This window comes from Ixodes scapularis, unplaced genomic scaffold, assembly GCF_016920785.2.
Source record: "Ixodes scapularis isolate PalLabHiFi unplaced genomic scaffold, ASM1692078v2 PGA_scaffold4__175_contigs__length_147842914, whole genome shotgun sequence".
Classification (NCBI taxonomy): domain Eukaryota; kingdom Metazoa; phylum Arthropoda; class Arachnida; order Ixodida; family Ixodidae; genus Ixodes; species Ixodes scapularis.
This window is the reverse complement of record NW_024609879.1, coordinates 109,852,053-109,923,598: the sequence shown is the minus strand read 5'-3', so window position 1 is coordinate 109,923,598 and position 71,546 is coordinate 109,852,053. Positions and strand designations below refer to the sequence as shown.

Genomic DNA, 71,546 nt, shown 5'->3' with positions numbered 1-71,546 from the left:
TTAACGAGATAAGTGGTAAGACCCGCTTTGACAATGGTCCGAGATTTGAAAGATCAATCGGTGGCATATTTTCCAGACATTTTCACGTTACCCCCAATAAGTAATTAAATACTTTTACTCGTTACTCGGCCAGAAAGTAAATAGATACGTCACTCGTTACCGATTTTCCAAAGGAACGTATTACTTTACTTCAAAAGTAGCGAGTTACTTTTCTCGTTACTTCGACGACCAAATACACGACTGCTTTTGTTTCACGGTTTAGTGTTTTCTTTTTAGTAGTCATTGCACTTCAGCAGTAGCAGATTTTGATCAGTTATGTTTTCCCGCTTTTTTGAGAATACATCTCCGGCGACGCTGAGGAGTCGTTCTACTGATGCGCTCGAAGGAATGGCAGTGCTGTGCTTCAGGAAGAGATGGTGAATATAGGATACCCCTCTCTCTTTTATTTTCTCTGCTTCCAAACTTCCAAGTTTACAATGGGTTCTTCTGCCTTCCCGTGTTGTTGGCAATCTGATGGTTTACATTTGCTCCATATGCGATTCTAGAAGTTGAATCTTCTAGGAGGGTGAAAGACATTTCCAGCTGTAGAGTTCGACTGAACTGTTCAGCGATAAACGATGCTATACTTTTCTGCTGTTTAGTCTTTTTCGGGTTGCCCATTTTCCTTTGTTGCAATAGACGCATACTCAGGTTCGAATTGAAACGAGACTGTTTAAACGGCGCTGTACACTTTACTCTCCAAAGTAACGAAATACAGTTACTCGTTACTTGACCTTACCAGGCTCGCATTGGCTAAATTTCTCATCTACAGTGCTAACACCACTGGAGCTTACTAACTTCTAGATGTCTAAACAAACAGCCAACATAATTATTATGGTGTAGTTATGCGCGCCTCAATCTACAAAATGACCGCGCTTTTGGAGATTTGTGGTTCACGAGGCTCGTGAACCGCGTAAACGCTCTTTTAAATTTTCCACTCCCAGCAACCTTACAGGCACTTTGTGTGAAGGCGTTGCACCCAAAACGACAATAACGTCATCTTTCCAGCCGGCTTGTCAACCATTTTAATTTGCTCGATGTCGTCGCAGGCATCAAAGCGTTACGATGCACAAGGGAGACCTTTTATGTTTGCTTGTTCACCATGAAATGTGTTTGATAAACGTCGGCCACATTAGCATTACGTGCAGAGCCATGTTCTTTTAATCTGCTTATTCGTGAAGTCAGACGCTCGACAACTCAACGTCACAACAAAAGACAAGGCATTCTACATACAAAATCGAGGACAGCGACTCCAATGTTTGCTGCACGCACGCAGTCTTACAGCCATTCAATGTGGGCTCGGTCACACCCTCACATACACACACACAGACACGTACACACAAACACACGCTCACACTTACACGAACAGAAGTACACACATGCACACGCACGAACACACACACACACAGATGCAGACACACGCACGCACTAGGGCGACACACAAAACCTTTAATCGAAAAGAAAAAGAAACGAGAATGAATGGTTCTGCGTGTTAAGCGCAAAGTCCAGCGTAAAGATTTGCTCAAACATGCAGCGCAAACAGAGTCCCTGGCTTCCCTTGGCGTTTGTCACTGTGGGACGGAATATACTTCGCTTTTCATATTCCTGTCATTGTTGGTATCTTTGTTTTGCAAAGGAAAAATTCGCGGAAGAATTGAAGGTCAGTCGCTCAAGCACTAAGGCTTCCGCAATAAAGGCACGACAAAGAGAGAACGTGCTAGAGATTCATGGCACGTCGTTTGTTTCTGCCACTTCGACGGAGGCTGTATTTGAACGAGTTCTCGAGCCTATTCGCGTGAACGCGGGACACTCGACACGATACTTTTATTTTCTTCTTCCCAATGCCGGTCTCGTAAAAGTACAATGCTTGTAAGATTGCTGTGTTTAGCGGCGTCCCGTCCCGCCCATACATCAGGCGTTGTCCCGAAGCGTCAACAAATGACGTCACAGTAGCCGGCCTGTTGTTAGTCAGAGGGCCTAGATGGTATGGAGCAGGGATGGCCAAGCTGCGGCTCTTCGCGTGTTGAAGCCAACCTGGAGAGCGACATTCAGCAGAACAGGCGCCTGCCGCAGCCCCCTGCAGCGATGCTGTAGAACAGCTAGGATTGCGGCCGGTGACAGCATGACAATTATGTGACGTCATGATGCTACAAAAGGCCTTCTGCACTATAGGTCTGGACGAAACTGTGGAGTCCTCTTTTTGTGTAGTACAAGCTCACCTGATTGGGCCTGACTCCACTTGTAGCGCCTTCGATGAGCTTTTCTTTGTTCTGTGTAATAGTGAAGAACAGAAAAAAAAAAAAAAACTTTTGACGTCCTAAGTCGGCTAGATTCAACGCCGCAAGGCAATCGAAAGCGATAGATTTATACCACCACCGCTAGGGTACGCGTCTTTTATCTCTACCAGGTGGTGACGTCAGAAGATTTGGCGTTTCGTCGCTTATTCTTTCTTTTTACTTTGAAAAGAGTGAAACGGCGTTTCTTGACTTGCGCTCTTAGCCTCTTGGCTATGAGCTGCCCTTCGACAGGGTTCGAAGTTTTGTCGCCTGTATTTTCGATGTGATTTGAGACGCAGTAAATTCACCAGTGGAGGCGCTTTCCAGGCAGCATACCTCCGTTAGCGTCCCCGAGGCGCGACCCTTTAATGCTGACGTGAAACCGCGTCCTAGCGTCCCGTTTTGAACAATCCACGAGCGTAAATCTAGCGTCTGTCAGCGTCCCTCGGCGTCTGTCAACGGGCACCAAAAAAGAGCGTTTGAAATGACGCAACGCGGCGCAAAACAGAAACGAGACGTAAAAATACCCGATGCTTCTCGCCAGGTTCGCTGCTCATAACGTAAGAGCTACATACCTACATTAAAAGCCCAGCGTCCCAATCAGGCGCATCACTACACGTAGCGTCTTGAACCTCGCACCTCGTAACTTTGTTTTTGCGTTGAAAGGAAGTTTGACGCTTACCGCGTTTGTGAAGATACAGTTCGATTGCACGGACTTGCAGGTATTACCCTCGAATTTGTTTATACCAAACGTCAACATACCGACTCACGGGGAAAGACCAGTCTACGGGTCAAATGCAATAAAATGCTCGTAGCGAAGGCCTTGCTAGCATACAGCGTGTTCGTTCATAAGTAAAGAACAACAAGGCGTAGACATTTCACGTTTGCCCCCGGAAGCTCGAAGTCGGTGGTGCTGACGCCATTTTCGGAGAATCACAATCCGCAGAATAATCAAGACACTCTCAGCCAACGGCGCAAGTACAGCATGGTTCCCTCCTTCAGAAAAATGTAAAGTGTTTGTTTTACCTAAAAAAAAAAAAAATAACCTACGTATCGCCGAATCCCGATTTTCTGCGCAAATGCAGCGCTAGTGGTTTCCAAGGTTTCAGCACTAACACTGATCTTATTCAAAACTTATAAGCGATTTTCTGAAATTTTCGGAAAATGGGGCCCAACTTTGCCCGTTATCGGTCGCTGGCGCCATAGAGCTCCATGTATTCCAGAGTTCTGTCGACCGTCGTTTACCCATGGAATATTTCAGAACATCGCTTCTAACTTTTGAATAAAACAACGGTTAGTCCTAAAACTTCGACGTCTGGTTCGGGCCTCTAGCGCTACATTTGGATGGAGAATGAGCGTTCGATAAGTCGTAAATTATTTTTGCAGAGAGAAAACAAAGTACCTTGTAAATTGTCTCTTTTTTTGTAGCCCCTGTATTGATCACATTATTATTTTGCTTTTTTTTTTGGTTTCAGATTAGTAGCGTAATATATCGCGCGTTCATGAGGACGCTAGCGCTTGGGGTCCATCTAAGACTAACATCGTTAAAACGAGAAATGATTGACTGAACGCGTGTGGCATTTATATCAGTAAGGAACACTTTTCAGCAAGAAAGATATATATTTTTTTATTGCTGACAAGCTGTTTTTTTTCGTGAAATAATTTTAAAGAGCGCCAACAGTATTATTATTTTTTATTCGACAATACTAGTCTCAGGTGGACGTCGGCGCATAAAGAAATTTCATTTTTTTTTCAAATATTTTTTGATCCAATCAACGACATGTTCTCAAATCTTCGCGCTCTATTTTAGCCGCTAGCGTCAGATTCTCACGGAGTTTTAGCTTTTTGAGACGCGTAGTTTATTTATGTAGCCCCGAAAAGCAAGGGTTCATTTTTCTCACGAACGCCCACTAAGATCTTTTTGCAAGTTATTGGAGTCAGCTGGTCTAGTTTTATTATTCTTGTATGTTTTAGAGCTAAATATCGACCATTCGTATGTCGAGCGAAAAAGAAAGAAAAAAAAAAGCATGTGTATAAAATATAGAAGCGATGAAAGAACATAAAAAAACATTAGTACAAGAAAGAACAGAGGCCACGGAAGACAGGCTAATCCAAAGTCGTTCCAGGAACAATCGAATCTAATCCAAGTCAATCCGATCACCTATCTCTGACCCCAGAGCCAGTGAGAACCCCATGAACTTCCCTTCCTTATTTTTTTTTTCCTTGCAACCAACACAAAAATATAGACAAAACTAGATTCAAACTTGAGCTTGTTCGCTTCCAAAACTAAACAAAAAGAAATAATAAGCTCCGTAATTCTGCTTTTACCCAATCAGTGTCTAAACAGCACTAAGCTAGACAAGTGTGATTCCTAAAGGACATTCGAGGAGGACCAGATTTGGCATGGAGATAGGGAGCAGCCATCTTGTTTCTTTATGCTCTCCCAGAAAAAAAAAACACACGGACAAAAGGACTTGAATCTGTCTTGAATTGTCTTGTTCCGCTCCCTAAGTTGACTTTAGCTCTGGATTCCAGTGGGGCCTGCACAGTCGAAGGCCCGTTTCGGATATCCTTTGGAAGTCGAATACACGGTGGGTGGTACACAAGATCACTGAATGTCCGAGAGACACGGACATTCAGTGATGCTAAGCCTACTTGATCTAATGATCGTGATACACGTCCGAGCACTAGGTACCTTTGGGAGCGTGGAATGCGTGAGGAGAAAGCCATTGTGATTGCCACATCGAGTATTCAGTCAAGTGTGCTCTCACGGTGAGTACCTGCTTGATTTAGAAACTTCTCTTTAGTCAACAAGGAGGGACAACAGTTTCTTTCATTTCCTTTTACTATCAACATTTACGGACATGTACACGTAACTCCCATTAAAGATTTTATTAAAAGGAGGGTTTCTAATTTCTTTTCTTTTTTTGTTCAAAAGGCTAGTTTTTTTTACAACTCTTTATTCTTTTTTTAATTAGAGACTTCTATAAATAATTTGTCCCTGCTACTGATAATAACATATAATTGAAGAAGACAGCTATAAGGTGCCCTGTTTTTGATTAGTGTTTTTTTTAAAGTTAGCATCATGTCATAATTATGTTTGATCGATTAATCGAAATTTGAAATCAAATTATAAATAATGCGTGATTTTATACGTATGCATGTTATTTTATTTTTTAAATATCAGAGCTCTGTTTGAGAGTCGTCAACTTATTAGGAGGTAACGGGCTTGTGGACCTTTCACGCTGCACAAAATGAGGGAGTCTAGATTTGAGAGAGGGAGCAAGACAAACCATAGCTACCGTTGCCGTGTGGCGAGGAGGAGAGCGGTCCGAGAGGCTTAGAGGAGCTTGAAGACGCTTGCATTCCCATCTTTCTCCTCGCAACTTGTGTTAAAAAACGCGGCATAAATAGGGTTTTCCCTTTTCAGTAAATAGCAATAAACAACAAAGCTTTTACACCACAAATTGTACTACGGAAAACAGAATCTGCTAGGCAGAAAACAAACACACACACACACACACACACACACACACACACACACACACACGCACACACGCACACGCACACACGCACACACGCACACACGCACCCACGCACACACACACACACAGACACTTGTGTGGCGATTTGCTGGGCCATTGTGTTGCGTACGTGAAATGTTCTAGCATCACGTGACGTCATTTCACGTGACGCCAATTTCCCTGCTACATTTGGCGACGAAACTGAATTTGTGTATAGGTCACGTGACAGGAAATCACGTGACGTCATTTTCCCTGCTAAATTCAGCAAGGAAAGCGACTTTGTGTAGGCTCACGTGACGTTAATTTTCCTGTGCCTCAATTGATATCCAAAGTTGTGTCTGAAGGAAAATAATTGATAGTCCTGCGTGATCCAAATTTTTGTACATATTTATTTAATTGAAATTACAAAAAAGTGAAATAAAAACCTTCTTCGAGGCGATGATTGATAACAAAAAGTGCGGCCCAGCAATTCCAAATTAAAAGGCGATGCAACGACTTTTGTACTTTGCGTAAATAGAGCTTAAAACGAATCCTTGACGTTAAAGGGATGCTGAACCAAAACTTTTGAAACCTTCCCCACGGACCCTGTAGAAGGGGAACAAGAGGGACAAGGGACAAACATAAATCTCCAAACACAGCTTGTAATGGAGAGGTCCCGGGTTTGATACCCGGACCAGGCGGATTTTTTCGGTCGCTCACCAGTCACCTAGCTGTGTTTGGAGATTTATGTTTGTCCCTTGTCCCTCTTGTTCCTCTTCTCCAGGGATTATTTTCATCATTATTGTCCAGCTCGCTTGCCCCTTTGCATTTAATTGCATTATAATTATAACATTAAATTGCAAGCTTCACCCTTGTTGGTGTTAGACTGGTGGCGGCTGATAAAATCCGTTTGCTCCACCGACGTCTAACCCCTGGTTAGCTCAGTTGGTAGAGCGCTCCACTTGTAATGGAGAGGTCCCGGGTTCGATACCCGGACCAGGCGGATTTTTTCGGTCGCTAACCAGTCACCTAGTTGTGTTTGGAGATTTATGTTTGTGCCTTGTCCCTCTTGTTCCCCTTCACCTGGTTTTTGGTTATAGTTATGAAGCTTCAATGAAATGTCTCGACTCCCCATATAGCGCCGCTATATGGGGAGTACGCTCACTAGTACAGAATACCTAGGCCAGAACGTAATACCGAAGTTTTGGCGAAGAAAGCTAAATCGCAGTTGTCCACCCTGGATTTACTCCGCCAGCCAATCGCGTCCACTTATTCTTTGACATCACTGACGTCAGGGGCTGATGAGTTCCTTTTCAACACGGCACGCGCTGCTTTTCATAAATGTTCGTTGCTCATTGAAAGAACTGTGTGCGTCTGTGTTTGTCCTTCATGTGTTTTATTCTTCCTGTGTATTCAGCGCCGCTTTCAACGTCGTTCTCGCCGAACTTCGCCAACTGTCGAAGAATTTACGTCGCATAACCGTGCCGGTATTTACCTTTGTGCGCCGTAGTTTTTGTGTGACAGTGTGAGAATTCGGAGATCGTCTCGCCGTCCAAATTTGTCGCTGTCGACATCCTAAGTGCTATGGACGCCTAAGCCTCGTTGGACTAGACGGACGAGACCACTGAAAGCAGTCATCCCACTCGAAGTGCAGCGAACTCGCGTCCGAAACCGACGTTACCGATGTCCATCAGAAAAGTCGCGGAGCAGACGACTCACTACGTGTAGTTGTTTCGCGCACAACTCCGCCAGGTCCGCAATATCCCGGTGATATGTTACAGGCCTTGGGCCCTTTGACTAAGCGAGGTGGTAACGTGTTAGCGCCACCAAGTGGTAACGTTCATGACTACGGTACGCTTGGCGATAGTAGGGAGGCCGATGGCGTCGCGGGCAGGTCACGGGCGCGACAGATATCCCGACACGCACCGCGTTCTTCTATAGATGATTTCAAAGCGCTCGCCAGAATCGAACATTTAGAAGACAAAATGTAGCCTCCCATTCGAAATAAAAGCGTGCGATTGTCATTCGCTCATATATTTTATCATGTTTAACTTATTTCTGAATGTGAGAGGCGTATTTTAAGTTTCGATTCTGTACCGCTTCAAAACACCCGTTTTTTTTTTTTTGTTTTTAGTTTTGTGAAACATTCGTTTCTTTGCGTTTTATATGATAATCTCTCTCTCATTGGTTCGCCTTCTTAATTTATTTTTACTTTGTTTATTGTTTTTTTTTTTCTCCTTTTTTTTAATCATCCCTACACTCGAGGAAGTATTACTTCCCCCTACTACTGCTTTTCAGAGACGTTGGCTTCCCCGCATACAGAGTACCTCCGTGGTAAAGTCCGCTTGACAGGGGAAGACGAAGTTCCGAGTTTGAACGTTTACAAAGAACTCATGAGGCACGTATAACAGGGCAGCAAAATGAGCTGATTCGTCGAAACGCCGGCCGGAGCGGCAAATATTTCGCATGTGGCGCACATGTCACGATAAGCCGTTGAGAGCGAGGCTAGAACGGACTGCCGCGATTTCATGCCTGAAGGAGGTTGGTAGAGGATAAGTCGCGCATCTGAGGTGAACTTGACACCTCTTGTTGCGTAGTCGGCTGTTTGTTTTGATGCATCATCACGACATTCATGTTTTTTCTTTGTGTTTGTGTATGTGTGTGTGTGTGTTACGACCACTTGTCATTGGTTGATCCTTACTACAGACCTCCCCCGTGCATGAAATCGCAGCAGTCCTTTCCAGCCTTGCTCTCGACGGCTTATCGCGACAGGGGCTCCCCATTGAGGGACTTTCGCAACCCTGGCCGTCGTTCCGTCGATCCAGCTCATTTGGATGCCGACTGCACATGGTCATCCAATAATGCAGGTGAATGTCCCCGACATATTAACGGCATTAGCGCACACGTATGAGGAAGAGAGAAGGGACAGAAAAGAGCGCTACTCACAACTGTATTTACAAAGATGAAGAAAAGAAAGAACATCGTCCAGCTCCCCATAAAGATGAAGAAGGAAGAAGAGGAAGCAGAAATATAAAACAGGACTGTAAAACACAAAGTCGGGTGTTCCCTCGCGCGCACAGGCTTGATACACTGGTTCTTTGATTAAACCCTAAAACCTTTGTTGGCTGTGCCTTCGTTGTCGTGGTGCAGGGTGTGTTTGCATCAGTCTTCGCTCGCGCCTGGTCACCTGTGTCAGAGGGGAAGACGAACACATCATCCATGGTCGGCTGCCGCTGGGTCGTCGTGTCTGATGTCTCGCGGCACCCGTGACTCATGCGAGTTCTGCATCGTCCGTTTTAAAAAGTCTGTCTCCTTGCGTGTTAAGGCCACCGATGCAACACTAATGCATTTAGTAGCTGCGGATATGATGTAGAAGGCTTCTACCACCTCGCGGGTCATTTTATCCTTGTGCCTCTCTAGGGTTATTGTCTCCCCGAACAGCGGATTACACCTGCACTCTTTGCAATGTGTTGCAAGATGGCCTCCCACTGTGGCTCTCAAAGAATAATCATGCTCGCGAAGTCGGTCATTAAGACACCTGCCTGTTTGACCTACGTAGATCTTGCCGCACGAGAGTGGAATCTTGTATACCACGCCTGAAGTGCACGGAACAAAACTGTCTAACTACCAACTAGCCCAGTTATCAACCCTTTTACAGAATGTCCCCGCTCAATGTCCTCACAAAATATTAAAAAAATAAGTGACCCATTATTGAGTTGTAAGTGAAACACGTCTCGTCTTAACTAAGTTCACTGTTTTTCTCCGTGAGCTCCACTGGTCGCCATTTTCTTATCAAAACGTTTGAGTAATCGGTTCTAATTGTTTGATTAAAATAACGGTGGGCCTTTTGAAACTTTTAAATCTTACGCCCACCGCCGGCGCTACACTAAGGCTAAAACTGAGTGTTCGGTGATCCGTAGCTCCTTGTTTTGCGACGCGAAAAATATAACAAACGAGTTATTTTCTCTATTTTTTTTCTCAGACGCCCCGTGGCCTGGCACATTAGGTCCTACAGCAGCCAATACTGCGATCCGATTAAGCCAATAAACCAGCTCCAAAAATGCATCATTATTGCGCTTGCCGTTTTTGTGCGTTAATTAATTCCGTCTAAACCACCCTCCCCCCAAAAAAATTCACAATAAATAACAGGAGTGAGGATGGCGGAAGGAAAATTAAACGGCGATGCGCCATTGCACCTGAATGACGTCATCAAGAAGTCGCGGCACTTCCGATGTTTCATAAACCGACGAATTAGGTGAGGGTGTCTCACCGGATAAACTACCGAGGTTTACTCTTAAAGGGGTACTGTGCCGTTTTCTTCATAGTCCCCCAGTTGTCTGAACAATTTGCTAAACACACCAACAAACATTTATTATTATAGTAGTACTCTTAATATTGGGCCAAAATATTTTTTTTTGAGAAATTGTTGAATTTGCAATTTTTTTCCTCATCTGTTTTTTTATATTCTTTTTAGTAAAACTCTTTATGGGCAACAATGACAAAAAGTTACGTCAGCGAAAGGCAGGGATTGACTCTCTTGAGTGCCGACTTAGTTCCACACTGATTACGAGCAGTTCACGGTGTCAAATGAATGCTTTGGAAGCTCGCTCCAGCACCTGCGCAACAGCACAAAACAAAATGCTCCGAATAGTGTACTATTTAGACTGCCTACTCGACCTGCAGTTCTGGCTGCCCCTAACGTTGCGGCACTGAAAAGCGCGGTTATATTTGAGTGTCGATTTTGGCATCGTTTTCACTTGCCAATTTCTTGATGACTATTTTGAATTTCGCGATACTAAGTAGCATACCGGAAAGGGTAAAGACCGGTGATTCCGAAAATATAGTTTGTTTGGGTGACAAAAAAAATATCGGCGGAGTAGCCCTTGAACGCTTCAGTTCCACTGCGGTCATCTTGAATGGTTACTGAGCGGTTTTTTGTTTATAAAAACAAAATCGCATGCTCAAAAGTTAACCTTGCTTATATATGCCTTCTGTTCTTGGAGATTCTAGGGTTAGCTAATATATTGACGAATTAATGAGTTAATTCAATAATTATGGAGTACATATTGATGGGCTTGTATTTATTGAGAAAATGTTGAACGCGCAGATGAGCTGGTGCGTATTAATCGCCCTGGGACTGGAAAGGAAGCTTCACAATGCCAGGGTTTATAACATCATAATTATATTTACTGCCTATGCTATTGCGTAGTCAGCGATATTTAAGCTCGGCACTTTATTACGTGTCCCTTTCATCGCCGAACAAGCAACACCGATGGGCACTCGCAAGGGTGAGATTTCGAACTGATTCTCTGTTTTTTTAATGAAGACGATTTTGAAGGCTTTTTAAATGCCCATTAAACTAGGGTAAAAGCGTTTCTTCTCAGTACTTAATAATAAAAACCATACATAGAAAAATAAAAAAAAAAACATCAACAAGAGAACGAACGTACAATAAGTTATTGGATTCAGAAGCGAAATTGTTCAAGAACAAATTGCGCAGCTTCGTTCTCGTCCCGTTAGGTAATATAAATCTGTTCCGAATCGTCAAAATGAACGGCCGTGTTTTTCTCGACAACTCCCAGCTTCAAACTGTTTATGACTCGTCGTACTTCGGCGTTTTTTTTTGTTTTTTTGTTTGTTTGTTTACAGAGCCTCTGTCCCAAAACCCGCCAATCTGAGGTTAGGTAGAGCAGTTTATTGTTCACGGCAACTACCGTCAACACTTGCAAGAGAAAAAAACAAAAACAAAAAAGAAGAACACGTGAAACCGCAAAAGTAAAGCACCGAATAGAACAACAAAAAAAAAATCGCCGGAGTAATTTACAGTCGCGCAATTCAACCACAAATTCTAATTTGTCCAACTTCCTCGAGTCGTAAATGTCTTGGGATGTCGTAAACCCGGTTTATTTCAACGCGGCGTAGCTGTTGGGGTCGGAAAAGAACAACAATAACAACAACAACTACTTGAAAAAAATGGAGGCTTTTTTAACGATTTTATTGTACAACCAGTGTTTCTATCTATTATAGTCACTGAGAACTTGAGAGGCACATGGTAAAGGCTCATTATGTTGGTGGTTCCTTCTCTGTGATTTGCTCTTTGGCGTTCTTATCGGTGAATGCCTCAATCTTATTGGTTGCTGAACGAAAATAAGATGCCCGGTGCTGGCAACACCCTGCGTTTTTTTACGTGTCCGTGACACCTTAGTTTTTCTTCGTACTTCGTTCAATAAAAACGAGAGAAAAAAAAAGTGTTCCTCCGCAACACATTTTAAAACATCCAGGCAGCGGTGATTCGCTACGAATTTCGCAACGCCGTCTTTATAATGCCGCGGTGCAGCCATTATTTTACTCTAGAGTTTTAGTAGACCGTTCCGGCGGCCCCGATAACAACACCCGATAACGCTACGATGCATGCGCAAAGGCGGCGGCGGCGGAGGCGGCGGAATATCGAGTATCGTTATCGGAGTCGTCGGAACGATCTACTAAATTTCTCGATTCTTTGAAATTTGTGCGGCCTTACGCACTATCGGAGATATTCTCACCGACAGCTTAGAAAAAACCAATCATTCCCAGCCAAAAAAAAAAAAGAAACAACCAAAAACATAGTTATGGCGTTCGTCGTCTTTGCTCATACGTCACCGGCTAAACCAGTTACGTGCAGAGAAGAAAAGAAGTGCAGGCTCAGGGGGGCATTTAGAGTGCGTGATTCGTTTAGCCGGGGACAGCGAACCCACAAAAGAAACGAGCGCCGTAACCATGCAGTTTTGGCGCACCTTGATTGGCCCCCAATCGAATCGTATGACGTCGGTTGTTGTCGGACTTAGGGCTGGTTCAGAGCCGTGTATTGGGAGAGTTTGGCCAACAGGCGGAGCAAAGGCCGCCGCCAGCGCCGAATATTCCCCCCGCGCTTAGAGCGTAAACTAAATTTGTGACACAGCGTCGACCAATCAGGAGACCGCGACGTCAGAATATTGCAAACGACATTCAAAGCGTGAAATAGAGGCGTTCAATCTCGGCCTCTCTGCTCATCTCCCAAATGTCGGCAGTGAAGACAAAGGTACAGGCGCGTGAACCTAGCTCAGCAAAACGCTTTTGTTTGTATGTGAACTCGTGCGTAGGAGCCACTTTCCAAAGCCACGCGCTCGTGCCCATGCCTTTCTCTGCACTGCTGATGTTCGCTTGTTAGAACAGCGTCCTGGAGACGCGGTGTCCCGCTCGGCTCGTGCGCTGGCTTTGGCAGTGCTTTCTTTCACCGTCTCAGCTGAGACGCTGTTTCTAGCAAGTTGGCCCTGGTTTGGAGCGCAAGTTCGTTTATTCTACACTTGAATATTGGCGTGACGAAAACCTCGCACGCACAGCGTTTTCAGTCACTGAGAGTTACACCTTTTAACTCTAGCGACGCTAAAACGGACTTGAATTAGTCGTGTAACAAATTTAAAGCTCACGACCACCGCTAGGGGCTGTTTCGCGGCCTGTGATTGGCCCTGAGATGCTCGCCTATTCAAACCAATGTATGGCCAAACTCTCTCGATAAACGGCTCTGGGCTGGTTCACACACTCGCGCTTTCTTATGACCGAGTCTTTATGATCTCTTACAAGTAAACACTCAGCAGTCTAGCGCCATCTATGAGGAGGTCCTAAAACTACATTTCACTAAAGCAAAGTTTTTTTGTTTTTTTTTTGCATTTGTGGGATTGAGTGTGGACACGATGTATGAAAAATTATGGTTTTTAACTTTGACAAATGTTTCCGAGCAAAAAAAAAAAAACAATATTATGCGAGAAATAAACGTAGGAATTATACGGAAATCGCGAGGGTTTCCACGACCACTCAATAGATGGCGCCAGCTGTTCTCTAGCCGTTAAAGATCACGAGAGGTTTTAAGGCGTATCGGTCGTAAACGGTCGGAAGTGTGTGAACGGGCCTTTAGAGGGTAACACGGATTTAGCAATTAATGTCGGAATTGTTGGCGTGCTTCGAGAAAGATCGCCACAGGTAGGCAGTTGTTGCCGTGTTACTTCGTGCGCCGTTGGCTGAACTTCAAGGCGGCGCGCTCGAACCGGGGCCTCCAAATCGGCACACCGCGACGGAGCAGCCGGCAAGGGGCACGGGGATCCTGGCGACGGGGATCCACTGGCTTCCTTGGAGCTGGAGGATCACCGGGCTAGGATGTGTCATGCCGTGGGGTGACCGGAAGCCACACATAACAGTCAACTTGCCGTCTGGTGGCCGAAAATGTAAACGATCGAGTAGAATCAATGTCCAAGCCGGTGTTGTCGCATTTGGGTTCTTATTCGTGAAAAAAGGGTAACCATTTGAAAGTTTGCGCGCTAGGAAAGTATATATCTAACACGCCCCCTCAAAACTGGGCGCATTAAAGATACCTGAGTATATTTTGACGTGTAATCAAGGTTTGAGTTAGACAACGCTTTTTTCCGTATGCATCGGCGAAATTGCGGGTTGATGATTTATAATCGTCAATTCAGAATGTATATATCGACATTCCAACTTAGAGCCATCATCTTCGATGCCCAAATATAAAAGGGTCACGCGCAGTAACTATCTAACTAAAAGAAAAGTTTCGAAGATTTCTAATTAATAATTACGAAATACAAAACAAAAATCTGATTTTGTTACCTTTGTTTGCTCTCTGTGTGCCTGTCTGCAGGAAATGAATTTAGGATTTTTATCATCTCCAGGAAAGTAATAGAAAATCCGGAGACGTTAAAATTAAGATTTTATCCGGTCAAAGGTTAAAATCACAGTTTTAGCATCTGCGGATTTTACACCAACTTCCTGAAGATGAACAAAATCCTCACGTAATTTCCGTACATGGTAATCGTGAACATATCGCTCTAGTAAGTCATGGGGTCAATATTGCCAGTCTAAATATTTTGCTTAAAAAAGCAACTGCCACCCAAAGTATCGGTATCTTTATTGCTGTCTCAATGGCTTCGGAAGCGCCTGGCGAAACGCACACAAAAAAGATCGTCGAGAAAGAAAAAAAAATTGGGCCTGAAAAGAGCCCGTCAATGTCTATCCTCTTCCCCAAAGTTGAGCTCCTCCTTGCTTCTTTTTTTGGTGATGTAATTGGCGAAGGCATTTTTGAAAACGTTAGGAGGTGTCGCAAGTTTCGTGTCTGTAATAATAATTATTGTCATTTCTAAAATACGTTCTTCACGACGACTGTAAAGGCTTCGCAAAATGATGATGACTTCGCAAAATAAAACTCAGAAACCGGAAGTGTTAGCGACAAAAACATCGGCCATCTCCCTACCTTTTTCTTTAATATCTTCAATATGAAGTGATGCCGGAAAGTTCGTCGGAGCGGCGAAATGTTTCAGTTGTGATCAGAATTACACTCCCAACGATTTGTATACATGGGGTTTTTCTCATAGTCCTTGTCGACAAAGTGGCGAGAACAGATCAGGGGGTATGAGAATGGCCCCTGCAGCTCTTCTTCGGGGATTGCAACCACGCATTATTATCTGCTTCATCTTTTGAAAAAGTTGTTTAGCGTGGCACTTTTTTACGCAGAGGCTTGGCGACATCGCCCCACAGGTCGCTCACCAAGATCTGGTACACGTAGTTTTTTTTTTCTTAGTTTTTTAAGATCGTTTTAGACCGACTAAAACTGCTAAAAAGAAGAAAAAAAAAAAGAAAGAGGATCTAAAAAGTGACGCTTCGTCTGCACGGGAAGAAAGGACTCGCGTAAAACTCTCGCGGTTGGCCAGGTGGCAGGTGCGCGTGCCAACGCACGATAAGAGGGAAAGAGCAAAAGTTAAACGACACTTGCTTTTACAAGCCACCCAAGAAGACAAGGAGTGCACCATTTCGCTAACTACGTCACAGATTCGGCTAAGCGTTTCATATCAAGCTTTCTGAAAATATTTTTTTTTTCCCCCGCAAATGCACGGTTTTCAAGTTTGATATAATTAGGGCCATCCCTAGTATCATCTAAAGTCGTTTGCACAAATAATAAAAAAAAATATATCGGTGTTGGAGTTGTCAGTGACCCTTTAAAGAGAAACTGAAGCGGTCCTGTATTTAAGAAGAAGAAGAAAAAAAAAAGCCCCTGTATCATCTTCATTTGAACACGAATATAATTATACTTTAGATTGTTATGCCAAGTAGCCACGATACCGCGTTTAAAGAAAGCGCCAAAGCCCTGCCTCCTTCTCGGCACGTTCGGTAGAAGTAGAGAAACGTGACGTCGCGCAGAAATCGTAACATTACCGTACCTTCCGCAAACCTTACCCGAGCAGTCAAAAGAGGTGCACACGTCCCCTCACAAGCGGCACTCACAAGGCAGTTCGAAACTTCTTTGTATGACGTCACGCCCAGTAATTAGTTCTTAGAGCGCAGCTTTTAGGGGCCCGTTCCCGGCTTGAGCGGCGTCGGCGTCGCCGTCGGCGTTGGCGTAACCAAGGTCACCTCAAGGTCACGCGACCCCCAAGGTCACCCCAAGGTCACGTGGCCCCCAAGGTCACGTGACACCTAAAGTCACGTGTCCCCCCGAGGTCACGTGACCACCCCCAGGGTCACGTGACCCCCCCGCCGAGGTCACGTGACCTCCCCGAGGACGTCATCGTCACTGATGACGTCACCGGCATCCGCTTCGTCATCGTCATCAGTGACGTCACTGATGACCTCACCGGCATTCGCATTGTCATCATCACTGATGACGTCATCAGTTACGTCACTGATGACGTCACCGGCATCCGCATCGTCATCGTCATCATCACGAATTACGTCATCAGTGACGTCACTGATGACGTCACCGACATCCGCATCGTCATCGTCATCATCGCTGATGACGTCATCGGAGTCCGCATCGTCATCGTCACTGATGACGTCATCAGTGACGTCACTGATGACCTCACCGGCATCCGCATCGTCATCGTCATCATCACTGATGACGTCATCAGTGACGTCACTGATGACGTCACCGGTATCCGCATCGTCATCGTCATCACCACGGATGACGTCATCAGTGACGTCACTGATGACATCATCGCATCGTCACGTGACCCCCCAAGGTCACGTGACCCCCCCAGGTCACTTCACCCCCCAGTACCCTTCCCTCCTCCTCCTCAAGAGCTGCGCTCTAATTCGGTGTTACAGGGAGTTGTAAACGGCTTTCACTTTTTTGTTTCTTTTTTAACGTTTAGTGATACGTTTGAGTCAAATGCTTGTAATGTTCGAATTCACGGGATCAAAATACGCAAGAATTACCCTCAAACCCGTTTTGGTTTTAAGAAACTCTTCAGCTTCCCTTTAAGCCTATTGAATGTGCACACAAAAAATCACCACATGGGACCTACATAGATCCATTGTTGCAGACGCCTACAATATTGACTATGCCATTCGGGCAAATAGCTATGATAGCAAAGTTGGGCGTAATTCACACGCTTCGCAGAAATGTATAACAATGCAATTGTCTTTTTTTTTTCAGCGGCGTTACGTTAGTTTTGTAAGGAGAACGTACCCAGAGACGCCACGTGGCAGGCGTGCAAGGACTCCGGTAGGGATGGCCCTATCCTCCAGACGTCCTCCTGGCCGTCGTAGATGAGCACGTCCGGCAGGACCCGTAGCTGTCCCTCCTTGGTTCTGGCAAGGCCTCCGATGGCGTAAAGCTTGCCCGCGTGCTCCACAAGCCCCAGAGATTCTGCGCCCGCAAAAACATGCGATATCCTTGATATAAAATGATTATGAGTGCTAGACCAGATTGAGAGAAATGGCCCCCGTACTTACTAATATTTTCTTCTATGAGGGCCAAAAACAATATTTAGACCGATGTTTCTAATTGGGTGACTCTACAGGCACTGATCTGCTTTTCTGTCCAAAGTAGTATCCGTCGCAGTCAATGTATTGGTCATAACGTCTTAAAAACAATTAACACAAATATAAAAAAAAATGTTTTGCGACATCACGTTCAGCCATTACTTTGTTCGGTCCATCGTATGAAAATAACGTCCTTTAGTGAAGTATTGTTTTATTGTATTTTCAGTGTTGAAAATGCCTATATTTTACATGACGATCCGTCCGGGCTATATGAAGAATGTTAAAATGCAGTTACCATCTTCAAAAGTTACCGCAAAATTCAGTCACTCACCTCTGCCATACTTTAACAAGCATGTCTTTCTGATCGACGGTGACGACACGAATGAAGTGCTTTCGCTCGCTTAGACAGAAAGCTAATGTCTATGACGTTACAACATCAGGGTCAGACATGTGGATGTATTACCTACACAAAGGTCGATACAAGTCTTCCCGTTTATTTCCTTTTAAGAACAACAACGAACAGGATCAGTTTCAACATACTTCTCACTCGGCCTTCGTTTATGGACTCGCTTTTTACTAAGAGAGCACCTCTGATTTTATAACATAGCCTGCGCTGAAGTGTTCTTTGTTAAACCAAGCTTAGAGCACTTATGAAAGAAACCTATCTTCAAGTAACTATTGAAATCACACTGCCGGATGTGCAGGCGTTTCGCGGCAGTGAACACCGGGCAGATAAATAGAACGAGCATAGAGTAAACAATTGATCATGTCTAATAATGCTCCAGAACTAACGCGTGGAACTCGTGTGAATTTGCATCAGGACAGCGAATGGCGCGAGAGTTTTTTGTAGTTTCCACAAAACTACACTGAAGTTAATTCTTCCATATACTCTAACCTAACCCCCCCCCCCCCCCCCCCACCCCCCTTCTCCGCGTTTTGATTTCAATGAACATCATATCGCCAGCTGTTGTGTTTCACCACTGCGTATTGCGCGTTAGACACATCAGGCTAGCGGTCATATTGCACTGGCTAAATGTTTACGGATGAATGGATGGATGCTTATGGTTGTACCCTTTATAATGAGCCGTAGCTTGCGCCACCTAGCCCAGAAACCAAAAGCGTTACTGCTCTTCTTGCCTTCCTAACCCAATCTGCTTTCCCTCTACATTTCTGTAACTACAACCAGGCAGCGTCGGATATCGCCAGGATGACCTTTTGGGGATCGGGCAAACAAACTGAAAACATCAGCCCACGCCTTTTCCTCCCAGCGAGGGAGTCGCCAATGTTTCTATGGTCAAACCTATTCGGTGCTACCCCAACACCGGCCCACTGGGAAACAGGGTTAATACTTTTGGACGGAGCCACACGGGTGGGAGCCCCATTTTTACATTGTCCCGCCTGTCTCCAGCTGTGCTAGTTAGTTTTAGTTCATTCAATTTTTTCTGGATAATTTTCACGATTTTCTAACCTCCTCTTTCTTATTGTAATCATTTTCTTCTTCCTTCTTCCATCCTCGTTAGCAAAACCCAGCGCCCTCGCCAGATCCGCTACCCCTTCAGAGAGGGCGGATGAAGCTCCGTGCAATTCAAAGCCGAATACTCTAGCGCCTCACTTTCATTATGACACATAATGCGTCTATCTCTTGAAAATTAGGCATATACGTCTTTGTCATTTTAACACTCCCGTTCTTGCCTCAACCAGAAAAGAACCTCTACGTGAATTATCAAACACATTTTCCTTTCTTATGTCCTGTCTCTGTGACCTATACACTGTTAAAGCTGATTTCAATTGCATTCATTCCTTCCATATTTTACTTTCTGCCTATTTAGCTTCCATTTTCTTTGAACCAGTGTGCTGAGCCCCCTCACTAGTGTGCAGGTATTTATTTGTCAGCTTGTGGTTTCGGTTTATACTTTTTGGGTTCAAAATTTTCACGTATGGATACTGAAATACTTTTTTGTGCCAACCGGGTATCATGCATTTTGGTCAACCTTTGTTCAAACTTTAACTTACTAATCGCCTCCTCACCCTCAGAAGACAACCAGCCCATGTCCCCTTATGCTACCTCATTTAATGCATTTTCATGTGCTCCCAGTGCCAATCCGCCTACGCTTCTTTGTCGAATTTCCAATCCTGATGAAACCTCTGACCTCCATGCACAGTACCCCATTACCAAAAGACAGACCTGGCACCATCACTCCTTTTCATATACCCCTGACCATATTGTATTTATTATAATTCCATAGTGTCTTGAGTTTCCTAATACCTGCATTTCTTTGCAATTTTCAATAATATCATCTTTATGTTTCTTTAGATATTCCCTTCCCTCATTGAGCCATAGTCTCAGATATTTGTATTTTTCAACGTGGCCTATTTCACTCTTGTATTTTCAGAGGTTCCCTTTTCTCGTCGTTGAATACCATTACTCCACAATTGTACCTACTAAAACTCAGGCCCAATCTGTTCTCTTCCTCTTCACATATTAAAGTTAGTTCCTGTAACGTATCGCGGTTATCTCCCATGAGTACTAAATCATCTGCATACATTAGTCCTGGAATTTCTCGTAATACATTTCTCCGTCCTTCTCTATAACTCACAACAAAGCCTAAATTATTCTGCTCTAATTTATTCTTCCATTTCACTTAGGTATATCAAGAAGAGCAAGGTTGACCGTGGGCAACTCTGTCTCAGCCCTCTTTTTATTACTGCTGGTTGTGTAGTTTATTCCTACCATGTTATAACTACATTATTGTATATATACACCAGCTTATCTGTGTCTGTTTACACTTGCACATCTACAGCGTAAACCAGTGTTTCCATACCCCTTCACACACTTGCGACTATTTAGAACCATCCGCCTTAAAACCTTACAAACATTTTTTTACGACGAGAAAACAGAGTGGCACCTTGCGCCATCTATCCGGTGACTCTGTAACTGCATTTTACTAAAACAAAATATTTTACGGCATTTGAAGAGAACAAATGTACGTACGATCAATAAAAAATGCTCGTTATAACAGAAAACATCAAATTTTAAAGCAAAAAAACAATAAAAAAAAAAAACACTGATGATGCGCGAAAAAAAAAAAAAGAAAAAGGAAATATACTTGATTAGGAAGCGTTCCACGAATCTCCGATATATGGCGTCAGTGTGTGTTTTTCGTCGAAAGATAAGCATTTACACTGCTCAAACGTGTCAACAAGCATTTACGTTGTTGAGACGTAAATATGTTAAGTCTGCAAGCATTTACCCTGTTTAACCGAGAACGCCAAATTTGTTTTCGTATTTTGTTATTCATTCAGACCTCGTCCCGATGGCAGGTTGGGTCCCGCTATGGTCCAACGATGACCGTCCCAGCGCTCCAGCGTGGAAATGAGATAGAAATCCTGCCTCTCCGCGGTTTGCACCAGACCCCCGGCCACGTGAAGCGAGCCCCGAAAGCAGGCCACGCCGCAGGCCGACAGCCGGCAAGGCAGGGGCACCTCCAGTTCGGACCAGACGTCGGAACCCGGGTCGTACCATTCCACCGAGCTCAGGAAGCTGCGCCCGAACGTTATATAGTTTCAGCTTGGCCGCTGTGCCGACTAAACACCGCTTCACTCAAGATTAAACCACAGCCGACGCTACCATTCGATGAAGTCGCGATCAAGCAGCGAAAAAAAGTCCATTGTCAAGGCGCGCGTCGTTTTTGTGCGTTTGCTCTACACCAACACGCGGCTGTGACGTCACGCCGCTGCGGTGGCGCTGTTGTCGCTACTGCGCATGCGCACAAGGTTCCGTTCGCGCAAATTTGGTTTCTGCGCACGTGTAGTGCCCACACCTTTTGTGGGAAAACGCTGGCTTGTTTGTTAACATCGTGCCGGTCTATAGCCGACCAAACCGATCGAGCACAATAAATGCACCGTCATCTGCCACGCATTTTTTTTTTTATTTTCTTTTGCTAGTGAGAGGAAGCTGACAACGATGACCAGAACCGTGACGGTGCACTTGGATGACTCCATTGGTGTTGACTTCATTCTGACTTGATGTGAAACAGAGTATAGTGGCACTGTGGGTCTTTGTCGATACCGCGTGATGCCACGTTCTGACCCAGGGTTAGCTTTCCTACTGCACTGGATAAATTTCCCATTTATAGACGTTTTCTGCGCGGACGACGTCATCTTGCATCGGGAAAGTTCCAGTTTGCGGGAAAACATCGTTTTGCTCACGCCACACCACTAGGAGAAGCTCACGTTTTAATTGTGACTGTCTCTCCTTCTTGCCTCCTTTCATAGAAGCTTTGCAGCAGCTGTGCTAGGGAGCAGCCATAACCGACCTCCGTTATTTGTTTCCTCTTATTACGTTTACTTAATTTCATCGTTGCCATAGGAGGGCGGATTAGTGTCATTTTAAAGTTTTCCGTGTCCTCCCCAAAACTGGCCTCTGTGGAGGCTCGTCAATGCCCGCTTCAGTGGCTCAACATCTGAGTTAGACAAGAGGAGGTCAGCAATTGCGGCTGGAATCTGGCTAGTGTGCTTGTGCATTCTTTTACTGCTTCCAGGTCGTAATGTCTCGCTTTTTTTTTTAACCCGCATGACAGATTTGGTAGCTACGTAGGTAAGGACGAGGGTCTATAGCTAAGACACGAAGCTCCTTGATGCAGACTATCATCCCATTGTATAAGCGTACATGCTGCATATTTAGTTATAATAGTCAAACGGGAAACGCATATACCTCAGTGCCGCTGCAAACCGATCAACCGTAGGATCTGCCGCCGAAAAAAGGTATTAAAAGTCAAATAGTCGTCACCTGTAGGCTTTCAGTACAAAAATAACAATTTTTGATTACTATAGTCAAGTATAGGTGGGTTGATCCTGACCGTGATGATGATATGCTTCCTTAATTTTGCATCGGAAGCGGAATGCGGAAAAGAAAATATATTATATACAAATTTTAACGAGGTTCATTCAGTTCATTAGAGATGACATCTTCCTTGCGTGAGAATAATTGGCCTAAATAAAATACACTCTATTTTCGTTACTTCTGACAGACAATTTTTCGGTTTTGATAGCTTTGACGCGCTGCATTTCGATGCAATATACTGTGCCACGAAATCTAGCATTATGCACGAGCACATCAATTGGGCTCCCTTGAAAGCAAGCAATGCTACACTTTTTAGCCCACTGCAAACTCCAGATCTCTCGCCGTTCAGATTGTCTTATTCGACATCGCAGAATTTTATATTACACCCATGTCCAGTTCAGCAGACAATAAGGAGGTAAGCAACTATCCTGTAGCCAGTGACTACCATTCACATCCCCTTCCTAGTTCAATACCAAACTCCAGTGGGCTATAAGGCCTTGCTTACATGCCCAACTCGTTCTGGCCAGCAACCGCGTAGATGCGTTCTTCCACGACCACGGCAGCGTGGCTACAGCGAGCGTGGCTCATATCAGCAAGCCGTTCCCACTTGCCCGAGGACAACGCCATTCTGAAGCAGGTCTTGGTAGCGAACCTCAGACCATCGTTGGAGTTTCTCACGTCGAAGCCGCCCAGAATGTACAAGTGGCCGTCCAAGAACACGGACGCGTGGAGCTGGCGCGGCTGTGGCAGCCTGCCGCAACGCCACAGCATGCAGTCCTTGGACGTGAAGCCTAGGAGGGAGCAGCTGGTGCTGATTCGCTCGTTAGGACCCAGACCACCGCTGATGAGAATCAGGGTCCCTGGGACCTTGAGGTTCGTCATGCGCGGCAAGGCTCGCAGCGCGGGCTCGGCGTCCCATTGCTCCCTGGCATCGAAAGAAGACGTGCCCTTCTGGACTTCAGGCGGTCAGGTGGAGAGCGCCCAGTGCGCTGAGCTACGATGGGAAAAAGAGAAGGGACTGAGATGAGAAGACATCTGAAGGTAGATGCTTTCTGCTCGATACTTTAGAGTTCGTCTCTCACTCTTGTAGTAGGTATTAGCCCCAAAAAGACGGAGTGGCGCGACCTGACGGCTCCTCGGCGTGACGTAGTAGCGAGGATCACGTGACCGATTCTACGCTTCGTTGGTAGCATGCAGGTTGAAGTGTGCCGTTCGCAATTCATGATTAATTTGCTAATTTGAATGTAAGTTCTGGGTTGCTTTTCAGCTAGCTTTTTGGTTGTACTTTTCGTAAAAATTAAACTCAAGCAGCGCGATAACAATGGCTAGCGACCTACGAAACAAGACCCTGTGACCCAGCTTCGTGCTGTCGAACTGACGACGACAAAGTCTGTCGTTGTCAGGTGACCAGAAAGGTAGATTCTAGAACGTCGTGGTTTCCGGGGCTAGTTTTTAGACAAAGCAAACAGAAATCGACCGCCAGGATGGCTGAGCAGGCATTCCTATCACCTGTTTTTTTTTTCAGTTTGCTCGCGCGGCTTTGAGGCTGCTGTGGCCCATGAGAGCTAATCGAGTGTTGAAATATCACACACGCGCGACATCACCATAAATTTACCTCCTGCGGTAACATTTAGGGTTCGATAGTGAAGTGACCAGGGGCTCCGGAACCGGGGAGGCAGGGGGGGGGGGGGGGGGGGGGGGCGTCCGCCCTTCTCATGTTTTTTTCGTAGGGGTCATGCCCCCCACGACGCTGAAGGCTGACCCACAACCCTCCCTTAATGTAGTCAGAGCAACATGCTACCGCGCCTTCCAAGCTTGAAGCGGAATAAGAAAGGACAGCGACGTTTTGTCGGGACGAGAATTGGTAGTAAAGTTGATACACCTGTTAAGTGCTGGAGTAAGCGTTTCTTCTGAGCCAGCCTGGGCGCGCGTATTGGTCACATCTTAATCACTGGCAGCCGGACGGGTAAGCTTAGGAAAGGCACCTTTCTACCATTCCTTGTCATCGGAAAGGATGGCGGGGAGGAGGCCTCCCTCCGGCTCTGGATAAGCCTCCCCAAACGTAATACCTCTTGTCGCGGGAAATTGGTCTCTGGCAGAGCGCTTCGACGAACAGCAGTCCGGAGCATATGTCCTTGGAGGGACTGCACACTCTCTTTGACAAGTTTTGCTTGGGATCGGCTCTTTCAAGCTCGGCCATGCCAATACCGTGCCAATTAAGCGCACTGATCCCATAATGGCCGGAGAGTGTTCAGAGCTGGTCCAGCATGGAAGGCGCCCCTTGAAGTTTCTGCACAACGCCTAGACGCGAAAAGCATTTCTGCCATCCGCCAATCATTTTCGTACTTTTGTTCGGTGTGACAGGAGAGGCCACGGAAACGCTCTTGCGTGCTAGAGATTTTGAAGATCTTTTTGTTACTCAGAAAAGATTTGGTCTAAACAAAGGTCGCTTCCTCCATTTCGGTTTTTCCGCGCGTACAATCTTCAAAGTTGGGGGGGGGGGGGGGGGGGGGGGGGTGAATCTGCACTGCAAGGATGTGAGCTTTGACCCCCGCCCCCCCCCCCCCCCCCCCCCCCCCGATCAGAATTGACTTCCGGAGCCCCTGGAAGTGACGTTCGGCAAAGAAAACGTTGGTCCGATACCGCGTAACTACCGAACCATGTTCTATAGCTCAGTCTGTCTTGACGTTCGTACCACCCTCATTTCGGAACAACAGAGGCACACGCGAATATTTAAGTGTAGGTACCAGATATTACTAGGGTAATCCATACAGTGGTCGAGCTTTACGTAAAAAAAGAAACAAGAGATAGAATCGACGAGTTTGTCACTCTACGAGAGCGTCCGCCACCACCGAACAACACTTCAAAGGAAACGGCGATAAAATAAAACTCACCTTCTAACCGGAAGATCTAGGTCAAGGTTCAAGTTATCAATACGGAAAGAGTAAACTTAGAAAAAAAAAGTTGTGCGAACATCTTCTATTCAACAAGACAGCCGGTCGTAGGCAGCAAGTGACGGGCGCCTTGCTAAGGCCCTGCCTGTTGGTACGACCATGGCCACTCAACTCGGTGGGATTGTTGTCCTTGCTTCTGGGAACCGTAGATTAAGCGGCCCTCACTGAAAATTGTTCTTTCAAATGCTTTTTTTTCTGCTTAAAGTTGGAAAGCGCGCGAAGAGCACGTAGAAGTGTGCTCGTTAGTCTCCATGGCGAAGTATCCGAGCGGTGTTGGCGGCAATGAAGCCCTCGTAGGACTCCACCGTAACCTACACGATACTTCCGATCGTTTCGCTTGGAGTTTTCGGATCTCTTCTTAGGTTTTGTCGTGCGCACGTTTTGCGTCATAGCAAAAACAAAATATACTTAGCGAACAGTTTCTGCTGCTACGCGTTAAATCACGCGAAAAATCAAGGCAAAGCAGAGAAAATACCTGGTTTTGTCACGTGATACTGGTCTCTACGTCACTATCGAGTGATCTCATCGCTCCTAATCACCCCTGTAACACTTCAAAGAACGTCAAATCTTAAAAAAAGCAAACATGCTAAAAAGTATGAAAGAACATGATGTGAGTAGTATACTCACCAAATATTTTAGCTAGAACAAGGAAGTTCGGCACGCTTGCAGACGAGAGTAACAATAATACGAATCGACAAGATATCTATGAAAATGTCACCAGAGGCACTCCAACGTTACGAATATTTTTAAAAGCTCGTACTCATCACTTTTCGACGGCATATTTTAAAAGTATATTCCAATTAATCTTGAAAGTGCCATTTTACAGGACATCCAGGAATAGTTAGTCTCCATGACGTTACGTGCTTGCAATGTATAGAGTTAGGTAAGGTAAAATGAGATGCGGGGAAAAATGCGACAGTTTCTGTTCAGCGCCATCTATCTTCCAAACAAGCAACCAGACTACGTTTAAACTTCACTTCACCTGTAAACTTTGGACGTGTAAAAATTGAGAGCTATCAGCAAGAGTGCTACGAAGAAAATAAATGCGGAGTTGAGGTTGACATGCTTACCCCCCGCCAAAAAAAGCGCGAAATTCAGCGCGAGGATGTGCTTCGAGATGCGCACCACGGTTGACATCTACCATTCTGTGAATGTAAGCTTTAATTTTATTGGTATGCTTTATTAGCTCCATGCAGACAATATATGAGCAGTCTGGTTGTGTTTTGTAACGATATAATTATTTACGTTGCGGGGCGGGATACGTCCGGGGTAAAATGCGACAATCTAGCATTCTATGACGCCCATGTAGATAACGCACAAGTCTCTTGGGTCGTTCAGAGCCATATTTTTTTCGAGGTGTCTAGGAGGGCGCCTAAAAGTATAAAAGAAAAACAGCAAGGGCTTCATAGCGCAAAAGTGACATCAACAAAGCGTTTGAAAGTGCCAAGAAACAGTGTCATTCCCTTCGCGTGGCTGCCACACTTTTTTGTCGTACCAAAGGGTGCGATTCAAAGGTGAGCCAAACCACTCGGTAAATGTAAAAAACAACGGCTCTACAAAAAAAAAAAAAAAAAGGTTGAATTACAAAAGGCGGGTTCTTTGCGACGTTTCAAGTTTTACGAACATTTCTTCTGTACCTAACGTACAACAGAGAAAGAGGACAAACAGACCGGAGAGCAGCACTTTTCTAACGTCATCTCCCCACAAGGCAATGTTGATGTTGTCGAAAGCAATTAAAATCCGGAATTCCCCTGCCATAAAAAAAAAAAAAAGTAAGCAAATAAAACCGAGGAAAAAGATTATTAGTTATCTTCCGAAGATACGCGTAGTGTCCGAGTTTTCTGAAAATCGTGCGATGCACACCTCAAGAGACTGGGACTGCCTGGTATGCAAAGAACTTTGGAGCGAAGCAGCCCCGCATGCAGTATAAATCGAGTGCATTAAATGCTAAGAGTGGGCTCATGAAGAGTGCGCTAGAGCTCACACAGCGCGTTTCAAGCGTTTTTGTTGCAAAAGCTGATCGCATATTCGGCATAAAGTCAAGACATTAAAAAAAAAATACCCTCCTGCTGTGCTTATTAAATATTAAATAAAAAATGAAAATTACCATTCAAATACAATTTATTCTCATTTTGACATTACCCTACTTAAACAAAATTGTGTGCCCGCTGGCAGAATGAAATTCGGCGGTGTTCCTGTGAAGCAACGAACCTTTTATTCGTTTTGTCTGGCACTGAGATATACGGCCAGGGAGCCTATTCCTTTGTGCACCTAGTAAAGAGCTGCCTATATTATTTGACGTGAAGATCAGTTGTCCAAATTTACAAGAACAAAAGTTACACATGATGCATCAAACAATCTCGTTTCCAGAAGAAGAAAAAAAAATGAAAGATAATAAAGCCGCGGTTACACTATTCATGTATCATAAAAACGGTACTCCGCAGCCATTCTTGAAGCACACACATGCACAAAGCAAACATGCATCAAACATACTTGAAGTGTGTCCTAAGGAAATTTTGTCATCCTATCAGCAGCAAACGTCTTCTGTACCAAGTATGAACAAGTCTGACTGCGGCCCAAAGATCACGAAACATCATTAAGGTTTTTTCCCGCCTCGAGGACTTTGTACCAACCTTTGGTTTGGCGTGAAGCTTGGCGTAGTGCTTCCGCGCCAGGAACCCCCTAACGCTGGCCTGAGCTACTTTCACCTCCCGTTCCCGTTTCCGGTAGTGACCGTCGTTGATGCGCGAAGCTGCTCTCTGAACGACCTCCGAGCCCACGGCCGAGGTGCTCGGGAGAGGCTGGTACGCCGGGTTTGGGGTCAGGCTGTGCCTCATGAACACTAGCCTGGGGTGAGCGTTCGCCGGGAGAGATCTCGTGCCCAGGGATTGCGGGGCTGGCTCGGTGCCCGTAAAAGTGCGACACCGAACCTCAGGAGCCAGGTCTGGACGTCCCCTCGAGGTAACGTAGTGAAACCTGCGTTGTTTGTTTTAAATATTTTTAGCGTCGTTCAGTATTTAAACATTACTCTAATAAAAATCTGAAGAATATCGTTACTGCTTACTTGCATGAAAATTCAAATACGTATACGTCACTCGTTACTACGATAAAAAGGAACGCGTTATGTCAGTTCGAAAGTAATGCTTTAGCTTCTCATTATTCTGAATGCATCCTTTTCCTGAAGCAGTAGCCGCTTTCAACATTTGGCATCATTATTAATTCCTGGAATTTTAATGCATGCTCAGAGTACATTTGGAGATAAGTGTAGCTATTCTGAAATACCATGACTAATTTTTGTTTTCTATCTAGCGTTTTATTTTTCGAAGTGAAGGTAGCAAGAGCGAGCTCGGATGAGAATTAGGATGGGCACCCGGTGCTGTACACATTTCCCGCGGGATTAACTACGTGCCATTACTCGTTACGTATCCAAAAGTAACGAAAATGAGTTACTCGATTCTTCTCTTGCAAAGTTACTTTGTTACCGAAAAAATGTAACTGGATACAAGTAACGCGTGACAGTAATGTGTTAAGCACGAGTGTGGTTCTGATTAGGTTTGAGCCCTGAAATTCAGGTGAGGATAAGCGGTTTGAACCTCACATCTAACCTAAAGCTCGGGAAACTGATGAAGCGAGAAAGTCAAAATAATTAAGGAAATATGCTTTTTAATAAAAAAATGATACAGGTATTTAGAAAGAAAAAAAGAAAGAAAGCAGAAAAAGGAGAGAAACTAAAGCAAGTAACAACAAAAGGGTGATCATATATTTTGCTTTCCAAGACGCACAAGGACGGGCACCAAGCGTATAATTGAAACTTTGGTAAAACTTCAACTACACGGGTTTTCTCACAAAAAAATATACAGAAAGTATATCCAGGGGTTTGAAACACGCGGCCAGCGACTCGCTGGAACACGGTCCGAAGGCCAACCGGCTACGAGTCCCGGTTCCAATGTCTCGAGCACAAGAAAAGGCAGGTAATCTCATCTCGTCGATTCGTTTTTGCTCGAAAAGTAGTGTTGCTTTTTTAAATGTGTTCACATAGCTTACACTTATCTGTGTTAGATTTATCTTTGTTTCGATTTATTTTTTGCTTCCCAGCTTTTTTTTTAATGTACAACAATTCCACTCCTAGGCTGCAAGCGCGAACTATTCGTTGGAAGATGTATCTCGGGCTGCCCGAACTATCGATCAGTAGGAGCAACTGCCTAAGATATAGCTTAAAAAAAAATATCATAGATAGAATTAGGAGAGCGTGTTGGTTAAGCATCTCGGTATGCGAACGCAACAGGAGACAAGGGACACACAAAAACACGTCAGACAGGAACAGCGTTCACCTCACAACAAATCTGTTCTCTTTTCCGTGTTGCGAGTTGAATACTGTCCCTGTCCGACGTGTTTTTTGTGTGTCCTTTGTCTCCTTTTGCGCTCGCATACCAAGAAAAAAATATTACCAATAAAACACAAGTATTTTTTCAGATTGTTGCAATCAAAATCATCAGGAAAGAAGGAACTGCCAAACTAACTGATCGTTTTTTTATAAACGTGTTGAGTGTGGGAAATTTCTGAGTGATTTGAGCTACGGGAACTACAGTGTACTCACTCTCTTGTTCTATTAAAATGCCAGCACGTTGGCGGGGCGTTGTCATTTTAATTCTCGTTATCACATCAGGTCAGGGCCCAAACTAGTCATATGGACGAACCAAATCTAAAGATGTCAGTGGCAAAACTTTGAGTTCACAAAAAACATAGAGCACGAGGTCTCTCTTCTTTAAAATGTTTTACCCCCCACCCCCCTCCCCACCCGTTTTACGTGCGTTGGCCCTCGACCTTTCTAGTTTGGGCTATCTGGCCCCCACGCTCAAATGAGTTCGAGACCACTGCTATATACACATGTGGATTGTTATTTGCCTTGTTGGCAATGTAGTGGACTCGAGGACAACTCTCTTTGTGAGTTGTACTTAAGTTATGGGCACTCGCGGAAAATTTAATGCAGGCAATAGTGCGTTGATCTCGTCAACTGAATTTCTGCACAGACTTGTTCCGGAGTGGCCTCTATGAGCACACATGCGGTTTTCGCTTTAGGTCTCTACTACGTGCTCCAATAGACCTTTTTTTTCCCTTCAAATTCGCACTATTTAATAGATGCTGCACCGATTATTCGAATCGGTAATTATTTGGGAAAGTGCTCTGAGTATGAATTAGACACGAACGATATGTCAGCGTTCGGCGAGGGCTCGGATCCAATCTGCAGCGCAAGTTCGTCTGTTTCTTTTGCAGGGGTTGCGGTGACGTCAGAAAGATGCCGAGCTCTGATTGGCTCTGATAGAAGGACAGTGGGGATGACCTCAAAGCAAGCTGCCCTGAGGTCTACCCACTATCCTTCAGTCAGAGCAAATCAGACCTCGGCGTTCTGACGTAACCACAACCCCTGAAAAAGAAGCAGACGAACTTGCACTCCGCATTCCCTGCTTCGTGCCCAAAAAGCGGCGACCGCCTATGTTGCATGATAGACTTTTGAAAAGGGTCTATATATCGGGGTGCACAGCACGTCGAAAGCAGGTTTTTACGGTATAAACAAAAGTACGTTTGTGGTGTGAACGATGACTTATAGGGACCCTCACTACTATCTCCTCAAATGTGGTCTTTCGATGTCCGCTCGATTACATGTCATAGAAGTTTCATGCTGCTGTCTGCTGTGATCCCGGCTGTGGCAGGGCACCGGAAATGGACACGGTATAGACGTCTGTTCTGCCGCAACTCACTTTAAGCTCAAAACTCAAAGAAAATTTTCTCCCCTTTCTCTTTGAAGTTTCTTTAAGCAACAGGTTGGGACGCCGCGACGACAGCGACATAGGTTTCATGTTGCAACTTGACCCGAGACTGGGGTATGAAATAGAAACGTAAATTTAGAAGGGACAGAAACAGGGAAGGAGATACGTCTCAAACGCAGCTAAGTTATATTCAGTCCTCTCTCCTTATACACTCACAGCCACAAGGTCACCAATCACACAACTTGCCCTTTGCTAGGACGCAATACACCAAGAGACATAAATGAACTACCAGAACAGGACAGCGGGATGCCTTCTCACTTAATAAAAAAAAAAAATAACAGCCAGGACAAGCCTCACCAACTTAGGCAAACCCTCCATTTTAACGAAACAACGTGTATGTTTTGTGGAACATTTGGCACTACACCTGCGACCAACATTGACCGAATATATATCCAAAAACCAACTCACACACACACAAATTGTAGAACTGAAACGAAACTTTTTTTAACTTTACCAATTCGAAACAACAACTTTAAGAAAAAAAAAAAGAACACTTCTGGATTCTCTTCAACAAAAAGAAGTTGCGCTAAGAAAAACACGCACACACAGACACGCACGCACAAACATACACATCCGTTTGTAGTCTCAAAAATGCTTTGGAATTAGAAAAATGCACAAGCTCGCCTGTATTTTAAATGTTTTTTATTCGGTTTAACTTTTTGCTCTTTGCTGGAACTTCCACAAGCGACCGCTAGGATTGTCAGATCCAACAACATGACACGGCGGTTACAGTGACGTCATTTGTCGCAACTTGGGTAACATTTTTGATGCACAGGTAGGACGGGGCCACTAAGCGTACCATGCAAAAAGGCGCCCCAGGCTCTGTAGTGCGGACTTTAGGTTGATAAAACGTCAAAGTGCACATGCTAAGATGCACAACGAGGCACTGCACACGCCACATCATCGTTTTTTTCATGCTCCTCCTCAAAATTTACGCGTAATAGACCCTTTTCAAAAGTCTGCGCCCAAGCCTGTCCGTCACTCCACGATCACGCACTCTGAGCATATATTGGACAGAAGGGCTACGTCAGTGTTCGGCGATGGCTCGGATACCTTGTGTCCAAACAATAGCGACCGCCAATTTTGCTTGACGGACTTTTGAAAATAATCTATTGCGCGTCTTCAGAAAAATTCTCCTGTTTCGTTACTCCTTCGACACGTTGTAGCCGCTCAACGCCATCTCGCACTCGGTCTCAACCCACTCGGCTATACGCTCATTAGGACTCACGCGTGCTTAAAAGCTCGATTTTCTTTTGTCCCCTCATCTGAAGGAACTCGATAGAAACTCACAGGACAGCTTCCATGAGCTTGTCTCTGACGAAAGGGCCCTGTAGGGTGAGACGGCCGGAAGGATGCGACTCCATGCAGTCAAACAGAATGTTCTCTGGAAGCAGAGGAAAGCGGACGCATCCCAGCACGGCGTCTCCGAACTTGAGTCGCGCCTCGTAGTCATGCTCGAGCCAAGTCAATGCGGCTAGAAGTACCCCGGTTTCTGAAGCCGTGGCTAAGACATCTGCGGCAGTGTGGAAACAAAATAGCGCACGAGGAAGCTTAAGCCATTTCGTCGTCGGGTTCCTCAACGTTTGCGCGTAGATTACGAATTCAGACGCTCTTACTAAACAACCTACCTGTCTTGGTAGGTTGTTTAGTACAACCTACACACTGTTTTTAATCAACGATCTAACAATTGACTTCACCCAACATGCAAGTGTTAAAGGGGCCGTGCAACGATATTCGCTTGGAATGTTTTTTTTACTGTACACGAGTTTACTGACACTAGTGTGACCCAAGTATGCTCGCACGCAACGCCACTGACCAAGAAACTCCTTTGTTGCGGAGTAATTTTAAAAACAAAGGCGAGCGTTCTCGTTCAATCTCTCCTTCACTAAACTTGATGACGTAGCTGGGCGGTCGCAGTACCGCCCAGTGACAATATTTGAATGCGGCTCAAAGATTGGACCCGAGCATTGCGTGAGGGCTCGGTTCGGGCTCGTGATAATCAATAGCTGGACAAGCATTTGGGTAGTGGCCCGTGTCCAGTCGCGTCAATGACGACAATAGCCGAACCATAGAAATTCTGGAGCTCGGCGCGTGTCCTGTGATAAACATTGATGGCAAATAACCGGCTCCAGATCACGTGGCCTCTTGTTCTGGCTGCGAGTTGAGCAGGTGAACGCTACTCGCTTTTTAAAAGTTTTTTTCTCCGACTTTCATTGCGTCTGGTGAAAAACGGACGCGTGTTTCATAGGTCATTAACGTCATGAATTCGTTCTACGCGGTATTTGCGCCAACTGCAAAAATTGTTGCATCGCACCTTTAAATAAACTTTGAGTACAAATTTAATGCGAAATTTTGTGGAAGTCTTTCTGCGGCAGAAACTCTGCTACTGTGTTAATATAGCTCCGTAGCCAATGGGGTTGCGACGTTAGCCGACGAAAAAAAAAGAAACATGTTGGAAAGAACCATTGAACAAGAAGGGTGAATACTATAAGCCACGTCATTCTGTAGCTATCAGTGATGATAGTAAGCTAGGCTTCTCCAAATCGTTCTTTGGCTTCTGCAGCCCCGAAAAATCGAGAAAGCCAAGTTGTGCAAACCGTTGGCTCTCGGGCGTCATACATGTCCAGTGCACATCTATAGGACAGAAGGTTAGAGCATACTGATGACGTCCGCTGAACCACGTGTGCAGCCGGTGTTGTTACTCTTAGTTTTTCGGAAACTTTTGTCTCATGCTATTTATACCAAGCTCTACTACTTTTTGTTTTTATTTCATCGATTACATTTTGGTTTAATCTAAATCAACTACTTATTTTGTTTTGTTTTGTATAAATTTCAGGCTTACAGCATTGGCGGCGTTTTTGGTTAGGCGTCCAACATTGTTCGGAGTCTGTAGATACTGCTGTTAAAGAAACACTTTTTAAATGTGTTAGGGAGCATATTATTGCATGAGCACAAACGGATGCTTCTCACATTCATTCCTAACCCCTCTCCTTTTCCATCTGGACGAGCCCCATACCGGTGTGCAGTCATGTATCACTACGGCGTGATGCACGGTAAAGACCCTCAGCAGTGGTGAAGCACGGGCTAAATTTCTTATCTACAGCGCCAAGCCAGTGCCGCCGCACCTCAAAGTCAGACCGATCTTACGCTGTCTACACACAAACGTGAAATTCGTTTGATGCTTCTCACCCGAACTCAGCAAGGTGCAGACACCCTTGCAGTCCAGCTCCAAAAACAACCGATTCCGTACGGCGGTGTCGAACCGCTCCGCCAGGTACTTCAGGGCGGCCTGCTCTTCGTCATTCAGTCCGAGACGAGCCGCGTTGCACAGAAGGACAAGTTGGCGGCCCACGGGCCCGGCCTCGGCCAGATACTTCAGGCATCTCGTCACCAGCGGCTGAAGCCTAAGCTTGTACGCGATGCTGTACAGGTCCGTGACATTGGAGCACGTCACCGGTGGCGATCCGTTCTGCAGGTAGACTTTGAGTCCCTCGAAGGAGGCCTGGGAACGAAACGCGACCTCGTAGAAGAGTTAATTAAATAAGAAAGGGCTGTCCTCCACCAAGCTGAGAACTTCCGTAATTTTTGCGATGTGGAATAAGGGCATATATATTTATTATACATACAACTGAAGTGGTGGATGAAGTGTCATCGACCACTTAAGTAAGTGGCTTGTACGCGATGCCACTGCGCGGCGAGGGTGGCTGTATCTTCTTATTTTTGACTCCAACAAAACGGATGGCACCTAGCGGGAAAACACTGAACTGTCCGAAACAGGTTCTTGCACGATATTTTATCGCCTCTTGAGGCTCCCGTGATTGCATGTGGTCGGCGGTTGGCGCAATTACCACCGAAGTAAAGCGAGGGAAGTTGCGTTGGTTGTGTCTGCAACAACCGAAACGGCAACAAAGAAAGGGCCGCAGGGAAGACCGTGACTCATAAAGGCCAAACAAATCAGGTGTGCCTCGCATTGCTTTTCATGTTGTGTAGGATGAAATGTCCTGGTGACTTCATCCTTACCGTCGAACCAGCGTGTTGCCCATGTCGTCCCGAGTGCGACCTACGCTACCGCGTGAACCAAACGTTAGATTAGTTTGATTCACCTGCACCTACTGCATCGGTGCATAAACGTGTAAGGCGGTGTACTTCCGGTCGTATCTCAATACACATACCGGAAGTACACTGTCCTACACTTTTTTGCACCAGTGCAGGAGGTGCAGGTGAATCGAGCGAAGCTATTGTGCGTTTATCAACTTTCATCGGCGCGGTAGGGTAGCTGCTTTCACGGCTTCTCCGAAGAAGGCCGAGCCTCTGGCAAGTGGTTTACGCCAAAACGCCGGCCGCATGTACTGAATGGTAGCAAATGAAAATCGGGGCAAACTTTTGTGAAGTCAATGCTTGCCCACTTAAATCCGAGCGTTCTGCGATGAACTGGCGCCTGGTATACAAAACGATCTGTTTGCGGCCGCCATATTTGTCGAGAGTGGCGGCCCCCTGTATGTCGTTGAAGTCACGAATACGTGGCTTGCACGGACGTCACACCAGCGGCCGTAGTGGTGTCCTTGCTGCTGAGTGTGTACCTATATGCTTTAGCCAATACCACCTAGAAGAGTAAGCCTGCGCATTACGTCACCTTTAGTGGATCCCCGACCCGCCGCAAGCGGAAAAACACGCCGAAGCTCGAGGAAGAGTCGCCGCATAGTAGCAGTCGCGTCCGTCTTAGCGTCACCGCTTGCTAGCGTCGCGCGGCGTTGTGAGACGCCGCGAGACGCTCTAGTGGCGACGTGGACGCAAGCTAGGCGACGCTGCGTGAATCCACTAGTTAGAAAAAAAAAAGCACTGGCTAGGCGGCGCAAGGCGCCGCCCGATTCAAAGGGTTCAGCTTCATCCATCCATACATCCAGTAATGACATTAAGAGAGGGGGGGGGGGGGGGAGCTCAGGCCTTGACTTTTAGGTGGTACTGCTGCAGCACGCGTTCAGCATCACCGAATCTTTATTTTCTCGGCATGAACAAATAGGAATTATCCCAAAATGTCCGCCAACATTGAACAATTACATCACGGGGAAGCCGTGTATTGCTTGCTTCGAAAGGACATTTCTCCGTTGTACAGCTAGAACGCAAAAAAAAAAAAAAAAAACGCGTATATGTCCGTTACGTTTAACCATTAGGTTTGAGTGTTACGCATGGTTTAAAGACAGACTAAATAAGACCATAAGGCCTATCTTCTTGTGTGACCTTGACGTCATAGGCTGCAACATGACGCCCTGACGTTACATGACACCATGAAGTCGCGTGACGTCATGAGGTCATGTGACGTCAGGGTCATGTGACCTCATGACGACACATTACGTCAGACTCCCATAGCATGTGCCCTACTCCTTTACAACGCATGAATTCTGTTCTCCCCTCTCTTTGTCGACATGATCAAGCTAGTGGAACGGTTTTTCCTTTCCTTTTTTTTTTGTTTGGACCACCGAGTTATACCTGGGAGAGGTTATTGAACTGCAGCTTGATCTGCTGAGTGCCGGAAGTTTCCAGGACGGTTTCCCGTAGGTAGGGACTCGCCATCGACAAAATGGACCGGGGCACGGAGAACTCCGTGGTGGAGTCGTCTTCCTGTCGGCACAGCACAACAGAGTCGGGTAACTGGGCCATTGTTGGGCGTTGCTTCCGTGAGTTATTACCCACGAAAAATTGGCTCGCAGACGTCCTTCTTGGGAAGAATGTCCGAGAAGAAATTCTTGTTTGGGATGGAGGTGTACAAGGTCTCAGCGTGTTTGCTAAGATGAGCAAAAGAATAACGTCCTGTCGTCGTCGTTTTCGCAAAGCCTGGTGCTGTCGTCGTCGTCTTCTTTTTCTGTTTGTTGTCTTCTTTTTGTCGCTGAGGAAGAACATCTCTCTGGCATAAAGCCCCTTGATAAAATTTACGTTTTGCGTTTCCTTGAGGTGCCAACTAGTATTGTTTTGCGAACGCGCGAAAAACGTTCATCGAGTGAGTGCTGTGCAGCCATCTCCTTCCAAAGGTAGCTCATTTTAGTGTTGTGCCGCCATTTACTTCCCGGAGTTGTACGAGGCAGGGACCTTGTGCCTTGGCATTTTTGACGGCACTTTAAAGACAAATACAAACATACCGAGGGGCTTCACCCCGGAAACCTTGGAGCCTTTTTTGGGGAATCCTCTGGGCAGACTTGCAGCGATCCAAGAGCGCTCCACGCTTTCGCATTTAGTGTAGCCAGAGCTTCGTTATGCCTGCCAATTTGGAGCATGCGCCGTAGGAAGGGGCCCGGACAAAAGGGCCTGTGGTGTCCGTGTGGTGGTTCTAGTGGTGGATCCATCCGGTGAATACCATGCTCTGTTTCACAGGAAGCAGAGTCAAGGTTGTCACAGCATTGTAAAGCATGAAACACAAGCATGAAAATCGAAATTCATTACCTCCACTGTATGTTCCAATTCCACTGAGGACCTGTATATGTGGTAATAAAAACTAAAGTTAGCGGCGTAACACCTGAGAAAAAAACGAATGAGCAGACTTGCAAGTGAATTACATCATCAAACAGTGTCTCGCCCTGGTGTGAAATAATTACATTGTTAAACCCTAGTTACATTGGCGCTTTTAACTGTCGCACGGCGGCGCCACCTGTCACTGAGCCGCTAACAGCCATTGACTTTAACTGAGCTGGCTAACCCCAGTTAATAATAATTATGTTTATTTTCCGTCAAAAACATGTGTGATGAAGGGAAAAAGGGGAAAAATGCTGCATAATGCAGCTTGACCAACCCTCGGCCCGTCAAGCTGCATGGTGTTACATATGGTAACAGAGACACAACAAATAATCCATCAGCAAAAGACAAAAACCAAGAGAAAAACTAATAATTTCAGAAATGACAAGAAAACAATAGTACAAAAAAAAAATGTAGAGCCCATTCACTTCACATTCAAGGGACCATGAAGGCAGTTTTGAAGTTTTATTCGGCGATTGAAATGGATATCAGCCACGTCTCAGATACTGTTGACCAAGTTCTAGCCCGAACAGAAGGTTGGGTGCCGCACCGATCGAGCAAACAGGCGCGGTAATAATAGCGCCGGGAACGATGCCTGAGTCCCCACCGAGGCGGCGGCGGAAAGGTGAACTGCGCCGAAGCGTGACGACAACGGGCACCACGTCTGGCGATCGGTTCAAACGATAGACGCGCTCTTGGTTTCGATTTCGGTGGTGAGATGTGATGAAAAAAGTTTATTTGAACGTTGGATAATCTTTTGAAGTTGTAGTTGGGAATTAATAGGTTTCATGCCGTGTATAAAAGCATAATCTGAAGCGATCCCTCCGTTTGTCACTGGTGAAACGTAGTGCCACTAAATAAGCTACGCTTCAGAGTAACGACACTTGGCCATATTGTGTCGTAAAATCATGGTTGCCAGTTATCTGAAGCTTTATCTGAAATCACAGAAAATGCCTTTCCGCCCTCCACAAATGTTTAAATAGTTCGTGACAGAGCAAAGCAATATTGCGTGACCTTTCCACACCCGAATCTAATGCTGAAGAAGTCGCACATTTGAATCATGACGATCGGCAGTTGCGTCTGCTCTGCATACGAGCCAAAATGGCGGCGCCCACAACAATGCCGGGGAACGGAGTGCCGATACTCTAAGCGCAGCTCATTTAGTGGCTCTAGTGAAACACATCCCGCACTGCTACCTCGGGCGCGTAGAAAGCATCGAGCAACCATGGACACAAAAGAAAAAGGTACGAGCGCCGGGGGCGGCGGACTTTTGGTTTTGGTTTTGTGCGTTGTCTCGTGTTCGCTTTGCGAACTGGTGTCTCTCCAATCATGCCGCGTTTATGTGCAGTAGTAGGTTGCGCGAAAGGTCTGCTAAAGACGTGCGGTCGATCGGGCGATGTTAGTTTGCATCCACTGCCGACCGATGCAGCAATGCGCAGCATTTGGTTGCGCGCCGTCGTCTTACGTAGAGGCGTGGACAGCGGTGTCAAGATTTGTTCGTTGCATTTCCGACCAGAAGACTCTGAGCAGCACCTTCACGTCAGCCGAAGTCTGGGTAAAAGTGGGACGGGGAGTCGCTCTGGAGGCGGTGACCGAGGAGTTGGTGGTAGGTCTTGTAACGGGAGCGTGCTCCACCAGTGAACCAAGCTCGTGCCGGGCAAGCTCGTGCCCGGGCAGATCATAGAGGCGCCATAATAAAGAGGCTAGTCCTATGGCGAATTCGGGTGGTCAATCGCCGGTGAGCTCACGCCGGCGGCACAGGCAACGAAAACCGCGCCAGCTGCGCGCCACGTGACCCTCCCCACCCGAACACAAAGTGCCTGCAACTGGTGTTTTCGTCTGCCTGGGTCGCTCGTGAACTTCGTTAACTTCTTCCACGATTATTTTATGATACAATAGGCACGCTCTAGGCATCAGCAACATATATTCGGGCTCTGAGATGTGGGTAAACAAATTGTAATATATTTTGTTTAGATTCTCGAGGAACTGTTGCCATCTTACAAGGATCCTAGAAGGCTCACCAGCGTCGCCATTTTATATTCCATTTTCTTGTTATTACCTTTTTGCTGGAATCCTCAGCATTTTGATTTGACCCAGCCCTCTAAAATAGTAATGCGCGTTCAAGTGTCGAGCTGCAGCACTATCAATACATTTTTTACAGCGGTGTAATAACACGTTGTGTCCCATAGGAAACTGATCTTGCGGAAGCTTCCTTTAAAATATTTTATCTTTATCTCCGTTGTTTTTGCTGTCTTTCTCGGACCACAGAGGGGTGTCTGTCTCAGTGGCTTCGTTTTCTACTAGAACACGCTCTCGGCGACCATTGTTTCGTTTGGTTCCCTTTCCCGATTCGGATATGACGATACCGGATACAGTCTGGCAGACAAGCTGCCCGACCTCTTGGAGCTCGGGCAAAATTGTGCCGGTAAATTGCCAGCACACGCCTGAGAACTGCCACCCGAACGGCGCGCACTGGCCAGCCTTTGACCACGCGAACGCCCTTGGCGGAGATATGGCAAAATATTTTGCTCGGAAATGACCAGGCGAATTCGCCACTAGTTGACCTCCCGCTGTGCGAACCTTCTTCTCGCGCTGATACATGGTGTCAGAAGTAGGATACGGCGACCACGCATCCTTCGCTGACTTCGCGACCAAGCCATGGACGGACTTCGACCTCCGGAGGGACTCTTGCTGACGGGCAACCTCGCCCAGAATTGGCGTAAGTTCCAGCAGCGATTGGAATTGTACCTCGAAGCCACCGAGCCAGTAAACCCGCGCTCCGAGAGGCAGAAGGCCGCCATTCTGTTACACGTCGCGGGTCCAGAGGCGTTGGAAGTTTTTAATACTTTCCAATGTTCCACCGAAGAATGCGAAAGCTACGCTACGCTAGTGCAAAAATTTGAAAGCTACTGCACGCCGCGCTGCAACGAGACTTACGAAAGGTATATATTTCGCTCGTGCAAGCAGAACGAAGACGAAGCGTTCGAATGTTTCTTCAGAGACCTACAGCTAAAGTATACAGTCGTGCAACTTTGGAACTCTGGCCGAATCGATGATTCGAGACCGAATTGTTTACGGGACAGCCGACGTGAAGCTGAGAGAAAGACTGCTACGCGAAAACCCGTTGACGCTCGAGAAAGCAGTACAACTTTGTAAGGCGGCAGAAATATCAGCCAAGCAGAGGAAAACCTGGGACAGTCCGGGGCAGACCGTGGAAGTCGTGTCGAAGCAACGCCAGTCCCGCCAAGCAGGAAAGTGTGGGCGGTGTAACACGAAGCACGAACCGAAGTGTCCCGCACACGGCAAAGAGTGCTACAAATGCAAAGGAAAAAATCACTCTGCCACAAGCTGCAAGACAAAAGTTCCTGTTGATAGCGTGCACGACGTGCCCGAGGACCATGACTTCGACGTCTTGGAAGTGCAAAACTGCGACAGCAAGGGCGAATGGTGGGTACAAGCGCAAGTGGCTGGGAAGCCCATTGACCTAAAGGTAGATACCGGAGCGCAAGCTAATCTGCTACCGAGGAAGGTGCTGCGCCAGATCGACGACGCTGTTCCAGTGACCAGAGTAATCTCAGGGTTACGGGACTACAACGGCAACGTGATCAGCCACTATGGAACCGCCGTTGTCACTGTAAAGTTACGTGGCAAGGAAGCACGAGTGCAGTTTTTCATCGTCCAAGACCACCATCGACCCCTCCTGGGACTGCCGGCTTGTGAATACTTCGGGCTCGTGAACCGCGTTGACGATGTGTCGGCTTGTGTGCCAAAGGACATAATTGAGACCTTCCCAGAATTCTTCGACGGACTCGGGTGCATCAACAAAAGGTACAAGATGGTACTCAAGCCCGGATCCGAGCCAGTCATCCAAGCAGCACGCAGGGTGCCCCACCTTCTGAGAGAGCCGCTGAAGAACGAGCTCGAGCGCATGGAAACTGCTCGAATCATCACGAAGGTGGACAAGCCATCAGACTGGGTAAGCCCACTTGTTATTGTAGGCACAAAAAGATGGAAAATAGCAAGTGTGCATGGACCCTAGGAACGTCAATGAGAGCCTGAAAAGGGAACATTTCCAAATGCCTAAAATTGAAGACATCGAGGCAGAGTTGGCAAACTCGAGTGTCTTTTCGAGACTTGATGCCAACGCGGGCTTCAATCAAATACCGCTGGAAGACGCAACATCGCGAATCTGCACATTCAGTACGCCTTTCGGTCGTTATCGCTTTTTGCGATTACCGTTCGGCATAGCATCAGCGCCGGAAGTTTTTCAGAAAGCGATGACTCATATATTCGGCGGTCTTCCAGGCGTACGTGTGTACATAGATGACGTGTTAGTTTGGGGAACCAACAAAGCGGAGCATGACGAGCGGCTGCGTAATGCTCTCGAAGCTGCGCGCAAGAGTGACATTACCTTGAATGCTGGGAAGTGCCAGTTCGGAGTGAGCGGAATCACTTAATTGGGAGATCGAATAAGCAAGGCAGGGATTAGTCCTGACCCCTGTTTAGTCGAGAGTGTTGTGCAGATGCCAGCTCCGACTACTAAAAAAGAGGTTCAGCGAATCCTTGGAATTGTCACATATTTCAGCAAGTACATACCTTGCTGCACGGAGAAGACGAAACTGCTCCGAAGTCTTATGAGGGACGACGTGCCTTTCGTCTGGGAGCCACACCACGCAAAAGAATGGCACGACCTCAAAGTAGTGCTAACAAACGCGCCACTGCTGGCGATCTACGATCCCACACGGGATACCAAGGTGTCTACAGACGCATCAAGGTACGGCCTTGGTGCAGCGTTGTTTCAACTACATGGGGCAAACTGGCGTCCAGTAGCTTACGGCTCTAGAGTGCTCACCGAATCTGAGTCAAGGTACTCCCAAATAGAAAAGGAAACACTTGGAACTGTTTACGGGTGTCTGAAGTTCCATGACTTCATCTACGGCAGGAGAATAACTCTAGAAAAAAAACCATCAGCCCCTAATCGTCACCTCTAAGAAATTTCTTGGCGACATGCCGCCCCGTCTTCAACTTTTTTTATCCGACTAATGAAGTATGACTATTGCTTCCAGTTCGTCCCTGGCAAACAGCTCGTCCTGGCGGATGCGCTCTCACTTGCACCGTTACCAGGCAGCCAAAAGGGGGCACCGCACAATGACGTGGAGGTTCACGCAATCTCCGTCCTCTCAAGCTTGGTGAGTGAGGCAACGTCCACGAGGCTCAGACATGAAACTGCGAACGATGCGGTGTTGGGCACTGTGGTCAAGTCTCTTCAAAACAACTGGCCGGTGGTAGGAGACTTTAAGGCATATTCTTCTGACTTGTCGGTGATTGATGGCATGCTTTTCAAAGGTGCTAAGGCAGTGATACCGAAGAGTCTCCGCCTCGAGATGCTGAAGAGGCTTCATGAAGGTCACTTGGGCAGCAACAAGTGTAAAGCCAAAGCGCGGCTTCTGATGTTTTGTCCGGGCATGACATCTGAGATTCAGGACATGATTAGAAAGTGTGCTACATGCAAGCAGTTTGCGTATCAGCAGCCAGCAAAGCCCCTATTAATGAGGCAGACACCGTCTCAGCCATGGTCCCGAGTTGGCGCCGATTTGTGTGAGTACGCTGGAAAAACGTACCTCATTGCGTTTGACGCGTACTCAAATTATCCCGAAGTGGAGCCTCCAGAAAACTCCACCACAACTGCGGTAGTCCACAAGCTCGCGGGAATTTTCGCGAGACATAGGATTCCGCTAGAGTTATGCAGTGACAACGGCCCCCAGTTCTCCTCAAAAGAGTTCCGGGATTTTGCTAGGCGGTACGATTTTCGGCATGTCACCTCCAGTCCGTATTTTCTGCAATCAAACGGTCTCGCGGAAAAGGGAGTCCAGATAATCAAACAAATTTTAAGAAAATCCTGTCACTCAAACGGAGATTTCTACCTAGGTGTCTTCAACTATAGATCGTCACCCTTGGAGGATGGAAGATCGCCCAGTGAGCTGCTAATAAGACGACGGATTAGGTCGCTGGTCCCTGACTTCACCGTGGAGCCCGCAGACCACGTGAAAAAGCGTCAGCAGCTCCGATCAACGAGGCACCTACCACCACTCCAGTCAGTGGATGTTGTCCGCATAAGGGACAGAAAAGGGGTGGCCAACCAAGGCCGAAGTTCAAAAAAAGGTGGCACCAAGGTGCTACAGGGTCGTAACAGAGGACGGGAGAGAGCTGCGTCGCAACCGGCAACACCTCATCGCAACGCCCGAAGTTTTTGTCCCTGGCCCTCAGCCCGACGACAACGACGAACCCATGTTGACCTCGCCGCAGCCATCTAGGAACCTTCCGGGCACATCTGGCTCACAAAGCCTCCAACCGCAATTGGTGCAGCCCACAGGTCATTGGCATCCGGGCACCAACGCGAGCCTCGACACGGATGCGACGTCTTTCTCAGCGGCTTCGCTACGGTGCCAATTTCAATCAAATCTCCTAGTGGGTGCTGTTTGTTCGTTTGTTACTTCGACTTCGCTCGTGTGTGTTAAAAAAAAAAAAGAAAGAAAAAGGAAGGTGTAACGGGAGCGTGCTTCACCAGTGAACCAAGCCCGTGCCGGGCAAGCTCGTCCCCGGCCAAATCATAGAGGCGCCATAATAAAAAGGCTAGCCCTAGTTGACTTCCCGCTGTGCGAACCTTCTTCTCGCGCTGATACAGGTCTAGGGCGCCCTCGGTAAAGCGCCAATCCAGAGTTCTGCGTCCTTAGCAGCATCTCCCGTTCAGTCGGCGTGAGGTCGCTGAACGGGAGCTCAAACTCGTTTGCGAGCGCGGCGTTGTCGTCCATTTCTTGCAGGTTTTCTTCACAGACCGCCGTGCACTAGAGCGAACCATGGGAACCACACTGAGTGTGCACTAAATCCTACCGATGCCGACAGTGCTCCCTGACGTCACTTCTCTTTCCAGAGGCGAAAAATAGAAGAAATCGGAATGTTTGTTTCGGTTTCGCACATTTATTTGCAGGTACAGAAATAAGAGTCACAACGTTCTAGAAAAAATTGTGTGGCATGGCAGGACCCCAATGCTTCCGAAAACACCTTCTTTTTAAAAAAAGAATTAAATGGCCTTCATGGTCCCTTTAAAAAGGTGGACCAGCAAAGCTGTTATCTTTACGACAACTTTACGACATCTATACGGTTTACAGATGATTGCAATGAAGATACGCACACGACCTCGTTGCTTAAGGCCACGGTCCCACTGAATGTGGCAGTTTAGGTACTTTTTGGCAGGCCATTACTCATCTCCTTTTTAAATACCGTTTTGTGGGATTGATGTCATTCGAAAGGCAATGCAATCCTCTTTCATTTTATATTATGTATGTGTTGGTTTTTACTGTTTATGTAGCGTTGCGAATATGATGGCGCGGACCCTCACTTGCTCCGCTAGTTCATGTTTTATGAAAGATCCATTAAAGACAGCACGGTTCCAATATAGCAGTTTTGTTAAGATGATGTCGGAGCAAAATCTAACGATCCACTTTTTTTATATTTGCACTACTTTGTTTTTTCCATCCCTCCAAATATTGCCCTAAAATTGACATTTGTCAGCACAAATATCTTTTTAATGACAAGCGCTAGGGCAATGAAATTAGCTACAGATGTAGTGCTTATAATTGGTAATATGTGAAAAAAAAATTTAATGTTGTGTAAAATTTTTTTGTTTAGATATTTTATATCAAACATAGAACTTTTTTGAGCTTCCAGTCATGGTAGTTCAAATGCCGCTGAAGAAATAATTAAACTATGATAAAATCTTTTATAACATTTAGAGCTACATTGGTTGCCCAAGAGGTGGACGATGGCTTTTTTTCATTTTCAAAGTCATAATGCTCCAGGAGCCCTTCAAACTTACCTGTTTTTGACGCATATCTGTTTTGGACATCAAACAGATTTCTTGGCATTTAATAACATTTATTGTTTGGAATAGATATACATTGCGATGTATTAAATTTTCACAATGGTCTTGCTTTGGTTTCTTAATAGGTATAGAGCTTAGCTAATTTTAAAAACAATTAAAAACTGTTTGGGTGTTTTGTTACGCTACCTGGCGGATGGCAGACAAACTGCTGATTTCTAGGGTTCAAAAAATTTCCGAGGGCGGCGTTGGCATCTGTATCATCATAAATCTCCGTGTATTTTTACCTTCACATTTAAAAATACATTTGGAAGATTTACTATCGATAAATAAATGGTTTAAGTATTGGGTGAGGCTAATAAATCTAAGACAAATAATTACACAAGCGTAGCGTGATATAATGCGTTCATTATTCGATATGATTGAAATCAATAAACAATAAAGACGAAGAGGAAAATAATACACCCGAGTTCACTTTATGCCTAGAGTCACTACATGAGCTTTAAAGTATCGGCACTCAGTTCCCCAAAATTGGTTTGGGCGCCGCCATTTCGCGTCTTTCTCAGAGCAAACGCAACTGCCGATCATCATGACCCAAAAGTACGACTTCCTCAGCATTAGATGCGGTGCTAGGAAGCTGATGCAATATGGAAATGCTCTGTCGCGGGTTGTTTAAACATTTGTGAGGTACGGAAAAGCTTTTCCTGTGATTTTAGATAAAGCTCCATATAACTGGCAACCAAGATTTTAAGCCACAATTTTAAGCCAAGTGTCGTTACTCGGAACCGCAAGCTAATTTACTGGCACAAGCAGGAACAATGAAGAAGAGGCCGGTGTCAAAAGGTAGTGGCTTGTGGAATCCACGGAGCTTACGTCATGGCCCCTCCAGGTATTACAAGCCTCTTGAACAAGAGCATGTATAGGGTCATTAAATAAGCTACGCCTCAGAGTAGCGACACTTGGCCTTATTGTGGTTTAAAATCATGGTTGCCAGTTATTTGAAGCTTTATCTGAAATCACAAGAAACGCTTTTCCGTCCTCCACTTTAAACAGTTTTCGACAAAGCAAAGCAACATTATATGAGCTTCCTAACACCGAATCTAATGCTGAGGACGTCGCACTTTTGAATCATGACGATCGGCAGTGGCGCCTGCTCTGCTCAAGCAACAAAATGGCGGCGTTCACAACACTGTCGGGGAAGAGAGTGCCGATACTCTAAGCGCAGCTCATTTATTGGCTCTAGTTCCCGCGAAACTCCTTTTCCCTGACTGAAACTGAAAGTAAATATGAATAATACACCATCATTATAGCTTATTTTGTTATAACAAAATACACATAATGAGAGGAGGAAGCGGGCGGGTAGGAGAAACGCGGGTTTTATGTGCGACCGTTCTAACCGTCTCAAAAGAAAGAACGCACGAGCTTGCGCTGGTTAAAAAAAAAAAAAGGCACCAAAAGAAAAGATGCGGCACGCTGTGTCCTTTGTTATTATGCGTCTAATTGCAAATTGTTGTGTGTATGTTTATACAGTCGGAAGTTAGTCTGCCTTAGTGGGCGTCTGGTGTCTCAGCTGTATATGAACAATTTAGCCAGTGCGGTACAGCCGCAAACCTGGGGTCTTTAACGTGCACCACGCAGTAGTGATAGACGACCGCACGCCGGTACGATGCTCTTCCAGATCGAAACGGGCAGGGGCGGGGTAGGTTCTGCAGCGCGAGCTTTCGCTCCAAGTGCTCCGAGCTGGTGTGCGCTAGACTAGTGCCACTAAATAAGCTACGCTTCAGAGTAACGACACTTGGCCATATTGTGTCGTAAAATGATGGTTGCCAGTTATCTGAAGCATTATCTGAAATCACAGGAAACGCCTTTCCGCCCTCCAAAAATGTTTAAATAGTTCGTGACAGAGCAAAGCAATATTGCGTGACCTTTCCACAACCGAATCTAATGCTGAAGAAGTCGCACTTTTGAATCATGACGATCGGCAGTTGCGTCTGCTCTGCATACGAGCCAAAATGGCGGCGCCTACAACAATGCCGGGGAACGGAGTGCCGATACTCTAAGCGCAGCTCATTTAGTGGCTCTACGCTAGACCATGCACTCGGCCACCGACACCCCCCCCCCCCCCCCCCCCCCTTCTTGTGCGTCTAATTTATATACAGGTATAAGTATTTGAAGATCAACGATGGACGTCGATCGTCTCGAGGTAATGTAACGTAATAACAATGTATAAATAATAAACTTGTTGAAGGACTGAACGACTAAATTTTTCAATTCTTGGATTGTAATATGGCGGTAGCCTATTGTACTTACTGTTGATGAAGAGCAATATGAGGTGACGAGGTAATTATTAATTGATGAGGCTCCATAAGGACGACGACATTAGTGGGTGTCGAACCACAACGTACAGTGCCAGACTTGTTTCAAGTATCGTGTACCCAAAGACTTTCTACACTCGCAACAGTATAAGGTAGAATCAATGAGGATGCTGCTTTACAGCTGTACGTTGAACAGTAAAACTGCACTGTGCGGAAGTGCGGCTTATTCGATAATATGAGGGACGGATTTCTAGCAGCATTCCCTGATTGACTACTTGGAATAAATGGCCTCGTTGACGTAAAGTGTCCCCGTTCCAAAAGATTCTTGAAGCATACTTAACCCGCAAAGGAGTATGAGGCGAAAAATACGAAAAAGGAGCCTGGTGTGAAAGGTCCAAATCACCACCATAGCTTCTACTATTAAATACAAGGGCAGTTAAACAATACACAAAGAGAGTTTTGTGATTTAGTTATATTTACACTGAAGGTCGTTGATATCCAACGTATTCAGAGAGATGACACCTCCTGGTCAACCAACATAGAGCCTTTTCTACTCAAGTTTTACATGGAAGGCCGCACTTCCGCCGAAATTCCTCACGTAGACGAGTTGTCCGACCGATTAAACTGCCATTAATCTCTATCTGGGAATCTCTCGATCTTTGTTCGTAGGCTACAGTAATATGAGATCGAGGGGTGTGGCTCTTCGCCCGCCGAATATTGCTTCGGCGGGTTTTTTTTCGTGTAAGATGAGACCGGCGCGTGCTGCCGGAACAAGAACCTGGCAATTCTTCCCTGAACTGCTTCTTTCGTAAGCCTCAAAAGGGCTTTTTTTCGTTTCGCACATCATCTGCTCTGCTTGCCCGTTAGTTACAAGATGGTATGGTGCACTAATGTGACACCTCATGCCGGTTTTTTTTCTTCAAAAACTTGTTTATTTTATTTGAAGCAAAATTTTGCGCATTATTAGAGAAAAGTATTTTCGGTAGGGCAAAAGTAGGTAAAAGAGACCGTAGAACGTCAATGACGTGTTTGGACGTCGTGGGAGGCATCATGTAAACTTCCAGCCACTTAGAGCACGCATCGCCCATGGCTCCATAGATAGATACGTTTCGCCACCCACCGACTGAATAGTGTATCGTTTTCAGTTACTGTTCATGATGGCTTTGGATTCAAGGAAGACTTCCAGTCTTTCCACAAAGTTAACCCAGGTTCCAGGACTTTTGTCGAAAGCGGCAAGTGTTCGAAACGTCGACAACGTTGGTAGCCACGTATTGTGCTTGACACTGGACACTTACCATTCGCTGAGAAGAAACTTGCTTGTTCGTCTGCCATGAGTCGTCCGATATGAGGTCATCACCGCAACACCATCTCCCGACAAAACAGGGCTTCATTGTTCGCATGTCCATAGTTAGCAATCACGTCAACTTATAAATTCCCGAACACTCATAACTTGCCGTTGCTAAACGCCGTTCATTAATAGCGTCTTCATTTCAAATAAACGTCTTCCTATTCCTTCTGATGGTTTTCCTAAGCTGTACTTACAACATTATGTGTGTCGGTACTTCCGAAAATATTGCAACGGCGTTTGTTTTACGGGAACTATAATGTAACAACCTTTACAACATCTTCCGGACCCCGTGAAACACAATATTTCGTGACGTTATTTTAGTCGTCATTAAAATGGTGAGGTAAGCACCGTAAATCGCGAAGCAGTTTACTTGACGTCCGCTTCCACTGGTTGAGTCTACTAAGCGTGCATTCCTGCAGAGGAAATTTTTATTGATAGAATATTGGCGCGTCAATCAACATTTGATTCCTTCTTGGCAAGATTTATTGCGAAAGCCTGTTACAACCGCCGAACCGTATGTCCCTATATCAGAAAAGAATTTATACCCAGCCTGACATTCTCGCAGACATCCATTTGCTGGGCCACGCTACTTGAGCTAGCTGAGCACAGCTGGCAGCGGCGCGAGCAAGGCCACGAGGGGAACGTGATGGTGCTCGAGCCATCCCACTGTGAACCAATGTTTCGGCCACCCCACGGGTGTGTGTCACCATCTATTGGTTGAACTAACGCCTTGTTCAAGATGGCTGCCGTGGGACCGCAGCCTTAATTGTCTGTTTTCGAGGCACAACTTAAGAACGTTTTTTTTTGTTTTTTTTCAGCATCCCGGAAGCGAAAGAAAAGAAGGTTAGATCGGCGCGTTGTGCCCTCAGCTTCGTCACAGCGCGCTCTTGGCTGAGATATGTCGGTGACCTTAGAGGATAACGGCAAAGGCTGTGTAAGCGCGAGCGGGTAGCCTTGACTACCATGACGAGATCCTGCACGAGCGTTCGTGCAGCCGCCGAGGCTTCATCCAAAGCAACTAGCTCGCTCTTTTAGGATGCGCGGCTAACAATAGTCCATGCTAAGGTGAGACGAAGTATATCTAATATTCATGATACTGCTTCACAGCGCACAAGATCAGACACACTTAAAAGTAATTTCACGCATACACAGGAAGAACACTCACGCAGCGCTGACTGACAACTCAAGTATATTATGCATCATCTCCATCTTTTTTTGCTCCGATGCAAATGGCAGTGAAACAAAACCAAGGATCATATGAAAAAGAGAAAAGGAAAGATGAAGATGATGCATAATACACTTGAGTTGTCAGTCAGCGCTGCGTGAGTGTTCTTCCTGTGTATGCGTGAAATCCTGTGTATGCTTGAAGGGAGATCGGTGGCCGAGTGGTCTAGCGCACATCAGCTCGGAGCACGTGGAGCGAAAGCTTGCGCTTCAGAACCCAGGATCCTGGGCTCAATCCCTACCCCTGCCCGTTTCGATCTAGATTAGCATCGTACCGGCGTGTGGTCGTGCACGTATCACTACAGCGTGATGCACGTTAAAGACCCCAGGCTAGCGGTTGTACTGCACTGGCTAAGTTTCTCATCTACAGCTGGGAGACTCGTCGCCTGTTGAAGCAACTCAAGTTCTTGGCTGTATAAACAAACACACAACTACAATTTTTGATACACGACCGCACGCCGGTGCGATGCTCATCCAGATCGAAACGGGCAGTGTTGGGGATTGAACCCGGGATGCTGGGTTCTGCAGCGCGAGCTTTGGCTCCACGTGTTCCCAGATGGTGTGCGCTAGAGCCACTAAATGAAAGCCATTAAATGAGCTGCACTTAGAGTATCGGCACTACGTTTTTGGCGTTGTTGTATGCGCCACCATTTTGGTGCTTGTGCAGAGCAGGCGCAACTTCCCATCGTCAAGATTAAAAAGTGAGACATCATTAGCATTAGATTCGGTGTTAGAAAGGTCATGTAATAATGCTTTGCTTTGTCGCGAACTGTTTAAACATTTGCGGAGGACGAAAAAGCGTTTCCTGTGATATTAGAAAAAAAGCTTGAGGTAACTGGCAATTATGATTTTAAGCCACGATATGGCCAAGTGACGTTACTGATGCTCGGATTCCGCCCACGTCTCTTTATCCTTATCCACACACCTACACCGTGTCCTTATCTTTAACGACCTGCTCTGGTAGAGAGTCTGACCAATGAAAAGAGATGGAGACATAAGACAAAAGCACGAAGAAACTTTAATTTAATGGTAGCCAGAAAGTAACACTGTCAGAAAGTTACACAAATCATTTTTGTAATATTGAATATAAATCTTACAAAAGCATGGGTCACAAATCTGTGTTCACGGATGTTTTTAGAAACTGATAAATTTACTACGATTAACCGAATCAAAATATGATAATTTCAAAAAGTTACGGCGAGCGCCGAAATTCTCATCGGACGGGTCGATGGTAGACGACGTCTCCCAGCGCGGTCCGTCCAAGGTGGAGGAGTTCCGGTTGTTGACTGGCTCACTATGGGCTGTGCTCCCTGGTCTTGCACCCACTTCTTGAGATGGCACGCACACACTCGATGGAACTCCAAACTGTGTTTGGCGTGAGGCCGTCGACAGTGGTCTCGTCGCCCCGCTCGACGACGCAATGCGTCCGTTCGCCTCCAAGTGTCTTCTCGCACTGCTCTTTGTTCCTCACACTCTAACCCAGGTTCGCCCACCAAGCACAGAACTTCCCTTTCCCAGACAGCCATTGCCCGCGGATCTGCCCTTTGGCCCTGGAAACAGTTGGCCTTCCAAACCCAAAACATTCCCCGCCGTTTTCAAAGAAACAACCCTGCTAGGTTCTAAGGTCTTTTTCGTATGTTTTTGAGTTTGGTTTGTTTTTGGGCAGAGTTACGAGAAAGCGTGGCTCGTAATATTTATGACTGTGGCCGCTACAGACTCGGCCGTCTGCGGCCCATGGCTTTGGGAACAACCCGAGCCGCGGGCAGGACAGTTAAGTACCGAGGCTACGCGCGTCCCTTCACCGAGCTCGGACGGGCGAGGGAAGGGGAAGGGAACCACCAAGCCCGAGGTGCCGAGAAACACTTCCCGCACGTGTCGGAGACATCGAAGATGAGGGAGGACTCCTGGAAACTATAGCCACTCACGTCGACGCACACTCTGTCCCCGTTTTCCGTATACTATCATTGCCGTTTTGTGTGACAGTCGTTAGCCTACTGTTTTGGTTATTATTTTGCTTTGCCTACAGCGTGCATTTGACTTATCGTTATTCGAAATATACTTTTTTTTTCAGCCATACGAGCGTCGCCTCTTTTACTATTCATTACACTAAACTCGGTCCCAACATTTCTCCACGGTATAAACGTAGTGGCTTTGTCGTTGTAAATAATTCTCCTCTTTTTTTCAATTTCTTCATGTCAGAACTGCTTCGTGTCACACCTTTAATAACCCCGTTTTAAGAGTACTTAAAACTGGGTTTGAAGGGCCTTTAGAACAAACTCATTCAAAGAATCGGCGAATCGGCTCGCGATCTTCAATCTGAACGTACCCAACAGCGCGTGCACTGGTTCGCCGACTTGCTCTGTAGTAGTTGAAGCGTTGTCTAAGTTCATCTCATCGTCCTTTCGCTGCCAAATAATAGTGCAATTCAAACTAACGCAAAAATAAAGTTCGTTAGGTTTTGAAAGTAACCGTAACGGTCGCTCCAAAAATGCGAGTTCATCTTTCCCTCGTCGATTCGAAGCGGGTCCCACGGAGCGGAATTTCGCCTCCCTCGTGAATTTCGGAAAGCACTCCGGATCTACGATTGGAATGAAACATAAGACGGGCAACGTGCGTGTGCCGCTACGCATCGCATGTAGAGAAGTCTAGATAAGAAAGCCTCAGGACTGTCACATGAGGTCTGCCTTTTTGACGTCGGTGCCAGAGTGAAGACGCACCTTTACGTGCAATGCGTGGCGGCGCACGCACGTTGCGCGTTTTAGACATGGGGGGGGGGGGGATATACAAGACTCATAATTAATCGAGTCTTGTATATCCTATTCCAGTACTATGCGCAAAGCGCTAGCTTCCAGATCGGTGTACTAATCAGTTTTCAATATAATTTTATTTTTATATCAAAGCTGTGTTGGCCTCTCCACATTACTCGATTTTTCTGATACATTCTTAACTTTTACATCGTCCAAGATTACTGCTATTGAAAGACCTCATTTATTTTATTATATCGTACTTTTGTGTATGAGTAGGCCGACTTGTAAGCAACGTAAATGATCCTACAGACAACCCTGAAACTGCAGTCGCAGCACCTTGATTAATAAATGAATAAAAAATAGTATGCTTTTGATATTTTTATTTTTCGTGTACAATAAAGAACCCTGGTCGCTTCTAAGGTAAAATCATAATTTTATTTCTGTTTACTCACTAAATGAGAGGCTGAAATATTTTAAACAATGCGAAACACACACTGCTCGCAAGTAGAACCCCTGCAGGTCTATCGCCAAACAAAATGAGCTCGCGTCGGTGCTCGAGTATTTCGTTTAAATAACCTCCAGAACTATGATGCTCGTGAGGGTTTCGGTCACTTGTGATGCCTATTCCGATGTTGGCGTAAACCGCTATTAGCCGTAAAGGCTCTACTGCAGGTATCACACCTGTACGGCTTCTCTCCGGTGTGAGTCCTCTCATGATCCGCCAAGGTGCCTTTCTCAGTAAACGCCCAGCTGCAAGTGTTGCACTTGAACGGCTTTTTTCCGGTGTGAATCTTCTCATGAACCGCCAAGGTGCGTTTCAGAGAAAACGTCTTGCTGCACGTGTTGCACTTGAACGGCTTCTCTCCGGTGTGAATTCTAACGTGAGCTATCAAATGAGACTTCTGCGTGAACTTTTTCTCGCAAACACCACAAGTGAAGGGCCTCTCGCCAGTGTGCGTCCTCTCGTGAATGGCGACAGCCGTTGCGGAAGAGCTTGAGTGAGGACAGAAGCGGCACGGGTGCTTGTCCGGTTGTCGGTGCGTTTGCTGCTTGTGTGGGCCCGAATTGTTGGTCTGGGGAGAGGTGTCGCATCTGTGGCTGTCACGGTCAAAGGTATCCACTTTGTCGCCATAGTATGCTTCGATCCAGTCTGTTGGGATGGCACGACAAAGCAAGAAAGGTGTGAGCTGTTTTTATCGTTTTGAACATGAATTTTGAGTACCTAGTATGAATGCCTGCATCATCCCGGTGCGGTGTAAATAAGGTATTTATTCATTTGAGACGTTAAAAAGGTTCATTCGCAATGCTTGTACAGGCAGCCCCATGGTGCAAAAGCTGTGCTGGCTTACGCATTCTGCTAACCAAGTGCGGAAGGGAACTCAAACCACTGCGGCCGCCGCGGCATAATATTGGCGGTAATGTGTTAAAAGTAACGTCGTTACCGGTAACGCCTTTCTTTTTTCAGTAACGTAGTAACGTAATCGTTACTTTTCCAAAACACTAACGGGTAACGTACTTACGTTACTTATTTCAAGTAACGAATAACCTAGCAACGTTACCCGATACATATTCTTCCGAAAAGCTGAAAAAGGTACACTTATATTTTTTGCGCCTTTCTATATTTGGTTGTACCTTAAAGGGGCCCTGCAACGACTTTTTGACTTGTTTTTAATTGGCACCGAACATGAGCACACTGAACATAGTAACTTCCTTCATGACGTCCCTGGTCCTGGCTTAGGTGGCCTCTAACTAGAGGAGAGGTAGTGAGCTGAGCGAGCGTCACGGCTGCCGCACTCCGTGTCTATGGCTCGATAAGGCGCCACTAAAGCATGTGCTGGATTGGCTGGATGAAGCAGGTGGCGGCATGACACTTCATTGGCCACAAGCGACCGCAAACACGGGGTAGAGGACAGTTCTGTAGCGCCGCCGCGTACATCCGGGACCTTTCTACGCTCGCGGCTTCACAGCTGTGCGGCGCGCGCGTCGGCGCCTGATCCCACTGCACCTTTCAGTACGCGCCGCCTTTTTTCACCACTTTGTGGTGGTTATGTCGACAAGTCATTTCTTGTTTGCGTACTTTATAAACTGCCTTTGTTTCTCTTCTGATCTAATATACTTAGGAAAAACTACTTTCATAAATAGTCGAAACAGTTCGCGCCACAAAACAAAATAGAGCTTTTAGCGACTGTCGTTAGTCGTAAGGCAGGAGCTGGCCAGGACCTGAAACGTCACGATGTCGTCGCATGTTGCGCGCGTTCGGCAGCACGGGGCGCCCCTGTAGGTGGAGGAGACTTCCGCGACGTCCGGGTGAAATAGGACGCACTCATATTTAGTTACTCTCTCCGTGCCCGCTGGGTTGCCCGAACCACAAGAGACGTGAAAACCGCATAAAAAGACTAAATAGGATTGCGGGCCCCTTTAAGTCCAGACGGAGCTGCCGCTACAAGCTCATGGTACCAATCAGAAGGAGTGAAAAGGGCGCCATCATGGTGCTCGGCGTGTCTCTGAACCTGTTCTATCATCGCTGAACCAATCACAAACTAAAAAGGCCCAGTGACTTGAGCTTTTGATGGAGCTTGATTGCTCCCATTAGCTTGTAGCGTCGGCTGCGTCTAGAGTTAAGCTGGAACGTAGCACGCGATCCAAGTAATTCATTATTGCACTCATTCTACTTATTTTCAAAATCTTGCTGTGCTTGCCAAGCAAAAAGTTCCACATTAGAAAAACCCCAACGCCCGCTCCCGTTATCCCGCTGGCAAAAAACGCTGTCACCGAAAGAAAAAGAAAACCACAAAAAGACGTTGTTATTGTGAATTTATAAATAAAAAAGTAACGCAAAAGTAACGTGCATTACTTTTTGTCCGTAACGGTAACAATAATGCGTTCTTCTATTTCGCAAGTAACAAGTACCGTATTTCATTACTTTTTTACGGTAACGCCTAAAACACTAGGGAGTTGTTTTTCGTTTTTCTCTTCCGCTACGGTATCCATAAAGAAAACGCCGCCACTGCGCGTGCGCGCCGTTAGCGTTGTCTACAGTTCAAGGTCATGCGGCGGATTACGGAACGCTATGCGGGTGCTTAGCGGGCTGCGGAAACGCTCTACTAAAACTTTCTACTGCCTCTGAATAACGCTGCCAGTACTGAGCTCTTGGTGATAACGCGTTGACATTCCTAATGTTTGCGAATGGGTATTAAGTAACGCTGAGTCTTCCTCACAACAACACACTTAAAGAAAAGCCGGTGCGTCTACTCTCCCGCACAACAACCGGAGAGCCAATCACGGCAAATTACGGAGGCAGCTCAGCGAATGACAATGCCGAAACATATGTTTAGACTAAAATACGCAGTCTGAGTTGTGACATTAAGCAATGCAAGCGGGACGTTTTGCATTTCTTAACGCCACAACTCAGATTGCGTTTTTTGGTCTCAACATGTGTTTCGACATCGTCATTCGCTGAGTTGCCTCCGTAAGTTGTGGCGATCGGCTCTCCAAGTGCTGTGCGGGAAAGTAGACGCTCGTGCTTCTTTTAGAGCGCAGATTATTAGATTACACAAAATAGCATTCGAAAGGCTAGTAAAAGAATCGTTGAGTACCTTAGCAAAATGAAAATTTGCTAAGATACACAACGATTATTTTAGGAGCGATGTGAAACCGCGAAAAACGCTGTTCGGAATCGACATTGATATGGATATTTTCCAGTCTAAAGCTAAACTTAGGCGACACAAATATTGTTGTGAGAAAAGCCACAATCATTTGAAACAGCCAAACCTTTTTTAAGCTATTTCATGCTTAAAAAAAATAAAAAAAAGTCATAGCATTTTTGAGGGCTCCTCGGTCAACCGAAACTAAAGGAAAAAGGACAATTTTGTAATATAAATCAACAAGTCAGCACGGTGCATTTCTCTGATATCGAATAACATGTCGCTATTGAAACTTCGAGTGCTCGAAGTGAATGCTCCTTCAGTAGAGCCCAGTTTGTTTGTTTACTTTCACTTCAGTTGTAGTTCTCGGACTTCTCGGACCACCTCCCCCTTTCCAAAGAAAAACAACTTTGAATCTTGTTGTAGTACCATCTTTCTGTCTGGTGCAGGCCGCTAATTAAAACGTAATTACGTGTCCACATGAGGGAAACTTTGTGTACCACATAAGACTCCTCACATTTTCCACCTTCTGGGAAAGCCAAGCCTTGAAAAAGGTTTTCTATCCGTGTGGGACCGTTCATGAATACGTAAGCGTGTTCTAAGAGGGTGCGAAGCTGAATAAGTATTGTCCCGTTTGCGTCTTCTCATACCAGGTGCTGTTAGTTCTGTGGGCACCATAAGATTGGGTGCAGAAGTCGCACCGCCGTCCGTCCTCCCCTCCTGGTCCATCTTCCATGGTTGCCAATGGAATTCTGCTCCTTGGAATGAGAGCTCCGCCCCCTTGTCCTCGCAGTCCGTTCTTTGCCATTCGTAGTCGAATGCTGCGTGGGCAGTTTTTGTTAGGCGTGAAGGTCAAATTTCCCTTTGGTCTTTTCTTTTTATTTATACTACACCAACAGAGAAGCCCAACCAGAACGTACTCAAAGAACAAGCAAACAGAGACACATCGTGCAGATAAAGTAGAGAAATTCAGGGGTTTACATTCGTATTGCGGTGTAATCCAAAATTTAAAATAATCAGATCACGAAAAAACACGAGCATCATAACTAGATACTGAATAACCCGAAAACGTCGATTCTAAAAAACGCACGTGAACGAAACATAAAAGCGATCATTCTCTATTAAGCACATGCTTCAAAGGTTTGACTTCAACTTTAAACATGCGGTAAAGGATTACGCCCATACAGACCCGCACAAATCGAGGAACACACAACTGGGTACGGTCAAGGACCGTGGTTAAATTAGAACGCTCCTGCTCCGTAGTGCTGATAAAAGGCAGGTATGTTACAAAAGCAACAACTGTACGGTATATCACCGCTATAGGTTTTGGGAATTACACGTCAACAAAACGTACATGCTGTGTCGGCGAACAAAGGTAAGGAAGATAATTGAAATGTTGCAGGTAGTTGGCTCAGCTGTGGCCATTCCCTATTTGATCTGACTAGTCAGTCCCATTCGTCTGGGAAAGAATGTAGCCCAAAGGTCTGGCAGCGCCATACGTTGACCTGGCTGGTGGCTGGCCGTCTTTCTGAGGAAGCGAAGGGTTCCGCACACTTGCGTTAAGAGGATTTGCGGATAGTTCAGCCTGCAAAGTTTAGAACAATAAGTGTTAATAAACAGTCGCCAACACAAAGTATCTTTACCTGCTTTCAAATATCATCGCATTCGATGAGCAAAACTAAAACTGAAGGGTTCCAGTTCTGGGAAATGGTCTAGTTGGCTATTGATTACTTCGTTAAACTGCGCACTAAATGACTACCGATTACGACGTAGAGACGATAAAAAAGAAGGCGACAAACGAGAAAACACGCATTTGCAGTGCAGTCTCAAGTAAAGAAATGAAGAACACTTTCGAGATTAGTAGCAATCAAACCTCCCCGGTTTGATTGCTACTATAACTGATACTAACTTGTTTAGAAATTCCATCACTAGCTATTTTAGCAGTGACCCATGACCTATTATTATTATTATCCTTTGTTTGTTGTACATTTAATATTGTTGACTTGTTACTATATTACTATCTTTGTTTCATGTATGTGCTCCCCCCCTCTGTAATGCCTTCGGGCCCTGAGGGTACTTTCAATAAATAAATAAATAAATAAACAGGGCAAAGATAATGACAACGTTTGTAAGTTTGGGACACCAAAAAATTGAGTCCCATGTGACTAGACCGTTTCCAAGTTTGAAGGTTTTGGCCAATTACAGCTGACCATTTTGATTTTTATGAGAGATGTTTCATTATGTCTATCCGCCTCGGAGAAGGAAAATGTGTGCCGGTTCCGTCAGGGCTGCATTTGCATCCATGGGACTAATGCGATCATACATAAAATGATATGCAGTGTAGATTCATCAGGCAACCTCGCGTTTTGCCAAAAACTATCATAAGCGGGGCTCATTTCGGAAGAATTGGTTTTAGCTGAGATGCTTGGTTCACGTTGACGAGTTCCCCTGGGACCCTCATGAATAAAGAGCCCTTTTGATTATTCAGAAGTTGATTACAAAACGTTAAAATTTAGTTAACTGATCATTAGTATGAATTGATCACCACTGATCACCAGAGTAAAGTATACTATGCCTGTTGCAACACAAATGTTTTTTTTTTCTTTTTCTTTCCACTCAACACAAGCTCCGAGTGGCTTCCTCCTCTTCATCGTCCCCAATAAAAAGGGAAGCTCAAACGCTTCCCCCCCCCCCCCCCCCCAAAAAAAAAGAAAAAGAGATAGAGGTTGATTAAAGCTTAGTTTTATCCCGTAAATCTGAATTTTGCTTTCATTTTCCCGGAAGTTGTAACTTAACGCCAGGAAACACAAAAAACTTCGGACCAGTAGTTACGTCATAGGAGGATATTTCGGCTTACAAGCGCGTGTCGCTCGTGTGGCGGCGCGTGCAATTGCAATCTTGCCACTACCCCACACTGGTACTAGTCGTGACGTCTTTTTGTGATATCTTTTTTAAATAACGAAAGTACTCATGCATAGGAAGGAAGGAAGGAACACACTGTATTTGCAGCAGCTCATTGTCCGAGTCGCGTTTGCATGCATAGCTTATAGGCGCTGAAGATGCGCGAGAACGGAGATTTTGAAAACCCTTTTTATGGCGGTACACTCCAGGAAGGGGGTGGGGGGGGGGGGGGGGGGTGGAGCAGTACTCCGAAAATAATTTTCTGCTGCCTCCGTGCATGAAATTGAAAAATAATTTCGACATCTCCCTGGAGGCCAAATTAAGACGATTTAAGTGTGTTTCCTCAGATACAAAACCGTTTCAGCTCCACTTTAAAGACGTCTCATTTTCAAGACCGCCATCGCTGAACACTCTTCTAATCCTTCATTAGTTCGTTCGTGCTTTTGTTTACGCCTTTTCAACACCTTCTATCCACCTCCTCTCAAACGACGTCCCGGACACTAAGGATATGGTTCAGGCTGGAACATGGCACATATTAGAGATTTTGTTCATGCCTGTGTCGCCAGCTAGGCAACGAGATAACGTCCTTCTTTTCAAAACCAGTTTTGAAGGTCGGTGTTTGATCCCTGGTGAGAGCGATAGTATTCTCGGTTACTGATTGGACGTGACATCCCAGCGTTTTGCTGTGCGAGAGTTATCGACCAATGATACATCTTTAGTCGGTTCGCGAGTCCTTTTGGTGAAAATTTCTCACTAACACACGAACAGTGAGAAGGGTCTCGCGGCAATTCCTGAATTTGTCCCGAGTGTGCTACATACATAGGAGGATTTGAGCTATGTACTGCAGCAGAGCTTGAGACTTGCAGAGCGAGAGCTCGTTGTCGATCGCATCGAAAGGTGGAGTATAGCAGACCATTATAGTTTCAGCTTGCGTCCCGTATCAGTTCGTCGCGGCACTCGGCTTTTAGCAGACGGCTGCCTTTATTTCGATCCGTTACCGGAAGACGTCAAAGTATTTACTTGTTTTCTTTTTGTCTGCGAATGACTCTTCGTAGCAGACGAATTCCGTTGTTCACATGCGTTAGCAGACTAATCATATGCTGACGTTTTCTTTACTCGCTCCATAAAGTCCCTGTCAGACTGCTCGTACACCCAGCAAAAGGCAGTCGGCAGACACCGTCTGAGGTGCGTTTCCTTCTCGTGTCCTCTCATATTGGGTCTACCAAAACTGTCTGGGGACGTGTTTGAAGCACACATATGTGTGCGCTTCGAACACGTCTGCAGATAGTTTTGGTAGGCCCAATATGAGAGTATACTTTCATAAAAGAACTAATTTTGGCAGTTCACAGACTTGTGACTGATTATGACCGGAGTTGCCTGTGAAGCATCTTGTGACTGCTGATTACCATGACAAAAATCTATAGATAAATTCTTCTGAACTTCTGTTAAACATTTTTTGAGATCGTATTGAAACTTTTTTAAACTTTTTTGAGGTTTCCCAGAGTTTATTTCGACAATTTACTTAATTTCTGGTTAAAACTGGCGAAAATAATCCCTGGACAAGGTAAGAAGAGGGTCAAAAAACAAGCACAATTAGGTGACTGGTGCGCGACCGAAATAATTCGCCTGGTCCGGGTATCGAACCCGGGACCTCTCCGTTTTTAGTGGAGCGCTCTATGAAAAGAGCTAACCAGGGGGTGAACGTCAGTAGAGAAAACAGGTTTTATCAGCTGCCACCAGTGTAACACCAAGAAGGGTGAAAGGCTGGCATTTTATGGCAGAATAACGTTAAAAAACGAGGAAGACAGTCGATTATTTCTTAAATTCATATTTTGGATTTTGTTAGGAAACAGTGTCCCTGTGACATTTGAACGCACTATACATATCCCACAAATACACATTAGAAACGAACACAAACACCAAGAAGCACTCAACACCAGATGCGCAGTCCCGTTAATCGCTCCAGAGCCTCTTATAGCCTATATATTGAAAGTAATAATTTCGCCGGTGACCACCTCAGCACTGATTAAGGTTCCAAGTGTCCGATCTTCTCCTCGGGAGTCTGTCAAAAAGAAAACAGTGTTTCGAAGTTCGTGGACTCTATCTCTCACTAAAAGGCATTGGTAAAACTAATATTAATTCGGCGCAGTCGCGAAAACATCCTCAAAAACAGGTCCTAAAAGAAATGTTATTGCTTCCCTGCTTAGCATCACACGGGACGAAGGGAGTAAAAGCAGATCTTCCACTTTAAAATAGTTATTTCGGTTTTCTTTAGCAGTTGGCTACTTTAAAGGAACGCGGAAACGAAAATTGAAATATACAAACTTCGTTCGGAAATGAGTCAAGCATGACGGATAACAACCGTAAACGATAATCGCACGTTTGTCTTTTGAACGACTGGCTATATTTTATATACACTGGCTACAGGGAGTGAATGGAACATTTGAAACAGGAAGGAAACATAACTGCAGCCCTTCTGATGACACTGTCAGCAGGAAGTCAGCAGAAAAAAATCAATATAAAGTTAATTAGAAAGTCAACAGATTTTCGTTTGACTCAGGCTGGAGAAAATCATCAGAACAGTTTCAACACAAAATGAAAATACTTTCTCCTTACCGTGTCACCAGGAAGTCAAAGTAAAAAGAAAGCAATCACAGTCAACAAGAAGTCAACACGTTTTCAATACAATTTCAAAAAATCATCGTTGTAAGGGGACCGGCCGCTGCGCTGCTGGTCATATGTAGTCGCCAGTGTTTTCAGCATCTGCGGTTGTAAGCATGACAGCAATAAATGTGTAACCCTACCGTATACTTGAGCAAACAATAAATCAAATACACATATGGCACATGTTTCACCGTTTTAGAAACAAGACTCCACCTCCAGACATTTTGACATAATAAAACAAAAGTAAGAGACACTATTCAGTTGGTCCGCGTTAAGACGTACTTAGTGGGATAATACAGCTTACATAAATGAATGCACGAAAGCCGCCATTGGCTTTTCAATTTGGGAAGGGGCGGTTGGTCGGCAAAGTAATGTATGGCAGACAATGAAAAGTTCGCGCGCAGCAGGCTCAACTGTAGTCATCTCATTTGATCTGGCTCTGTGGCATTTCTGTGAAGACAAAATGTAGCAGAAATGCGTTGCACCGCTTAGAGGTGTCTTGGCGGGTGACACGAAACCTTCGCAAAGCAGCGAAGTGTCGTTCACATCTGCGTCAAAATTCCTGCCTAGTTTGTCCTGCAAGGTTTACAAAGACGACGGTTAAGAAACAGCAAAAAACGGAAACCGACAATACTTGTTGGTGCCTTTCACTACGCATGACCAGAAATACTAAAACTGGGTGCCAAATTTAAAAAAAAACACAAAAAAGCAGGTATGTCAAGTGGGGCATGACAGATTAAACTTAAGCTTTACATTTGAATGAGATGATTATGCACTGATCACCCCAACCAGGTCATGTTCAGAGCCAACCTAGTGAATCTGTACATGAGATATATCGTCCACTTTAACCCATGCTATATAATATATAGATGCTATATAATATATAGAATATATAGATAATAAAGATGAGACCAATGAGGTCTCAGATTTATGAGGGTGAACGGAGTATAGACGCGTTTGCGTCGTCGGGTAACAGCCATCTCAGCTTTTCCTTCTTCTTAGATGTAGTTTTGATTTTGTTGTCTACAGTGTGAATCTTCTTTCCTTTGTCATTCCGCACTGCCTTGGCCGACTGTTAAAGAGACACATCACGTATGAGATTAACAAATTGTCATGTTTTCTAGCTAGAGGAATACCCCAGCTGTCTACGTCTGCCGGTTCATAGCTCCAGTCCTGGACAACATGACAACTAGGCTGAAGAGGCAGCGGTGGCTCCAGAGTAGAATGCCTGAATGTTGCTTGGTGGCCCTCACAGAGTGGTGGCAACTCTTCCGTCTGCTTACGGAGTCTCCATCTTGTCTTTTATGAGCGCATTACGCTGTTATTGTCATTGAACATAACCACTCGTGAAAAGGCACCGGTTCACCCCAAAAACACGCAGTGTTACAAATTACAACAAGTACGCGTTTGTTTTCGGCATCTGTCAGGATGGTGGAGGCATCAGAATTAATTGGGGGGCTAGTTGGTTGAACATCTAGACGGTGGTTTTGAAAGCGCAAAAAACTGAGAAGAGAAGGAAGGGACAGGACAGAGCGCTCTGTCCTGTCCCCTCTTTGTCTTCTCAGTCTTTTGCGCTTTCAAAACCCCCGTCTAGACGGTGGAGGCATACTGGTGGCCACAGTCAGGAAAAGGGGCCACTTGCCCTCCCAAAGGATGTCGCCACTCTTGCAAGGTGAAGCCAGCAAGCAACATTGAGGCACTCTACCCCCGAGCCATCCACAACGATTGCTTTACGGCGATAGCTTTATGGGCGACACTTTGCTGAGATTTCGGCGGGGGGATATGTGATCGAGTGGTCTAACGAGTCTCAGCCAGCAGCATGGAGTTGCGTTGCAGAATTTTATGGGTTCATACCCCTTCCGATCTAGATGAGTTCCGTACCGGCACGCGTTCGTGTAATCGCTACTGCGTGAAGCACGTTAAAAAACCCAGGTTATCGGTCGTACTGCACTGGCGAAATTTCGCATCTTCAGAGAAGAGACAAGTCAACCGTTGCGCCGTACTAGTATCAAGGCCACATAAGCATGCAAGCAACAAACTTTTAAATTTCTACGTCGTCCGCTATCGTCGCCGCTACAAAAAAAAAAGGAGAAAAAAAAACTTTATTTCCGCTAGTCGGGTTTTCTCGTCCGCCATGCTGCACGGAGATAATGTAACCCTATCCCGCTAGTAACAACGCGACGGAAGAAGTCTTCCGTGTCGTCTGCTTGAAGGAATTGTTTTCATACATGTGGGATGGTCCGGGGGGTTGTAACCGAAGGCTTCAGCGGCGGTCTCTAATCAGGAAGCGTCAAGCCTACTCCCACACCCCGCAGCTTCCCGCAGCTTGAGTAGGGCGGGTCCGAAAGTCAGCCGCAACAAATCATCCCTTTTCTAAAAAGGAGCAGCACGAACCACAATAAGACTGAATCCAACAGTGTTTTATATAAAAAAATGAAAAGAAAAACACTGTCCCAATATCCTTGCGCCGAAAAGGTTAGATAAAAAGCTCACCCTTTCGACACCGTCGCGACAGCGTAGTCCAGAGTAGAGCACTACGGACCGGAGGGGGGATCAGTGGCCGAGTGGGCTGAAGCGCACACCCAGCTCGACGCGCGTGGAGCGTAAGCTGGCGCTGCAGATCCCAGGGATCCTGGGTTCGAGCCCCACCCCTGCCCGTTTCGATCTGGATGAGCATCGTACCGGCGTACGGTCGTGTATCACTACTGCGTGGTGCACCTTAAAGACCCCAGGTTTGCAGTGGTACTGCACTGGCTAAATTTATCATATACAGTGTAAACCAGTGTCGCCCTCCCTGGCAGACCGACCTTACGCTGTATAAATTACTGTCACAAACGTGCCTGGGCCAGTATGTAAATTAGTTGCAAACAACATTAAAAAGACAAAGGCCACAGCTCATGTGCACACACACACACAAAAAAAAAATGTTCGACCGGTTGACAGGCCCTAGGTCTACGCCTGGTGTAAAAGTTAGCAAAGGAGGCGACCACAGGGAAAGGATAAAATCACAAGATATTTACTAACTTCAAACTACAACGAAAAGCTCTCGCCAAAACCGCAGGCGACGTACGCTCGCGAACAAACAGAAACAAAACCCCGAAGAGTCGCTCAATACAAGCCGCAGACTCAAAGCGCATGGGCGCAACAAAATTCAAGTAATAATAAAAGTCTTATCTGCCGGATCGTCGGTGGTCCAGGAATTGGATGCCTCCTCCGTGGTCTTGGTCCAGTCCGTCGGACGATTTTCTCGGGCGAACTTCCTCGCACTGCAACACTAGCACCACGCGGTACTACACAGGAAACCAACAAAACTCGAGGAAGGACAATGACGTTCCAACGGCGGGCTCAAATCCACGTCGTCTTCACGACCGCTGGACGGGAGAGCAACGTCTCCGACAGCTCTCGGGATTCTTTTCCAACATAACAACGCGATCTCTCTCTCTCTCTCTCTCTCTCTTTCGCAAAATTTCCCCTTTCTCCTTTTCGTTTTTCCAGGAGAAAAACAAACAACCAGGCAACAGAAAATTACTTTTACATTCCATCCAGCTTCAACAGCGTCGCTGGAAGGTTTTTGGGGACGTGGTCACGCGACACCCTCGGTTGGACGCGTAAAGAAAGCGGCCCTTCCGCTAACGAGCCAGACACCCGACCGTTCCCCTTAGGCATCCCCGTATGGCGCGACCGAACGCAAGCCCAACACAAACAAAACAAACCTTCGGTTCATGGTACGACGCCTACACAAAGCGGCTTTAACGTAAATTAAACCGGGGTGCGGCAAGCTTCCCTTCCGTACAGTCGGCATGGCCCAATAAAAGAATACACACACAGAAAGCCTTCAGTTCTCGGTATGCCGCGTACAGAAGGCGGAGGAGAGATAAAGATCAAGTCCCCGACTCCCCGGTCGCTTCGTTTCGGGATACTCGGCCTACCCCGACACACCACCCACACAAAAGAGATAATAAGAAAAAAAAAACGACAAAACAGTGTAAAAAATTTCGGCGATTCGTGACAATCATTAAACGTCCAATTTGACTTTTAGCACGGGCCGAAATTTCTAGGTCCGGCCCGACGCGGCCAGGCGGCACGGTAGAGGCCCGGCCCGGGCCCGGCACGGGCCCGGCCCGAGCCCGGCCCGAGCCCGGCATAATATATACTTTCTAGGTCCGGCCGGACCCGGCCCGGAAGAGACACTGCCCGGGCCCGCCCCGAGCCCGGCATAATATATACTTTCTAATTCCGGCCCGACCCGGCCCGGAAGAGACACTGCCCGGGCCCGGCAAAATTTTTAGACAGAATCTTGAGCCCGGCCCGAGCCTAACAATTCTTTTTTTAATGTAAGCCTGAGCCCGGCCCGAGCCCGACAGGTTATATACATGAGCCCGAAAAAGTTTGCTGGCTTTAACTAGGGCTGGGCAATTGATCGATTAACCTACCGGTTAATCGATTAATGCTTTAATCGCGATTAACTTTTCAACCGGTTAATCGATAAAATTTCCACAAACCAAAAGAAAGTAAACATTACACGCGTTCAGCAGGCAGGCGTGGACCAGTACACATGTATGGAGGGCACCCCTTAGGTCAAAATTCTGCCTAAGGTAAACTGTAAAGGCAAGATTCGTAACTCCTCACAAGTGCAGAAGGTGACACGTGTCTCGACCACTTCAACGCCGTTTGGGTGTCCGTTCAGCGCTCAGCGTTCAGACTATTGTAAACAATCAAAGAAGGTCATTCATGCCGGAGAATTTCAGCGAACCTCTTGCCTCATGCAGCAGAAGTAATAATCTGCGAATGTGAATGCCTTTGAACATGTTAATAACTACACATCGAGGTTGATCCCATAATCAAAATTGTATATTGCGCCGTTTACCACATATTCAGCAAAAAAAAAAAAAAATATATATATATATATTTACTCGAATGTAACGCGACCACGATTGTAACGCGAAAGGTGACTTTTCACAGCGCGAAAAAAAGAAAAAAGAACACGATTGTAACGCGAGTTAAGTGAGGGGAAAAAAGTACCTTAAAAAGTACAACGTGGTCCGCGGAAGCCTTTTCGGCCGGGTTCACACTTGAAAAGCGCTTCACGCTGTAGCCTCCACCCACGGATAGTCGATTCTGTCTCATCTACCCGTCGATCCGCGGCAGAGTTTCCGATTTCCTCAGCCATGATCATTGCACTTCTTTTAAAGCGGGCGTCGTACTGAGCTCGTCGCGTCGCCATTTGCTCGAGTCTAGTCGCGGATGCACGTAGCAGCACTCACAAAACACGGGCAACACGGGCACATGGGTACGGTAACCCTAACAGAAAGAGAAAGCGTCGTGAAGGTAACCCGTAACCCTAAGACCCTAACATGGGCGCAACGAGTCGCAAACAAGAATAGGATCGGATTGGCTGTTTCCAGCGTGTATATGTTGCCAGCACAAGATTGAAAGATCGCGAGATTTGTCGTAGCCATTTTAAAGAGCCTGTGCGGCGACACCGCCAAGGCAAATTTTGAGGCGTTTCGATTATAACGCGAACCCCCAAATTAGGTAAGGGAAATTTGGAAAAAAACTCGCGTTACATTCGAGTATATATATATATATATATATATATATATATATATATATATATATATATATATATATATATATATATATATATATATATATATATATATATATATATATATATATATATATATATATATATATATATATATATATATATATATATATATATATATATATATATATATATATATATATATATATATATATATATATATATAAATATCAGGGTGTCGAACCGGAACCGAACCGAACCAAAAACCGGAACCGAACCGGTATTTTTTCCGGAACTGAACCGGAAAAGAAAAACGGTTCGGCCACGCGCTGTTGACAATGAATGTGCTATCAATGCCGTTTGTTTTTTAGGTGCCGTCAACTGACACCCACCTCGCTTACATATTTTTCTTTTCCACTCAGTCTTAGGAATATAAACGCTGCATCCATAAATCTTGACATAGGAACCAGTATTGCGCTGGTCGCGGCTTGCACAGAAAAGAGAGAATTGAAAGGCTGTGCAAAAAAAAAAAAAAAAAAAAAATCGCGTCACGGGATTTCGTTTTCCTACAATGTCGTAAATCCTAAATGCTGCTGTGTGCTCATTTGGTAACACGTTTCTAGAACGCGCGAGTTCTTGAAGCTTGCTTCCATCGGAATGAGAAAAGAAAAGGCTCTGGAGTTTGATAATAATGCATCCGGTTTCGTATAGGCGCTTAGAAGCTAACATATTTGTGAGACAGCGAACTCTTCTATTTTAATATTTATCCTATTACGTCCTTCTGGCGTTGTGTTCGGTGAAGTGTTTTTCATATTCCGTATCTTGTTTAATGAATACTTCTTTACGGGTCTAGTTTGAGTTACCGAAGGCTAGTTCAAATAAAGAAAGCTGTATTTTCTCCCCACTGTTCCTTCAATTGCTTACACGCCGAGGTGGCGGGATAGTTAGCGAGTTGGCGGGATAGTTAGCGAGGTGGCGGGATAGTTAGCGAGCCGGGCCGAACCGGTTCGCGAACCGGTTCGCGGATCGAATTAATCGAACCGGAACTGAACCGGAACAAAATAAATTTACCTGAACCTGAACCGTAACCGAACGCGTATTTTTTTCGGTTCGACACACTGATATATATATATATATATACATATTAATTTTGATTGATTTAAAGATATTGTGCATAAAAATGAACGAGACCGATTAATTAATCGATTAAAGGCCGGCGATTAATCGAGCTAAAACTTTTAATCGACGCCCAGCCCTAGTTTTAACCTAAAAACTTTCTAAGCATAAAGGGAGCATATTCGATTTGAATTTATTTTAAACTTGGACAGAGTTTTTTTGTTTTTTTAGACGCAATAAATATCCGGATTTCAACAGTGAATTTTCGAGAATATGAGCGAATTATGCACTTCGTAATTGATTTTGAAAAGAAAAAAAAAGTGGGCAATACTCTTCTACTGCATGCATTCCTTGAAGAGATATTGGACTTTTTGTTGTTCAATTCGTTTCACAAACAACTTTCCTCTCCACATGTTTTTTTTTTTTTTTTTGTCAAGAAACAATCGTGATTACGTTTGTGTAAATCGTCAAAAGGCTGTATAAGGATAAAATTCTCTATGGTAGTGGGCTTATCTTTAGTGGCATGCCTCCTCCACAAAACGCAAAATAAAACTCACGTTTTTTGTTTTTTTTTATTTTGAAAATCATTGGAAAAAGACACTTATGTTGTAACCTGTGACTGGAGTGCCCTCGTTTTCATGAATGGACATGCCCATTATCCTGGTGGAATCATATACGCTTCCTTCAATCCACATGAAAGCTTTCTAAGTGCAAGACGTCTGTTTTTTTTGTTTTTTTTTTTAACGGCGTCGTAGAGATTTTGCATTTCGCTTATTTGTTATAATTGAACCCAAAAGATCAATGAGCACACTTTTTGTTATTAACAATATAGAATTTGCGACACACGACTGCCCAGCCACGGTCCGGGCCGGCCCGGCCCGGCACGGCCAAAAACTTTTTTGTTCAAGCCCGAGCCCAGCCTGGGATCGGGCATTCGGGCTGGCCCGGGCCCGTGCAGTGCTTTTGTCCATAGCGAGCCAAGGAAGTCCTTCGCCACACGTCCAATCTCTATCGCTTCCGAGAGAGGAGACTGCGTGTGCGTTCCCGAAGCCGGGAACAAGCGTCGACCTACTCCCCCCGCGGGTGTCGTCCTTCATAAAAATAACTATATAAGTTCCCGGATGAGCGGGGGAACGGAAAATGGTCCCCCCTGCAGAGAGTGAAGAGGAGAGCCCCCCAAGGAAGGCGGCTCTCTTCACGAACAGGTTGGAGCTCACGGCAGCCGGCCGTGCGTTCCAAACCACGGCCGTTATACCGGCCATCGAGGAAGGGCCACCAATGATCCCCACATCGCCCCCTCCTTAAAATGTATGGTGGGCCTGCCTGACATATAAAAATGAATCCAATGGCTCTCTTAAAAAAAACAAAATAAAAAGGAACAGCAGGCTTACCCGAGCCCAAGGGGGCTCGAAGTCATCGTCCCTGCCCAGCGGTCTACAGGCCACAGCAGGTCGAAATCAACGTCCACGTCGATCAGGCCATGGAGTCCACTGGGCCCGGCCTGGCCTTCGGTGGGCGGCGTTGGCGGTCTCGGTGGCACAGTCGCTGGGGCCGAAGCAGCCACTCCTTGTAGTCCGGCTGCTGCCAGGGCGGTGGCAGCAAACACAGGGAGTTAGAAGTGTGTTGTTGTTCCTCCCGGTGGTGTGGGAGGCAGGTTCCGCTCCGATGGTCTGGAGCGTGGTGGCACGAACGTCACTGAATGACGGGTCGACTCACTGCTTATAGAGAACTATGTGCATTTATTTACACTGTAGTTACACGTCCCAACTTGGGAGACCATCCCGCCTCGTCTAAAGTCTCGACCCCCGTCACGAATTCGTCTCAATCACATCCAAAGTCCGAATCCCCTCAAAATCCTCTCCGTACTTTTTTTGTACGCCCGTAGGGGCCTCCTTTCCCCTCAGGAACCGACCAATTTCTTCAAATTCCACCACTCACACGTGGTACACTGTTATCCAATGGTCGGCGAGCTGTCATCCTGGCGCTCCAACCGCCAAACTTAAATTCCTTGTAGAGTTCTCTGCAATTTTCCCAGTCTGACTGGCGCCAACCGCTAAGTTATTGCATCGGGCAAAAAGCAACAATTTTACCACTAAGCGACAAAACCCTCTTATACAGGCACATTCGGCTAAAAGCCACAAGCAGCTGGAAGAACGGGCTGTTCCAGGGATCTGTCCGAGCAGACTTCCGAAACCCGAGACGTTTCTTAACGACCGCGGGGGAACCGCTCCCCCCTCTCGGCCGCTCTGCCCACGCCAATGCTCCCTACAAAACGCCGACACACACAAAAAAAGCTAAAAAAAAAAAAAAAAAAAAAAAAAAACGTTGACGCAACTTTGGAAAGTTCTAACAAAATAAAACACCTTAATAAATAAGCATGGTTTCTATATACTTATTAACTCAGGGTCCCGGACCAGCCGAGCGCCGAA

At 45.8% G+C, this 71,546-nt stretch overlaps 3 protein-coding genes and 1 pseudogene across 4 annotated transcripts; all 4 read right to left on the bottom strand.

The window, feature by feature from the left end:
• Nucleotides 1-13,774: 13,774 nt before the first annotated feature.
• On the bottom strand, nt 13,775-23,460 carry LOC8036285 (beta-scruin-like). 2 transcript variants are annotated; one of them, XM_040208107.2, is made up of 4 exons: nt 22,951-23,460; nt 20,908-21,143; nt 17,307-17,486; nt 13,775-14,040 (listed from the first exon to the last, which is right to left on the bottom strand). In XM_040208107.2, the coding sequence occupies exons 1-4, from the start codon at nt 23,325-23,327 to the stop codon at nt 13,859-13,861; spliced, it is 975 nt and encodes a 324-aa protein (XP_040064041.2). In that variant the 5' UTR covers nt 23,328-23,460; the 3' UTR covers nt 13,775-13,858. The 2 variants fall into 2 exon arrangements, with proteins under 2 accessions (XP_040064041.2, XP_029825820.3); XM_029969960.3 differs by having other exon boundaries at nt 13,775-13,966.
• Nucleotides 23,461-32,513: 9,053 nt separating this feature from the next.
• Nucleotides 32,514-36,885, bottom strand: LOC121837837 (kelch-like protein 2). The gene is made up of 3 exons (XM_042293669.1): nt 36,715-36,885; nt 34,417-34,729; nt 32,514-32,740 (listed from the first exon to the last, which is right to left on the bottom strand). Exons 1-3 carry the CDS (start codon nt 36,883-36,885, stop codon nt 32,514-32,516), a joined length of 711 nt encoding a protein of 236 aa, XP_042149603.1.
• Nucleotides 36,886-53,852: 16,967 nt separating this feature from the next.
• Nucleotides 53,853-54,597, bottom strand: LOC120838274 (putative zinc finger protein 702). Its single transcript, XM_040208119.2, has 2 exons — nt 54,594-54,597; nt 53,853-54,394 (listed from the first exon to the last, which is right to left on the bottom strand). The coding sequence occupies exons 1-2, from the start codon at nt 54,595-54,597 to the stop codon at nt 53,853-53,855; spliced, it is 546 nt and encodes a 181-aa protein (XP_040064053.2).
• A 7,208-nt stretch (nt 54,598-61,805) lies between these two features.
• Nucleotides 61,806-71,546, bottom strand: part of LOC121837636 — a 10,590-nt pseudogene continuing 849 nt past the window's right edge.

What these genes read in the sequence shown, in the direction of transcription:
- LOC8036285 (XM_040208107.2), bottom strand. Translation starts at nt 23,327, where the DNA reads ATGACGAACCTCAAGGTCCCAGGGACCCTGATTCTCATCAGCGGTGGT. An exon ending in GGCCAGAACGAGTTGGGCAT is followed by an intron (nt 21,144 to 22,950) that starts GTAAGCAAGGCC and finishes GTTCGGGCGCAG; the next exon opens with CTTCCTGAGCTCGGTGGAAT. An exon ending in CAACCTGCCATCGGGACGAG is followed by an intron (nt 17,487 to 20,907) that starts GTCTGAATGAAT and finishes TTGCGGGCGCAG; the next exon opens with AATCTCTGGGGCTTGTGGAG.
- LOC121837837 (XM_042293669.1), bottom strand. Translation starts at nt 36,885, where the DNA reads ATGGCCCAGTTACCCGACTCTGTTGTGCTGTGCCGACAGGAAGACGAC. An exon ending in AGTTCAATAACCTCTCCCAG is followed by an intron (nt 34,730 to 36,714) that starts GTATAACTCGGT and finishes TTTCGTTCCCAG; the next exon opens with GCCTCCTTCGAGGGACTCAA. An exon ending in CTGCACCTTGCTGAGTTCGG is followed by an intron (nt 32,741 to 34,416) that starts GTGAGAAGCATC and finishes ACACTGCCGCAG; the next exon opens with ATGTCTTAGCCACGGCTTCA.